This window comes from Nelumbo nucifera, chromosome 8 (genome assembly GCF_055504915.1).
Source record: "Nelumbo nucifera cultivar China Antique chromosome 8, China Antique-T2T, whole genome shotgun sequence".
Lineage (NCBI taxonomy): Eukaryota > Viridiplantae > Streptophyta > Magnoliopsida > Proteales > Nelumbonaceae > Nelumbo > Nelumbo nucifera.
Genome location: NC_142656.1, coordinates 37,921,389 through 37,993,477, shown reverse-complemented (window position 1 = coordinate 37,993,477; position 72,089 = coordinate 37,921,389). Strand labels below are relative to the sequence as shown.

The window sequence follows — 72,089 nt, the reverse complement described above, 5'->3', positions numbered from 1 at the left end:
AAACCAACCCGAATCATCGGTTTAGGAATTGCACAACCCGAAACCAACCCGTGCTGATGAAAACCCGGCCGACTCGGGTTGGGTCGGTCCGGGTTGGTCGGTTTGGTTGGGTTGGGCCTTCTTATGAACAGCCCTAGGGACCACTTAGGGTAAGTGTTGAGCCCATAGAGCCCATGTGATGGGTTTCAGGGGGTGCACTGTCCATAACAGTGTATTCGGCCAGGCCTTGTAACAAAGGCTGGGCTGAAACCATGTGACTGATGTGTAGATCAATGTTTGGGTCCCACGCCATACAAGGAAGCCCGACTGGGCAGTAGTTTGGAAGGTTAAGTGAGCACATAACCTTATTGGGCCTGAAGCCCATTTCGAACTGGGCTGATTTGATCAATTAAATGAGGGGCAAATTCTGATATTAGATTAGCAGATAGGATTGGGCCTTAACCCTATCCACTCAGAGAGTCCAGATCTGAATGTGATTCAGATCTGGAAACCTCCTAATAGGATTAGGAGGGGGCTGATCTAATTTGCAGGTATGATAAGGGTTTACCCTTATCACTTAAAGGGAGTTCTGATCCAAATATGATTTGGATCAGCAACTCCTAATGGGATTAGGAGCTGATCCCTTTAAGCTTATAAAAGGAGGAGGGGGCGGCAGCCTTTAGAAGAAATTCATATTCACATCCTCTTCAGAGATGAAATCACAGAAGAGAGAATTCAGCATCACTGCGTTAAAATCTCTCTTGCCGCCTCCTTCCTACTGCCACCATATTTGCCAATTCGATCTCCTCTTATCAGTAGGAGCAATCAAGATTAGATCTCGATATCAGTCCTTTGTGAAAGGGTTGATCAGAAGAAGTGCTCACGTGTCATCCAGTTGATACTTGCGAAGGATCTGGTTCTTTTGAAGAATGTTGTTGATTCTACTCCATCCTGCACTGCGCCATTTTCAGTGGGAGCAGTTTTTGGTTCCTTCCTTGGGCGTGAACACCTCCATTGGGAGATACTATTTCTCCGTATCAGTTAAATTCCTTTCCTACTGCTTTTGTTAAGATCTGGTTCCATTCATGGTTCAAGATTGATTCTTGAAAAATATGATTTTTCTAAAATAGGGAATACGATTCCCAGTAGGATAGAGATAAATTTTTGAAATTCGCCCATTCTATTCCGCAAGATTCGGGTGTCCATACGATGGATATCTCATCCTTTCAGGTTTTAATTACAAGCCATAAAATACCAATATTATTTTTCATTTTTTTTCCATAGAAAAGAACAGTTTTCTCTCTCTTATAAATGTAGACAATAAGGCCGAATCACAAAAGTCCTTTATATTCTTTGCCTTTGGTTAATTGCCTTGATATTTTATATTATTTTTAACTTATTATACTGCTATTCCGAATTCTATAGAGATAGTAACCAAATATTAAAAAATCTCTTAAGAATAAAATACTCGTAATAGTCAAGTTTTAAAAAATCTTTTCATATAAAAGTCGAGTACTAGCTAAAAACAAATATTATTTTCGGGACCAACACTACTAGCTAAAAAGAGATATTATTTTCGGGACCAACACTTAGGCCTGTTTTTTTTTCTATGTTTCATATGTATGTTGGTTAGATTGATGGTGGTAGCTAAGCATGTGGGTTTTTCCGATTTATTGTGTTGTTATCCTCACCATGTGACCGCCTGTATGGCTGATATTCATAGTCTGCAGTATTGTCCCCTCTTGCTTCTAGTATCGTAAGGTGTTTTTTCTGGCACTCTCTAAACAAATCTGTCCAGGGGATTTAAGATTTTTTAGATATTCTTTCGAAATTAGAACCCCTAAGTTGATTCATACACCCATTCGACTACTGTTTAATCCAGAATCCTAGGCTGACCTAGCTGCCCGGGCACAGCTCATGGATCGACTATTGCATGGAAGCTTCTTAGTTGATCCCAAGAAGGTCCACTTGCTTCATTCTAGAGCTAGTAAATTGGTCGATTGACAGGTGCTGAATCTCACTGTCCAAAAGATTAATAACAGAATTCTAGGCCCATGTGAAAGCCAGGTGTTTCCTTGTTTAAATAAGGGGCAGCAGGTAACTTAGATTGGTGGGGTGGGGGATTGGGGGGGACTGTGGGACTCAGGCCAACTTTCAAGGGACAAGGATTATTTCCTAAAATACCTTCCACAAGAAAGGGAGATCCTCTTTCGCAAATAAAGTTCGTATTTGGGTTCAAATGTATGGGCTAGGCTTAGGTGGATATAGTGGGTAGATTAGTACAAAGACCAAATTTCTGCTTTCAGAGATGTATGTCCGGAGGTTCTTGAACTGAAAATGATCTTTCTTAGGAGTGTTTGTCCATTGATATTTTAAATAAGTTTCGAAGACATTTCCTTAAGGGGTCTTGGATATGCTTTCCAGACTTCTTCGAAGATTAGCTATATCAATAACTTGGCCCCACAAATGAGTCACATAAGGGCCTGTCTCGGTTGACCTCTGAGGAGGGCAGATTTGCCAATATAGTAAGGCTGTTAGGTTTTCAAGAGTGAAAAAACAAGAGAGGCAAAACAACAAAAAAGAACAAGAAAAGAGAAAAGAAATAATTGAACATAATGATTAGATTCATAGTTGAATTTGATTGATGAACCTTTAACTCATAGGAATACTCCTTGATTTGATTACCACCCATATTGCATTTGGAATGGATATTATGTGTTGAGTTTGCTTGAGTTGAGGTTGTCTTTGTTTTATTGGATATTGCATACTTATTGACAACAAATAAGCAATCACCATGTAGGACTTGTGGTTAATTACATATTTTATTGATATTTATTATAGGTATTGATGCATGAACATTTGTGTGATTCTCAAATTATGCATTCCCTTCATTTGCCTCATCTCTGGGGGTTTTGAAATGGAGGGAGTAGTGTAGTGAATTCGGGATCGTCTTCGCTGAATAGGGTTGGGGATAGGGATGGCAATTTTATGGGAATTTTTGGGTATCTGACTCGTCCCAATCCTAATAGGACTCATTTATCAAAATCCTATAGGGTTTAGGGCGGGTTTGAGATTTTAGATTAAAACCCTTTAGGGTTTGGGATGAGTTTGGGTTTTGAATTTAGGTTATCCGATACTCTACTTGAGATGCATAAATATGAACCTATTATATTATATATCATGCACCAATTTATAAATTTTAAGTACTATGATAGTTATTCTATTATTAATATTTTATTTGTATAAATTTCTTGGGATTAAAATCATCATTTGAAGTAAATTTGGATTTGATAGATTGTTTATTTCATTTAGTTATAAAATGCTAATTTTAAATATTATTTCTTTTAATTTTTAGTTAGAATCGTTAATCATATATATGTATTGATTGTTTTGATGAACAAAAAAGTTAATAAATCTATTTTATTTCATTAAATAACACAAAAGGTGAGATGGTTTAGTGGCTTAAAGTAGTGTTAAGAGGTTTGGCACTATCAACAATTGATTTGGGTTCAAGTCAAACTATAAGCATTAAGGAATTTTTTTAGTAGAAAATGTTTATTTAAGGGTTTAATGGGCGGGACGGGTCGGGATAGGTTTAACAGGTTTGGGATGGGATGGGCTTAGGAAAGTGAGAGGAAAAGCCAAACGGGTTTGGAATCAGGGATACATAGGCGGATTTGGGAATGAATAGGGTAATTTGTACGAGAATAGGACTGTTAAGTTGAAGGCTGGTTAGGGTGGAGGCTGGTGATACGGTGCAGTGAACACAAAGGTAGGGGGTGTAAAGGTAATATTGGGTGTGGCGGATGTTGGGAACGAAGAGTGAGAAAGGTGGGAATGTTGATGTGTTTGAAGGCGTGAAGACGGGAAAGGTTTCCAATGGTTGGGTGCTTTGATCTGTTGGGGGAGGAGGAGGTGGTTCTAATCGGGTATGCTCTTCATGGAAGGCTGCAAATTGGGCTATTGCATCTTCCAACTGCTCTTGAATTTTGAGGTATTCAATGTAAGGGACAGAGGTTGGTATCCTCGAATCTGACAAGGCATCTAAACCCATAGATGAAGGGTGGACAATGTTCCCATTCTAGTGTAACTCTTGCACCATTGCTTGTGCAACGGATCTTGTGATTATGCGTCGAGTCATAGGGGGAACAATGTTCTCATGCCCACACAATTATATTAGTAATGATATCTTTCCCCTTATATGCTTTCTCTCCCTCATTATCTCATTTCCCCCTCCCCCCATTTATATATTTGTATTTTTTCTTATTATATTTTTTATATATTTATATTTTTTGTATATATTTATATTTTATTAAGTATTATTTTCCTCTTATTTCCTCATTGTGTTCCTCTTTCTCTCTTCCTCTCCCTTTTTTCATTTATTAATTTTATTTTTATTATTATTATTTTTCGTTTTTTGTTTGTTTTTCTATTTTTGTTGTTTTTTTTGCTTGATATTTTCATGTCCTTTACTTTATTGTAATACTTATTGTATGTATCTTCTTTTTCTCTCTCTCTGTCTTCGATTTTTTTTTCTGAATTTTTTCCTTTTTTTTATTTATTCTTTATGGTTTTACCCTCTTTAACCTTAAGTTTTTGTTTTTTGTTTTTATTTTTTATCATTTACCTTATTTCATTTTATTATTATTCCTTTGATATTCTCCTTTTCTTCTTCTCTTTTTTTTTGGATTTTTGTTTTCTTTTCCTCTCTTTTCTTTCCTTTTCATTCCCCTTTTAATGTTTTTATGCTTCAATTTTATTCTTCTTCTTGCTTCTCTTTCTTTTCCTTCATTCTTTTTTAATTATTTTATTATTATTGGAATTTTTATTTATGATATTTTTCACTATTTAATTATTAATGATTTATTATCTCTTTTTTTTGGATTTTTAATTCTTGATTGACTTGATCTAGTTTTTTGATTTTTTTGTCTTTTGGATTTACGATTTTGTTTTAATTTTTTCATTTTTGGCTGATTTTTTTTGCTTTTTCCATAACTAATTATCCAAAACAAATATAGTTAAATTTTCCCATCTAAATGATTTGGTTTCCTTTTCCTCATCTTTCTTCTTTTGCCCTAAATAATTATATTTTATTATTTTTTATTTGTTATGAATTTGAACTATAGTTTTTTATTTTGAATTTCTTTTATTTTTTTAACTTTTTTGAGTTATGATAATTTCTTATTTATCCAAGAGAAAATATGGGGAATTTTTCATAAATAAATGATTTTATTGTTTTATTTTTTATTATTTCTCTTTTTTTTTGTACGTAATTTTCACCCTTTTTTTCTTCTTTTTTTCCCTTTTCTTTTCTTTTTTTTTATTTCCTTTCAACCATTTTGTTTGCATTTCTATTTTTTGATTTTGGAATACCTCATTTTATTTTTTTATATTTTGACTATTCTTATATTAGTTTTTTCATTTTTTTTGATTTTTTAATTTAATTTATTTATTTTTTAAAATTTTAGTTTTGGATTTTCCATTTTTTTTTGGTTTAACTCTTTTTTTTTCTATATTTTTCCTCTTTTTATACTTTTTTCTTATTTTTTCTCTTTTAAAAACTTTTCTATATTTTTCTCTTTTTCAATTTTTTGATTTATTATTATATTTTTTTGACTCTTTGTTTGATATTGATTTTTTTAATGAGAATTTTGATTATTTTAGTTTTTTTCTATTTTGTATTTTTCTTTATTTTTTACCCTCATTTTTTCTCTATTTTAGTTTTTTGTATTTTATTTTTTTTTTCATTTGTTTTTTGATTTTTGTTTATGTGTATTGGTGCTTAACTAAACCTTACTACCCCTTTTCTATTTCAAGTTTTTACTTTTATTTTGTTTTACCTTTTCTCTTCTCTCTGTTTGTTCTTTTTCTATTTTTCTATTTTTCTGTTTTTCTATTTTTTCTTTTTCTTATTTTTCTTTAAACTTGCCCTTTATTTTTATTTTTTATTATTTTTCCTCTCTTTTGTTATTTTTTGATTAATGATTATATGTTGTTTTTTGACTTTTTATTTGATAAATTTGCATTTATGCCTAGCCTTCCTATACCTTTTATTTCAAAATTTTTCTTCTTCTTTTTTTTTATTTTTTAATTATGCCTAGCCTTCTTATATATTTTTTAATTTACAAAATTTGCATTTATGCCTAGCCTTCTTATCTATTTTTGTTTTGTTTTTATATTTTTTTATTTCATGTTTTTATTTTGATGTGGGCCCCATAAGGGGTATGCAGGCAAACTAAGTTGGGTGGCTGACATCCTAAATGACTAGGCTTGCACATGGAGTGTGTGCATGAGGAGAGGGTTAACACCTAGGCTCAAACGGCTCCAACAAGGTTGCTGCTAGCTTTCAAACCTCCACCCATCGGACAAATGGGCTTCTCAGGTTGGTGGTTGGTTAAGAACCATTAGCTCAGCCAATAGGTACTTAGATCCCATGGCTTAGGCTTCCGATTCTCTTCTATAGGACAATAGGATCCTACATCAAATGTAGGATGATGTGCAAAGTGTACATAAGCATATATAAAGCAATAAAGAACTACCTAACAAGCATAAAGAGATAAGCAATTCTTGCTCTAATAGATAAGCATGCAATATATTCAAAAATGGCAATAAATCCAAATGGGTCCTATATGGGCCCCACCTATGGTCCAAGAACTCCCTAGTGGAGTTGCAAGTTTGTGATCATTGGGAAAATAGCTCACTTGGGTTGGGAATGGAGTCGCTACCGATCAGATTAGGAAATGGAGGTGATGGGACCTCTGAGAATGATTTTCAAATCATTTATCATTTTATAATGACTCCAAAACCCAAGGCACCAGTTAACCAGTCTGACTAAGACTTGGACGGGTCAAGGAAGGGGTTAGGCACTCCTCTCCCAGATCTGATAGGTGGGGTACACATGGTATCTCTAAGAAATAAGCATGATCACAACTACACAATTAATCAAGCAACGTAAAAAAAAGGAAAGCAAATCACAAGAATAAGCCAACACAAAAGAAATAAATCTTCATACATTTTATATTTTTTTACTTTTTTATCATTTAATTTTTTTTGTTTTTAATTTTTCTAATTCTTTTATCTCTATTTTATTTAACCTTTTATTTATTTTTATTGTTTTTTATTTTTACTTTCTCTTTCTTTTATTGTTATTTTATTTTTACTTTCTCTCTCTATTAATTACTAGTTTATTGTTTATTGGATTGAATTATTTATTTTTTGAACATTTTATATTTTGTTTTTGTTTTTTACTGATTATTTTATTACTTGTTATTACTGTTATATTTTTTTAGTTTTCCCTATTTATTGTAACCTAGTTTTCATCCTTATCCCCAACGTCCTCTCTCCTTCCTTTCTTTTTCAATTTTTTTTCTCCAATTAAATTTTCAACTAATGTGTTATTTATCTACTGATTCAAGACACATACTAAAATTCAAGTATTGATAGTCTTTTGTCGAACCAAACGATAGGCTAATCTTCGAAGAGACTATAATGTGATTAAAGGTGATGAGGGGTGATTTGGCCCGACCTAATGAATAGAAGACACGTGGACACGACCTTCTAGCCAGGCAGTGACTCAACACTTCTCACCACCTCGGCAGACTGGGCCACCTTGGGTACCTCAGTCACTTCGAACAAGACCAAAGTTAGGAGACCTTGGCAGCCACAGGCGCCAAAGTGAAACATGGTGGATTCTAGAAGATCGCCATCTATCCCTGAGACTTTCGGGATCATATCGCGTAACTATAGGACCTATCCTCATCCCGCCCGAATCAGATGGAAGCAATAAGCCTTATCAGCTAGCACATTGGCCACCTTCCAAAATGGAACAGACTCCTACCACTTGCTCCGAAGATCCTGGAGAGGATCCTTCGGGCTTACGGCGGTTCAGCTATATAAGGGCATTGAATCCCCTAGCACAAGGTGCGCGTGATTACTTGCTCACTAGCTCTCTTATACTCAAGCTTTCAGCTCATAACCAAGACCACATTACTAACTTAAGCATCGAAGCGACCTCGCTGGGTTAGCCACCCTGGGTTCTCTGATCTGTTTTCTTGTTGTTCGAACCAATTTGCTATGCGACCAGTCTCCAAGCAACCTTCCAGCTAGGATCTCTCAAATCGTGCACCATCAATTGGCATCGTTTGTGGGAACTATAACCAAAAAGCCAACCTCTATTCCCTATTCTTTCATCCATTTAATGGATTCTACAAGCAACACTATGAAGAGCACTGACATGACCACCTCTGAGGGACAGGAACCGGCTTCAGCTAGCCAAGAGTTCCCCACGGTCTTTATCAGCCAGTTCACTATCCCCCTCACTGTTTCGAGGATCCCAACTATATCGACATAGCATGCCCAGTACTGAACCCAGCCATTGAACGTTTCCCTACCCCAGGTAAGCACCACTTTCTCCATGGCAGAACCCCCTATGGTCCCTCCTAGAATTGGGCATCAACAGTTTGACGAGCTAGTCCATAGTGTTTGAACCATGCAGCTACAAATGCAACAGGTGCACTAGTTCTAGCAATTCCATCAGTATCAACAGCAGTTTCCACCATTGCAGCACCAGTATCAATATTGGCCTCAACACCAGAATTAGAACTAGAACCAGCATCAGGCCCATAATCAGTAGTAGCATCAGTCCCATAATTAGTAGCAGCATCAGGGTGTACGCCAATCTCCTCCTCAGAGTGTGGGAAATGCACAGGTCCCAGTCCCTCCCGGGACCGGACCCTACCTTGGGGTAGAGTTGACGATCAGCATACCCCCCAACCTTCTCAGAGAGGAAACCCCAAAGACAGGCACGAAGTCAGCCAGCATACGAGGACCAAGTTGCAACAACACTCGCGACCTGAGAACCATGAGTCGCAAGTTAATGATCACCAACTTGGAGCTCGAGGTGCAGACTCACAATGAGGCCCCTCGGCTCCCTGTGATAGCCAACAACGAGTTCGGGATTGAGAAGATGTTGGAGGTAGGAACCCACTCCCACCTTGTGACAGTGTTCGGGAGCGAGAGCGAACCCGACTCGAAGTTCCTAATAACACTGAGGTCAACAGTACTAACGTAGAGGCAGTAAAGAAGCAGCTAAGACACCACAAGATGCGCCGATCTTCCGCTAGGAACAGTCCGCCACTGAGAAAAAGTTAGCCACTAGAACCGAACTAGGTGAGAGAGGAAGTGAGCTCAGTAGTTGCACAATCAACTCCTGCATTGTTGAGCCAGCCCTCCCCCTTGTCAGCCGAGATACTAGCAGCCCCAAGGCCAAAGGACTTTAAGACACCTACACTAGAGACGTTTGATGGGAACTTTGACCCCAATGACCACGTCGACGTGTTCCAATCTCAAATGCACCTCGCCGGAGAAGACGAGGCCTGCATGTGCATGGCCTTCTCCACCACTTTCAGAGGACAAGCCAGGAAGTGGTATAGAAACATAGCACCGGACTCGATCAAAAGTTTGACTCAGCTCACCGGCTTGTTCACTGCCCACTTTGTCACTATTAAGAAGTGCCCAAAATTGCAAGAAAGCCTTCTGAACGTGGTCTAGAGGGAGAATGAGCTAATTCAAAGCTACATCAAGTGTTTCAATGAAGTATGTCTGCAAATACCTGACCTCGATCCGATCGTGCACCTCACTGTAGCGCGAAAAGGAGTAAAGCACAAGGAGTTCGCGTGGTACCTCGGAGTCCACCCCCCAAGAACGATCAAGGAGTTCCTCGACTATGCCAAGTGGTTCATGAGCACAGAAGAAGATCTCAACACCAAGGTAGAGATCCAATAGGGTGAGAAAAGGAAGAGAGAGGATGAAGAAACAAGAAACAGCAAGCACAGGTGGAAGAAGAGTAAGTCACCAAGGAGAAGCAAGTCTCCCCGTCAGAAAACAAGGTCACCATCTCGGGGTTCTACGTCAAGTCAGCAATCCAGGACCCCACCTGTTGAAAGGACGTACTACACCCCCCTCAATACAAAGAGAGGAGAAATCCTGATGGCAATCAAAGGCTCTTCCTTTGTCAAGTGGCCGCCCAAGCTGCGAGGAGATCCAGCGACTAGGAACCTAAAATTCTATTGTCATTTTCATCATAACACTGGGCATAGCATTGAGAACTACCGGAATATCCATGACGAGATTGAAGAGCTTATCCACTGCGGGTACCTAAAGAAGTACATCTTGCGTGAAGGCAGAGAATCAATGGACTGTCAAGCCGACCAAAGAAGAGAAGCTCTAGAGTCAAGCAGGCGAAATGAACAGCCACCCCGACAACAACAACTGCCTAAGGACAGACCAATCCGCGGGGTGATCAACATGATCACCGGTGGGTCCATTGTTGCGAGGTGTAACACTTCGGCAGGGAAGACCTCAGTTCAAGAACTCGAACATGAAGCAGAAAATCCACCGAAACGACCTCGGATCGAAGAACCCATTTATTTCATGGAGGATGATGCTCGTGGGATACAGTATCCACATGATGATGCCCTCATTGTCAAGCTGCTAGTGATTAATTACTTCGAGGTAAAGCGGATATTGGTGGACTTAAGTAGTTCAATAGATATCATTTTTCTAGAAGCCTTTGAGAAGCTACAATTGCAACAAAGTGATATGCAGCCTACAACCTCACCTTTGGTAGGGTTCAACAGTGAAGTAGTCAGGCCCCTTGGACGCATCATAGTGCCCGTTGCAGCAAGAACGTGGCCCAACTTAGTGTTCTTCGAGCATACCATCCTCATGGTCGCGAATCCATCCCCCTACAACATGATTTTAGGTCGGCCCATTCTGTACACCCTTCGTGCAGTTGTGTCTACCTAGTATCTGGCGATGAAGTACTTGAAAGACTGCGGAGTAGGGGTTGTGTGAGGTGACCAGTTGAAATCGCATAAGTGCTACATGGTCGCACTGAAGGGCAAGGCAAAGTTGGTAGATGATGTCGAACTAGAGTCTCCACCCAAGCATACAGAGGAACGAGCTACCCCGATGGAGGAAACCGTCCATATCTGAGTCTCCGAATACGATCTGACGAAGACCCTCCAAATCGGTGCACTGCTAAGCGAACCCCATCAGATCGTAGCTAGTAAGTTTTCTACTTGAAAATTTCGATGTTTTTGCTTGGTCCGCGGCAAAACTGCTTGGTATTGACCCTAGCACAATTACTCATAGATTTAATATGGACCCCTCAGTCAAGCCAATTAGACAAAGAAAATGGAACCTCGTCCCGAAGAGGTGAAGGGTAGTTGACGAGGAGATCAGGAAGCTCCTCGCAGTAGACTTTGTTAAGGAGGTCCAATACCCGAGCTGGGTGGCCAACCCTATGCTAGTGAAGAAGTCCAATGGAAAGTGGCATATGTGCATCGACTACACCGACCTTAACAAAGCCTATCTGGTGGACTGCTTTCAACTCCCTAGAATTGACCGTCTGGTAGACGTGACCTCGGGGCACGAGTTGCTAAGCTTCATTGACGCCTACTCTATGTACAACCAGATTAGGATGCACGTATTAACCAAGAGAAAATTGCATTTGTAACCGAATTGGGGCTGTACTGTTATAAAGTAATGCCCTTTGGGTTGAAAAATGCTAGAGCAACTTTCTATCGACTTGTAAACAAGGTTTTTGAACCTCTAATTGGAAATAAAGTGGAGTGTTATGTTGATGACATGGTCGTGAAGACCCAATTTTTGAGCTCTTTAATTGATGATTTAAGTTGTGTTTTTAAAATTATGAGAAAATTTAACATGAATCTCAATCCGAACAAGTGTGTCTTCGGGGTCACGTCGGGCAAGTTCCTCGGCTATATAGTGAACCGATGTGGCATCGAGGCCAATCTGGACAAAATTAAGGCCATATTAGATATGAGACCGCCCCAAAAGCTAAAGGTGGTCCAAAGGCTAACTGACCCGGTAGCTGCCCTAACCCAATTTATGTCTAAGTCGACAGGTTAGTGCCTATCATTCTTTGAAGCAATAAAAAAGAATGAAGACTTTTAGTGGACCGAAGAATGTCAGCTCGCGTTTGACGAGTTGAAGAAATACTTAAGTACTACACCGGTTTTAACCCGACCCGAGGATGGCGACGAGCTAATTGTACCTCTCAGCGAGTGACGAGATAGTCAGCTTGGTACTAATCAGGGAAGTAGACCGGGTCCAATGACCAGTCTACTATGTAAGCAATGTCTTGTAGGCTGCAAATACCAGATACCCTGACATTGAGAAACTAGCATACGTGCTAGTAGTCGCAGCTTGGAAATTATGTCCGTACTTCTAAGCCCACACAATTATTGTCCTAACAAGCAAGCCTTTGAAGCATGTTCTACTGAAGCCTGAAGTGTCTGGTAACGAAGTGGTCCATCGAGCTGAGTGAATATGACATCCGATTCAAGCCATGCCCAACAATCAAAGCCCAAGTCTTGGTCGATTTTGTGGCAGAATGCACGTTCAGCATGCCGACCCCTGAATTGGCTGAGCCTGCTAACATGTTGGAGATGTCAACCAGTGCGGCACCGGTTCTGGTCGGAGCAGGGCTGACCTAGGATGAGGAGCCCTGGATCCTCCACCTCGATTGCCTGTCTAACCAGCGAGGAAACGGTGTTGGACTAATACTCTATGGGCCAAGCGAGGTGAAGCTGGAGTATGCTCTCCAGTGGAGTATGAGGGATTGATTACTGGGCTGAGTCTAGCAAAGGAAATCGGCATGAAGCACTTAATAGTGTGCAGCGACTCCCAGCTAGTGGTGAATCAAGTCAACGGAGACTACGAAGCTCGTGACCCAACTATGGTGGCCTATCTGTTCAAAGTGAGATAACTACTACTGACCTTCTGCTCATGGTTCATCCAGTAGATACCAAGGTCCTAGAATGTTGAGGCCAACTCTTTATTGTGATTGGCCAGTACCATTGACAACACAATGGAGATAGTTTACATAGAAGACCTGCCTCGGCCCAGCATTCTCAGGGGGCAGGAGAGGTCGCTCCCGTGTTGCCAGTAAAAACGAGTTGGATCGACCCACTCATTGACTACCTGCTCCACGTGACCCTACCAACATAACACAATGCAGATCGGAGGGTAGAGCATCAGTCAGCTTGGTACGTTCTTATAGACGGGCGGCTGTATAGGAGGTCCTTCACACTCCCCTACCTACATTGCTTGCGGCCTTCAGAAGTAGACCGGGTACTTTATGACATCCATGAAGGATTTTGCAGAGGACACTTGGGGGGGGGGGGGCAGGGCACTAGCCCAAAAGGCACTAAGACAAGGGTACTACTAGCAAGGCAGACACACTCGAGCTCATTAAAAAATGTGACAACTATTAGAAGCATGCCAATATCCTTCATTAATCTGCTGCCGATCTGAAGTACCTGACCAGCCCGTGGCCCTTTCCATAGTGGGGAATAGACATCCCCAGACCATTCCCACCTGCAACTGGGCAGAGAAGATTCTTAGTAGTGGCAGTGGACTACATTACGAAGTGGGTGGAGGCTGAGCCCCTGGTAACAATTACAACTCAAAATGTGTAGAATGACTTTTGGAAAAGCATAGTGTGCCGCTTCATATTACCGAGGGTGCTGATATTAGATAATGGGAAATAGTTTGAAGACATCAAGTTCCAGAACTGGTGTGCCAAGATGGGGTTCTAGCAAAACTTCACTTCGGTGGCACACCTGCCGACAAATGGACAGGCTGAAGTGACGAATAGGGCTATCCTCTGAAGACTAAAAGCTCGCTCAGCGTGAGCTAAGGGGTTATGGGTGGATGAGCTTGAAGGGAAGAGAGATCCATCATGTGGATAGCTGAACCATGCAGGAAGGTCGGGCGAAATTTCAAAAAAATTTTCTCTATCCCTTTTGGGAATCACATTCCCTATTTTAGAAAACTACATTTTCAAGGATCATTCTTGAAACAAAACCCGACCAGATCTAAAACGAAAGGGAGGAGAGGGAAATACCTGATACGAAGTAATGGTAACTCCCAATGAAGGTGTTCATGCCCAAGTAAAAACCAAAACCCTCTTCCACTAAAGATGACACAATGCATAGTGAAGCAAGATCAACAGGAACTGAATTCTTCAGCAAGAATTGAGTAAAGGGCTAGTGAGCATGACTTCAGATTGTTTCTTCAGCCATGAGATAATATCAATAACTCTTCTTCATAGGTGGAGATTGAACTGGGTAGTAATTGCAAGAACAAGGAGAGAATTCTGCAGATTGTAGTGAGTAAAACTAAGGAATTTGCCCCTATTTATAGTCTTCTTTGGATAAGCCTCCTAATCTAATTAGGAGAGAGTTTCTTGATCCAAATCTGATATTTGGATCTGGACTCTTGATCGGATAAGACTTCTCTTATCCATTCAGCTAATCCTAATCAAATTATAAATAAGTTCTTGCCTCCTTTTAATTAACCAATTTAAGCGCAGTTCAAAATGGGCTTTTGGCCCATTAAACCTATGTGCTCACTTAAACCTTTAACCTGTTGCCCAGTTGGCTCTCTTTGTATGGTGTGGGACCCTTACATCATTCAACACATCAGCCACATGGGTTCAGCCCAGCCTTTGTTACAAAACTTGGTCAAATTCACTATAGGAGACAGTGAACCCCTAAGTCCATCATCATGGCCTCTTAATGGGCCCAACATTTACACTAAATGGTCCTTAGGTCCTGCCACCTTATGAAAACCCAAGGAGTATGGGCAGACGCAAGATTATCCCATCAGGTTTACCCTCAATGGTCTTACACTTAACTCCTCAGCACATAATGTTCAAACACTGTCTGACTAGAGAGGACCTCTCCCTTGGCTGCAAGGAACAGTGTTGCACTCTCTACTCACATGGATCCCGAGAATTAAAACATTTTTCAAACATTTTGAAACCATAATATATATATATATATATATGTATATCTCTATATAAATGTATTTTGCAAAAACAAATCTCAATGTTTGATATCAACTACCGGTAGTTTAGGTTTCCATTAGAGAGAGTATAGTACCCGATCATTCACTTTGTTTGACAAAGGGGCTGATCCTGTCACTATGATCACCCACTCAGATGAATTCTTGGACTGTCCCAACATACCCAGGTTTTGACCCCCTCTAAGGATCTCATTGATTGGCATATCAAATATAGCCTGATCTAACACCTAGTGTAGTACCATAATTGAGTCTAGGGGTCAGGTGTAACTTTCCAATTTTGCCAATCTATCTGCAAGGTCCAGGGTAATACTAGAATTTTGGTCCGGTTCAGGGTTTCAAGAAAACCCACACTACATGTACCTCAGGTCTCACCCTGGTGGCTGAGACAAACCACCCCAACCAACTTGGCGGCACATCATTGTTAGCCTTGATAGGATGAATCTCCCTAGATCTATCCAATGGCTGTGAAGATTCTAAAGTAACACAAATCTCATAAGTGTCCAGTTTAAGGGTATTACACAGAAACATACCAAAACACATGAATCAATTATGTACTTTTATTCATTTACAATAAATGTCATCAAGTACATCAATCTGATTGGAGATACGGGCATATACACTGTCTAACAGAGCTACCTAGTGTCCTTTTGGAATATATGACGACCATTAAGACCGCAATATGTGAAACACCCTTCATATGACTAATGGAATGGAGGCCATGATCCCCGTCGAGATCGAAGTACTGACCTTGCAGTTCGAAGCATATGATGGGGAGGCGAATGATGACGAGCTTCAGACTAACTCCCTAACTCATATGGAGTCTTAGGAATTGATTTGGTTGGAACTTGGTTCAGCATGTAAATCGTAGTCTCTAATGTGAAACCCCAAAAGGATGTACGTAACTCTGAGTGGACGAGAAGTGATCGGACCATATCTAATAGAGTCCAATTTCTCCTCTTTAATACACCATTCAATTGTGGTGTAGAAGGAGGAGCTAGTTGTGATACAATCCCATTTTCCTTTAAGTAGTCATTGAATTCGTCAGAGAGATAGTCGTCATCTCGATTTGATCAAAGGGTCTTAATTTCTCTCCCTAACTGTTTCTCGAATTCTTGTCTGAACACTTTGAACTTTTCAAAAGATTCAGACTTATGTGTCATTAGGTACATGTAACTATAGCGAGAATAGTCATTGGTAAAGGTTATGAAATAAACGTGCTAGTTATGTATCCTAACATTCAGGGAACCACAAACATCAGTATGTATTAGGTCAAGTGTGCCTGTAGATCTTTCAGGCTTTCCCGTAAATGGCCACTTTGTCATCTTACCCTAAAGGCAAGGTTCACAAAATGGAAGATCTTCTACAGTTAGAAAATCCAAAGGACCATCATTTACCAACCTTGTGATATGATCTATGTTGATGTTGCCAAGTCGGTAATGCCACAGGCATGTGGGATTAACTATATCACGAGTTCTCTTCTTGGGGATTATTTTCGTTCTCAAGTTCTCCATATGCGAGTAATTTGTTATTCCATTTAATAGTAATCACATTACTAAATAAGATAGAATAACCATCCATGCACAATTTTGAGATAGAAATCAAATTTCTTCTTAAATAAGGTACGAAAAGACAATCTTTTAGTACAATAATTCCTTCTCTGAAAACTAATTCTACAGTGCCTATGGCCGTAGCTACAACAGTTACAGAAGTCCCCAAGTAGAGCTTCACTTGTCCATCACTCAGTCTTTTGCTTATCTTGAACCCCTACAGTGAGTTACACACATGAGTTGAAGCCCCAGAGTCAATACACCGGGAAGCAAAAGTGACCAACAAATTGGTCTCTATGATAAAAGATTCAAAATTACCTTGCTTCTTAGTATCCAGATATTGAGGACAATTCCTCTTCTAGTGGTCGGTCTATTTGCAAAAGTGACAGGAATCTGATGCTTTGTCCTTCTTTTGCTTTTTCAGTTTGCTAGGCTTCTTCTGAGGCTTTTTCTTTGCATTCCTCTTCTTCTTACCTGAATTGCCACCTTCAACAAGCATGGCTATCAGTTTATCCTTCTTGATTTGTTCTTCAACCCTCTAACATATTGCTGAGTTTCTGAAGGCTAACATTTAGCTTATTCATGATGTAATTCATGACAAATTGATTGAAGGAGGAAGGCAAGGAATTTAGGATGGCATCAACCTTGGTGACATGATCTAGCCCTAACTCGAGTGTGTCTAGTTCATTAATGTAACCCATCATCTTGAGACAATGGTCATGAACCATCTGGCTCTTGGTCATTTTTGTGGTCATAAATAGCTTTAAGACCATCTGACGAGTAGAACGATTATGCTCTCTATATATTGTCCTCAGACTATCCAGGATATCCTTGGACACTTCGATCTGATCGAATTGTCTCTATATTGGATTGTCAAGGGAGGCTATGACGTAGCATTGGGCAAGAGAATTCTTATCTTCCCATTCTTGATATTCCTTCCTATGTGCCTCAGAAGCCCTATCACCCAGACTATCCAGAGCATGGTTCTTAGCAACCTTGTCCAATTTTTTGGATGTTAATACCAGCATAAGGTTACGGTACCAGTTAGCACAATTTAGGCCCTTAAGTTTGTTATCGTTCAACAGTTTGGTGAATTGTCTGTTTTTCATTTCTGATAAAAGCAAGACAGATTATTAGTCCATAACCTAAATTGATTCATGTTTTCTACATAGATATGGCTTTTAATCTATGTTCCATTTCCATTTATTCATCTTTGAGATTTCCCTCCTATCTCAGTAACGAAGACTACGAACTATGTCTCTAGAAATGTGGAAAACCACATATAGTGCATGGAGCCAATTGTTTCAGCTGCATAACCCCACCATCTACTGTGAAGGATCATATCCACTCATCTAATGAGCTTTCCCTTTGGCCACTGTCAGACAAGGTTCATTGTCATTTTAGGTTAAACCTTTTTGTCCAGTAAGTGCTTACCCATCATATTCGTGAATGCCAAGGTACCGTGAGAGAGTCTTCCATTTTAGGATAGGCCCCTCCCAATCAGTCTATGACACCCCTATCATCTTATTAAACAATCCAATAGATCCAACAGCAAATAGATAACCCAATTTTATGGTGCATCTCCTTATTACTGAAGGACCCATCTTCATGCTAATGATGGAAGGCCTTCAGAGAGTTCATCATATGAATCTCCCTATCACATGCACTTATATTTTCAAGAGGGAACGAATAATTATGCCCTAGTTTTATTTAGGTCAAACCAAAGTGGCTCCCACTAGCTTTCATAAAGTCAGATTTAGATGGGCCCTAAACGGCTAGGGTTCCGCATAGTTCCTCTTGGGGAGGAAGCTGATGTGAGCCCCATCACATAGGGATATCATCCAATGATCTTAAGGACACCATGGCAATGATGTGCATTCAGCCATGGTGTGCGAAATAGCCACTATTCGAATCAGCATGGGCCAAGTGCTAATGGCCCATGGACGTAGAACATCTCACATCCATACATCTCATGCATGATATCCATAATTGATCCAATCAATTAAATAATTGTAAAACCCATAAATAAAGCCCATTTAGTTCCATAATATTACCAATTAATATTATCTAGGTATATGGGCTGAACTGCAAGGAGCAGTTCGGCCCATATAACAATTATGATGAATTGGGCTAAAGCAGTTTTAACAGATTAAAACTGGGTTTTATAGATGTGGACCAAATTGCATCTTGCAATTAATCATCAATCCCTCAGCACATGAAGGAAATTTTAGGGCTGAGAACAGCCCCCATTGAACCATAGATTTGGTCCAACCAGTTTGTCCAATCTAATTCGAATGGGTCTAGGGCTTGATGTTCAATTCAAGAAGATGATCTGAAATTAAATAACTAAAAAATGACATTCAAAAATCAGCGAACAAACACAAAAGGGGGCTGTTCATAAGGCTGCAACCCTGCAAAACAAGAAATTAGTTTGCAGATTGCAATTTCCATTACTGTAAATCGCAAATCACAGATTTCTTATCTATGCAAGTTTACTCCTCCACGCGAACCAACTTCGTCTTCCATGAAATAAAACGGAAAAAACCTAATTTTTTCTGTTAATATTACGTTAGAATCAAATCCTATACATCTCGTCTAAAAATAAAAGAAAATTATTTATAGAACAATAATGAATAGAATAAATCACAAGGTGCATAGATTTCTTGCGCCAATAAAAGAATTTGATCTCCACCATACGAACAACCCAAATTTCAAGAAATATAAATAGAACAATTCTAAATATATTACAAAAAATAAAAGATTTAATTTTTGATCAATCATCCATGGCTGAGAACCGAATTCTCAGCGAAAACCCTTATTTGCGCAAATCGGGTAGAACCGATTCTGCCTATTTACGCAGATTCAAATCGGGTCTGGTTATGGTTCAAGAATGTGAACCTGGCTCTGATACCACTGAAGGGATGAGAGATCCATTATATGGATGGCCAAAACCTACAAGAAGGTTGGGTGAAATTAAAAACAAATTCTCTCTTTCCCGTTTGGAAATCCCATTCCCTATTTTAGAAAACTGCATTTTCAAGGATCATTCTTGAAACAAAACCGGACCAGATATGAAACCAAAGGGAGGAAAGGGATATACCTTATACAAAGTAACAGTAACTCCCAATGAAGGTGTTCATGTCCATGGAGAAAACCAAAACCCGCTTCCATAGAAGATGACATAGTGCGTAGTGAAGCAGGATCAATAGGATGGCTGTTCAACAAGAACCGAATTCTTCAGCAAGAATTGAGTAAAGGGCTGATGAGTAAGACTTCAGATTGTTTCTTCAGCCAAAAAACAATATAAAGAACTCTTCTTGATAGGTGGAGATCGAACTAGGTAGTAATTGCAAGAACAAGGAGAGAATTCTACAGATTGCAATGTGTTAAACTAAGGATTCGCCCCCTATTTATAGTCTTCTTGGGATCAGCCTCCTAATCTAATTAGGAGACAGCTTCTTGATCCAAATCTGATATTTGGATCTAGACTCTTAAATGGATAAGACTTATCTTATCCTTCAACTAATCCTAATCAGTTTATAAATCAGTTCCTGCCTCCTTTTAATTAATTGACTTAAGCCCAGTTCGAATTGGGCTTTAGGCCCATTAAGTTTATGTGCTCACTTAACCTCTTAACCTGCTGTCCAGTTGGCTATCTTTGTATGGCATGGGACCCAAACAATGATCTACACATCAGCCACATGGGTTCAGCCTACCCTTTGTTACAAAGCCTAGTCGAATTCACTACAGGAGATAGTGAACCCCTGAGTCTATCACCATGGGCTCTTAATGGACCCAACATTTACACTAAATGGTCATTGGGTCCAGCCACCTTATGAAAACCAAGGACTGTGGGCAAATGCAAGATTAGCCCAAGAGGTATTACCCTCAACGGTCTTATACTTAACTTCTCAATCCATAATGATCAAACACTATTCGACAAGAGAGAACCTCTCCCTTGACTGCAAGGAACAGTGCTGCACTCTCTACTCACATGGATCCTGTGAATGAAAACCTTTTGCAAACATTTTGAAACCATAATATATAAATGAATATCTCTATATAAATGTATTTTGCAAAAGCAAATCTCAACGTTTGAAATCAATTGCCGATAGTTTAGGTTTCCATCAGAGAGTGCATTACCCATGTTAGATAGTTTCTTATGCCCTTAGCTTCAATCAGAATGATGTACATTGTGAGTTTATTGTAAATGAATAAAAGTACATATTTGATTCATGTTCCCTTGGTATGTTTCTGTGTAATACCCTTAAACTGGACACTTAATGAGACTCGTGTTAGTTTAGAATGTTAACAACCAGAGGGTCGGTCTGGGAGACCTATCCTGATAAGGCTGACACTGATGTGCCACCAAGTCGGTTGGGGTGGCCTGTCTCAGCCGCAGGGGTGAGACCCTAGGAACATGTAGTGTAGGATCAATTGAATCTTTGAACCAGACCAGATTTCCAGTATTGCCCTGGACCTTGGAGATTAATGGGCAAAACTAGAAAGTTACATCTAACCCCTAGACTCGATTATGGTACTGCACTAGGTGTCAGATTGGGCTGTCTTTGATGTATCAATCAGTGAGATCCTTAGCGGGGGTCAAAACCTGGGTATGTTGGGACAGTTTGAGAATTCATCTGAATGGGTGATCATAGTGACAGGATCAGCCCCTTTGTCGGACAAAGATAATGATTGGGGATGCACTTTCTCTGATGGAAACCAAGACTTCCGGCAGCCGTTTTCAATCATTGAGATTTGTCTTGCAAAATATAATTCAGATGAGATACAAAAGTATATATACATTATGGTTTCTAAAATGTTTGCAAAAGGTTTTAAATCCTTGGATTCATATAAGCAGAGGGTGCAACACTGTTCCTTGCAGCCGAGGGAGAGGTCCTCTCTTGTCGGGTAGTGTTTGATCATTATGGGCTGAGAGGTTGAGTGTAGGACCATAGAGGGTAATACGTGATGGGCTAATCTTGCATCTGCCCACAGTCCTTGGGTGTTACAAGATGGCTTGGTCCAGGGACCACTTAGGGTATGTGTTGGGCCCATAGAGCCCATGTGATGAGTTTCAGGGGGTGCACTGTCCATAGCAGTGTATTCGGCCAAGCCTTGTAACAAAGGCTGAGCCGAACCCATGTGGCTGATGTGTAGATCAATGCTTGGGTCCCACACCATACAAGGAAGCCCAACTAGGCAGTAGTTGGAAGGCTAAGTGAGGACACAACATTAATGGGCTTGAAGCCCATTTCGAACTGGGCTGAATTGATCAGTTTAAATGAGGGGCGGATCTGAGATTAAATCAGTTGATAGGATTGGGCCTTGAGCTTATCCACTCAGAGAGTCCAAGATCTAAATAAGATTTAGATCTAGGAGCCTCCTAATTGGATTAGGAGGGGATTGATCTAATCTACAGATAAGATAAAGGTTCATCCTTATCACCTAAAGGGCATTTGGATCAGCAACTCCTAATTGGATTAGGAGCTGATCCTTTAGTGTTACAAAAAAAAGAAGGGGCGGTAGCCTTTAGACAGCAGAACAACACATCAAGAACTCAAGTCTTCAGAGCAGAAAAACAGACGAAAGATTTCTGCAATCTCTGCGAAATTCTTCCTTGCCGCCTCCTTCCTGCCACCGCCAGACCTCCAGTTCGATCTCCAACTTTGTAGGAGAGATCAAGATTCAATCTTGATATTAGCCCTTTGTGAAAGGACTGATTGGAAGCAGTGCTCACGTGCCATCCAGCTATTCTTGCAAAGGATCAGGTTCTTGGAGATCGCTACTGATTCTGCTCCATCCTGCACTGCGCCATCTTCAGTGGGAGTAGTCTTTGGATCCTTCCTTAGGTGTGAACACCTCTATTGGGAGATATTATTTCTCCGTATCAGGTATAATTCTCTCCTACTGCTTTTGTTCAGATCTGGTTCATTTTATGGTTCAAGATTGATCCTTGAAAATATGATTTTTTAAATAGGGAATTCGATTCCCAGTTGAAAGGGAGAAATGAATTTTTGAAATTCGCCAACCTTATTCTGCAAGTTTTGGGCATCCATACCATGGATCTCTCATCCCTTCAGTGGTATTAGAGCCCAGGTTCAAATATTGAACCAGTTTGTTTCAGATCTGAACCTGCGCAAATGGGCAGAAGGCGTTCTACCCGATTTGCGTAGATAAAGTTTTTTGGGAAATAGTCCCAAAATTTATGGGTGAATAATCTGAAATTATTTTTACATAAATCTGATTATTATTTAGAATTGTTCTTTATGATTTTCTTGATTTATGGACTGTTCGTACAAGAGGAGATCGAATTCTTGATTTGCGCAGGGAACCTGCGTTTTTGCAGTTTATGGATTATTTTATTACATTTGGTCTGTAAAATAATTTTTTTTTTTATTTTTTAGATTGAATGTATAGGTATTCGATCTGATGTAATTATTAATAGAAATTAGGATTTCTTTTTATTTTATTTTGGATCAAAGATGGCGGCGTAGAGAAGGAGATTTCGTAGATGAGAGAATCGCTATCTACGATTCACAGTTTGAGAAACTGCAACTTGTGATCTAACCTCTGTTTTGCAGGAAGGATTGTGTGAACAACCCTGATAGATTGATTCTTGATTGTTCTTTAATCAGTATTTAATTTCAGATTATTTTCTTGAATTAACGATTTAATTAAAGATCAAACCCTAGACCTAATGGGCCTGAGGCTGATAGTCAGCCCTAATTTTCCCACTAATGGGCCTGAGGCTTGATAATTAATTAAATATTTAATTCGGCCCAACCTGTAAAGGCCCAATTTTAAATAGTTAAAACTACTAAAAACCCACTTGACACATAAAGCTATATGGGCCGAACCAATCAACCCTAATTCAGCCCATATACCTCGATAATATTAATGGCTAATATTATGGATTCAAAATGGGCTTCAAATGGGCTTTATAGATAATTAATTGATTGGATCAATTTATCCTTGCATGTGATGTATGGATGTGTGATGTGCTGCGTATATGGGCCATAAGTGTTTGGCCCATGCTGAATCGACAGTGGCTCTTGCGCACACCATGGCTGAATGCACATCATTGCCATGGTGTCCCTTTTGGTCATTGAATGACCTCCCTCAGTGGTGGGCCCCACACCTCATGGAGAGGTTATGTGCGGGACCCTAACCGATTTGGGCCCACCGAAATCTGACTTTATGAAAGTCAGTGGGAGCCACTTGGGTTTGACCTAGATCAAACTAGGGTGTAATTGACTATTCCCTCCAGCTAATATGAGTGCATGTGATAGGGAGATTCAAGTGATGAACTTTCTAAAGGCCTTCCATCATTAGCATGAGGATGGGTCCTTCAATAATAAGAAAACGCACTAGAAAATGGGCTATCCATTTGTTGTTGGGCTTGTCTGAGTGTTTCATAAGATGATAGGGGCGTCATAGACCGATGTGGGAGGGGCTTCACCAGAAAATGGGAACTCTCTCACGGTACCTTGGCATTCATGAATATGATGGGTAAGCACTCACTGAACAGAAAGGTTTACCTGAAAATGGCTTTGAACCTTGTCTGACAGAGGCCAAAGGGAAAACTCATATGATGAGTGGATATGATCCTTCACAGAAAGGTGGTGGGGTTATGCAGCTGAAACAGTTGGCTCCATGCACCCTATGTGATTTCCCACATTTCTAGAGACAACCCATAGTCTCCGTCACTGAGAAAGGAGGGAAATCTCAGAGATGAATAAATTGGAATGGAACATAGATTAAAATTCATATCTATGTAATGAACATGAATCAAATTAGGTTGTGGATTGATGTTTGCTCTTTTATCAGAAAATGACAAACGGACAATTTGCAAAGCTGCTTGATGACAACAAGCTGAAGGGCCCAAACTATGCCGACTGGTACAGGAACCTTATGTTGGTCTGAACCTTTGAAAAGTTGGATAAGGTAGCCAAGAATCCTGCCCCGGGTCCGGGAGATAGGGCTTCTGAGGCCCGGAGAAGAGAATACCATGAATGGGAGGAGAAAAACTCCCTTGCCCACTGCTATATCATTGCCTCCTTGGACAACCCAATTTAGAGGCAGTTTGATTAGATCAAACTTGCTAAGGACGTTTTGGACAGTCTCAAGACAATGTACGAAGAGCATAATCGTTCTACTCGGCAGAAGGTCTTGAAACAGTTCATGACCGCACAGATGTCCAAGGGCCAACAAGTTCACGACCATTATCTTCGGATGATGGGTTATATCAATGAGCTGGAGGCTCTTGGGTCTGGGCTGGATCTGGTAACACAGATCGATGCTATTCTCAACTCTCTGCCTCCATCCTTTAATCCATTCATCATGAATTACAACATGAACAAGCTGAATGTCAGCTTGCGGGAACTCAGCAATATGTTGCAGAGGGCCGAAGAATTGATTAAAAAGGATGAGCCCATTTCCATGCTTGTTGAAACTGGCAAAACGGGCAAGAAAAAGAAGGCAAAGAGAAAGCCCTAGAAGAAGGCTGCCAAACCCAAGAAACAGAAAAAGGACAAGGCATCGGATGCTTGTCATTTCTGCAAGAAGACCGGCCACTGGAAAAGGAACTATCCTACCTACCTGGAATCCAAGAAAGGTAATTTCGAATCTTGTGTTATAAAAACCAATCTATTGGTAGTTTCTGTGTCCTAGTGTATTGACTCCAGGGCTTCAACTCATGCGTGTAACTCACTACAAGGGTTTAAGGTAAACAGAAAGCTGAGTGAAGGAGAAGTCACGCTCTACTTGGGGACTACTGCAACTGTTGCAGCCACGGCCATAGGAACCGTGGAGTTAAATTTTAGAGAAGGAACCATTGTACTGAAAGATTGTCTTTATGTACAAAATTTAAGAAGAAATTTGATTTTTGTCTTAAAACTGTGTGTAGATGGTTATTCTATCTTCTTTAGTAATACGATTACTATTAAAAGAAATAACAGATTCATCGCATACGGGGAACTAGAGAATGGTCTCTATATTCTACATCCTTCTCTAGAAACTAACATAACCGAAACTTTGTCGGCTGAAATCCCTAAGAAAAGAGTCCGTGATACAGTTAATCCCACGTGCCTGTGGCCTTACCGAATTGGCCATATCGGTGTTGACCGAATCACAAGGCTGGTAAAGGATGATCCTTTGGATTTTCTAACGGTAGAAGATCTTCCCACCTGTGAGCCTTGCCTACAAGGTAAGATGACCAAACGGCCATTTAACGGTAAGCCTGAAAGATGTACAGGGACACTTGACCTTATACATACTGATGTATGTGGTCCCCTGAGTGTTAGGACATGGAATCAACACGTGTATTTCATCACCTTCACAGATGATTTTTCACGATATGGTTACGTGTACCTAATGAGACACAATTCTGAATCCTTTGAAAATTTCAAAGAGTTCAGACAAGAGGTCGAGAAACAGTTAAGGAGAGAAATTAAAGCCCTTCGATCAGATCGAGGTGGCGAGTATCTCTCTGACGAATTCAGGGACTACTTAAAGGACAATGGGAAAGTATCACAATTGGCTCCTCCTGCTACACCACAACTCAACGATGTTTCAGAGAGGAAGAATAGGACCTTATTGGATATGGTCCGGTCACTTCTCATACACTCAGAGTTACCCACATCTTTTTGGTGTTATGCATTAGAGACTGCGATCTACGTGTTGAATTAGGTTCCAACCAAATAGGTTCTGAACACTCCATATGAACTTTGGACCGGAAAGAAACCAAGTGTCAGACACTAGAAGGTTTGGGGTTGTCTAACACACGTTAAAAGAATGAGTGCAGACAAGTTGGAATCCAAGACCAGTCGTTGCCTATTTGTAGGCTACCCAAAAGGCTCTGTGGGTTACCTATTCTATGACCCAAGTGAGCAGAAGGTGTTCTGCAGCTGAAATGCATAATTCTTGGAAACAGATTACATCTTGGACAACCATCGTCAGGAAATAGTTCTTGATGAGGAGAGCTTAGGAGTAGTGGGAGATGTCCCACAAGTTCTAGGTAGTGACCAACCTAGAAGATCCACACGGGTATCCAGGCCACCGGTCCGTTATGGTTATGACCAGGATAGTTACCTGGTGGAAACCTTGACTAGTGAAGAGGATCCCGTGACTTACGCGGAAGCTATGTTGAACATAGATTCCCAGAAGTGGGTGGAGGCCATGAGAGCTGAGATGGACTCAATAGAGACCAATGGAGTCTGGACTCTAGTAGATCCGCCCTCCGGGGTAAAAGCAATCAGTTACAAATGGATTTACAAGAGGAAGAAGGGCCCCGATGGTAGGATTGAGACCTACAAAGCTCGTTTGGTGGCGAAAGGGTACACTCAGAAAGAGGGAATCGATTATGAGGAAACCTTTTCGCCTATGGTCATGCTTAAATCCATTAGGATCCTGCTAGGTATAGCAGCATACCATGATTATGAGATTTGGCAGATGGATGTCAAAACTGCATTCCTGAATGGAGATCTTACTGAAGATATCTACATGCAGCAGCCACAAGGCTTCATTGCTGTTGGTCAGGAACACATGGTATGTAAACTAAATAGATCCATTTATGGACTTAAGCAAGCTTCTAGGAGTTGGAACATCTGTTTTTACTCTACTCTCATATCATTTGACTTCAAGCAGAATCCGGATGAATCCTGTGTTTACAGGAAGTACAGTGAAGATAAGGTTACCTTCTTGGTTCTGTATGTAGATGACATTCTACTAATTGGGAATGATGTAGGAATGTTAACTACGGTGAAAGATCTTGGAAAAGCCTCCTATATACTGGGTCTTCGACACTATAGAGATAGATCAAAGCAGATAATAGGATTATCCCAATCTGCTTACATTGACAACATAGTCAAAAGATATAGCATGGAGAACTCCAAGAAAGGAAATGTTCCTTTCAGGCACGGAGTCACTCTCTCCAAGAAGATGTCTCCCAAGACCTCTGAGGAGATTGAGGGCATGAAGAACGTTCCCTATGCCTCAGCCGTAGGGAGCATCATGTATGCTATGCTGTGCACTCATCCTGACATTGCTCAGGCAGTGAGTGCAGTAAGCAGATTCCAGGCCAACCCAGGGCAGGAGCATTGGACTGCTGTGAAAAATATACTCAAGTACCTTCGAAGGACAAAAGAGTTTTGTCTGGTATTCGATGATAGCTCACTACAGATCCAAGGGTATACCGATGCCGATTTTCAGTCGGATCCAAACGATAGAAAGTCTACATCTGGATATGTTTTCACGATAGGATCGTGTGCTGTTTGCTGGAAAAGCAACAAACAGAGGTCCACTGCAGACTCGACGACCAAGGCCGAGTATATTGCCGTAAGTGAGGCTGCCAAAGAATCCATGTGGATGAAGAAGTTCGTTCACGAGTTGGGAGTAGTTCCGTCCAACACATCACCCATCCAGTTGTTGTGCGACAACAATGGAGCCATTGCTCAGGCTAAGGAGCCACGAGCCCATTCGAAGTCGAAGCACATCGAGATGAAGTACCACATATTGCAGGAGATTGTTGGTAGAGGGGACGTCCTGATTCAGAAGGTAGCGTCAGCGGAAAATGTAGCAGACCCATTGACGAAGCCACTATCACAGAAAGTGTTTGAGAAACACGTGGAAAGCATGTACTCCGGCGTGTACCTAATTGGACCTAAGTGCAAGTGGGAGTTGTTAGACAATTTTGTATGCCCTTAGCTTCAATCAGAATGATGTACATTATGAGTTTATTGTAAATGAATAAAAGTACATATTTGATTCATGTTCCCTTGGTATGTTTCTGTGTAATACCCTTAAACTGGACACTTAATGAGACTCGTGTTAGTTAAGAATGTTCACAGCCAGTGGGTTGGTCTGGGGAGACCTATCCTGATAAGGCTGACACTGATGTGCCACCAAGTCGGTTGGGGTGGCCTGTCTCAGACGCCGGGGTGAGACCCTAGGAACATGCAGTGTAGGATCAATTGAATTTTTGAACCAGACTAGATTTCCAGTATTGCCCTGCACTACGTGTCGGATTGGGCTGTCTTTGATGTACCAATAAGTGAGATCCTTACCGGGGGTCAAAACCTGGGTATGTTGGGACAGTCTGAAAGTTCATTTGAGTGGGTGATCATAGTGACAGGATCAGCCCCTTTGTCGGACAAAGGTAATGATCGGGGGTGCACTCTCTCTGATGGAAACCAAGACTGCCGGCAGCCGATTTCAATCGTTGAGATTTGTCTTGCAAAATATATTTTATATGAGATATAAAAGTATATATACATTATGGTTTCTAAAATGTTTGCAAAAGTTTTTAATTCACTGGATCCATATAAGCAGAGGGTGCAGCACTGTTCCTTGCAACTGAGGGAGAGGTCCTCTCTTGTTGGGCAGTGTTTGATCATTATGAGCTGAGAGGTTGAGTGTAAGACCATAGAGAGTAATACCTGATGGGCTAATCTTGCATCTGCCCACAGTCCCTGGGTGTTACAAGGTGGCTTGGCCCAAGGACCACTTAGGGTAAGTGTTGGGCCCATAGAGCCCATTTGATGGGTTTCAGGGGTTGCACTGTCCATAGCAGTGTATTCGGCCAGGCCTTGTAACAAAGGCTGGGCCAAACCCATGTGGCTGATGTGTAGATCAATGTTTGGATCCCACGCCATACAAGGAAGCCCAACTGGGCAGTAGTTTGGAAGGCTAAGTGAGCACACAACTTTAATGGGCGTAAAGCTCATTTCGAACTGGGCTGATTTGATTAGTTTAAATGAGGAGCGAATCTGGGATTAAATCAGTTGATAGGATTGGGCCTTGACCCTATCCACTCAGAGAGTCCAAGATCTAAATAAGATTTAGATCTAGGAGCCTCCTAATAGGATTAGGAGAGGGCTGATCTAATCTACAGATAAGACAAGGGTTCTTCCTTATCACTTAAAGGGACCTCTAATCCAAATATGATTTGGATCAACAACTCCTAATGGGATTAGGAGCTGATCCTTTAGAGTTACAAGAAAAAGAAGGGGCGGCAGCCTTTAGACAGCAGAACAACACATTAAGACCTCAAGTCTTCAGAGCTGAAAAACAAAAGAAAGATTTCTGCAATCTCTGCGAAATTCTTTCTTGCCGACTCCTTCCTGCTGCCCCAGACCTCCAGTTTGATCTCCAACTTTGTAGGAGAGATCAAGATTCGATCTTGATATCAGCCCTTTGTGAATGGACTGATTGGAAGCAGTGCTCACATGCCATCCAGTTATTCTTGCGAAAGATCAGGTTCTTGGAGAACGCTGCTGATTCTGCTCCATCCTGCACTGCGCCATCTTCAGTGGGAGCAGTCTTTGGATCCTTCCTTGGGCGTGAACACCTCCATTGGGAGATATTACTTCTCCGTATCAGGTATAATTCTCTCCTACTGCTTTTGTTCAGATCTGGTTTAGTTTATGGTTCAAGATTGATCCTTGAAAATATGATTTTCTAAATAGGGAATTTGATTCCCAGTTGAAAGGGAGAGAAGAAATTTTGAAATTCGCCCACCTTATTCCGCATGTTTTGGGCGTCCATACGATGGATCTCTCATCCCTTCAACCCGATCATTCACTTTGTTCGACAAAGGGGCTGATCCTGTCACTGTGATCACCCACTCAGATGAATTCTTTGATTGTTCCAACATACCCAGGTTTTGACCCCCTCTAAGGATCTCACTGATTGGCATATCAATGATAGCCCGATCCGACACATAGTGTACTACCATAATCAAGTCTAGGGGTTAGGTGCAACTTTCCAGTTTTTCCCATCTATCTCCAAGGTCCAGGGAATACTAGAATTTTGGTCCAGTTCAGGGTTTCAAGAAAACTCACACTACATGTACCTCAAGTCTCACCTTGGTAGCTGAGACAAGCCATCCCAATCAACTAGGCGGCACATCAGTGTCAGCCTTGGTAGGATAATTCTCCCCAGATCTATCCAACAGCTATGAAGATTCTAAACTAACACGAGTCTCATAAGTATCCAATTTAAGGGTATTACTCAGAAACATACCAAAACACTTGAATCAATTATGTACTTTTTATTCATTTACAATAAATGTCATCAAGTACATCAATCTGATTGGAGCTAAGGGCATATACACTGTCTAACAGAGCTACCTAGTGTCCTTTTGGCCTACAGGACGACCATCAAGACCACAATAGGTGAAACCTTCAACTTGACATATGGAATGGAGATCGTGATCCCCGCCGAGATCAAAGTACCGACCTTGCAGCTCGAAGCATCTGATGGGGAGGCAAATGATGACGAGCTCCGGACTAACTTAGACTTAATCGAAGAGGCGCGTAACCTAGCTTATATCCGGATCATGGCATACCAACAATGGGTAACTCAGAACTATAACGCCTAGGTCAAGAGATGACAGTTACGGGTTGGCAACCTAGTGCTCTGCAAGCTGATGGTACCTGAGCCCAGTACAGGTAAGCTCGGACCAAACTGGGAGGGTCTGTATAGGGTGAGATGAGTGTTCAGAGAGGGTACATACGAGCTCGAGATTATGGAAGGGAGACAAGTACCTCGATCCTGGAATGTTGACAACTTGATGAGGTATTACCTATGAACTCGCGATTCCAATATTTCCGAAAATTCGCTAAGTCCGCAAGACCACCGAGTTAGTCAAAGGGTACCAAACTGGATAAAGGACTACGAGTCACTCCCAGGGCCTACGGTTTATAGTGTCAAGTTGCCAAAAGATTTTGGCACAACATAAGTCCCACTCGCCTCTTCGGTATGGGCAACCTAAGACCTAGTCACTTCGGCATGGGCAACCTAAGACCTAGTCGCTTTGGCATATGCAACTAAAAACCTAGTCACTTCAGCATAGGCAAATGAAAGAGTAGCTTGTGTGTAGACAGGTTGGGCACATACCCTACAGTGTTTGCTCACTTTGGCCAGACAACTTGCAGAAACCCCTCCTAACAAGAACCGGCCGTCTGTCCTTTCTACAACCCTTGAACCCCTCGAGACACCTTAGCCTTGAACCGAACGAATTCAGATCTACAAAATAGAAAAATGAACAAGAATTAAATCTAACAGAATGCAAAAATAAAAATAACAGACAAGAAAATGATGAAAATAAAAGAGTGGTTGATTAGATCCAGTGGCAGTAGTTGTAGATTGGTTGAACAGCTTGTAGGAACCCCTCTTGACAAGAACTGGGTGTCCTCCCCGTTTACAACCCTTGAACTCCTCAAGAAACCTTAGCCTTGTAACTGGGTGAATTGACCAACACCTTCTATAGGGCCCTTGGGTTATAGAGAAGGGTGGACACAACTGGAAATAAGGAGAAAGATGGGGGGCGACAACTAGGATTTAGCAAAGTTAGGGACGCGCTATGGTTTCTAATGGATGGCTAAGATGGTTTTGGGGTGATCCTATGGCTGAAAATAAAAGGAGAGGGTGCCCAATATTATGTAGGGCTGAAATTTGGGCGCCCAGAAATGGAGGGTGTAGATTAGAACATCTAGGGTTGAAGGGTTATGATTAAAAGAATAGGTGGTGCCCTAAGTTGAATGGTTGGGATATAAGATGGAGGGAGTGGCTGAGATTTGGAGGTGAGGGGCTGAATGGTGAGGGTTAGTAGAATAGGTCGCACCCTAGAGTCTAAAAGCTATAAAGGAGAGCCCTAAAGAGTGGTTGAGATTAAAAGAGGTGGAGGGTGGAGAATAAACACCTAGGGGTGGCTAGGATTTGCTAAGAGTGAAAAGATAAGGTTAAAAAGGCTCCTAGGGTTTGCTAAGGAGAGGGGAGCATGGTAATACAATAGGATGGGCGCCAACTGGGTTTAGCAGATAGGAGGCACCCTCCTGTTCTTAGTTCTTTACAAAAACACCCCCTCTCTTAGCTGGTCTTCACTCCAGCTTCCCAAAAACTGCACTTCAGCCTAGAAAACTTCTCAGTTTTTTACTTAATTTGCGTAGAGACCCTCAGAGGTTACATAATTGATTTAAACTGGGAAAATGATACACTTTGATTATTCTAAGGCCAAAAATACCCCTGAATTGATGATGCCCTTAAGGCATCAAAATGCAGGGTTATTAGTGGCTAGACCCAAGGACCATTTAGTGTAAATGTTGGGCCCATTAAGAGCCCATGGTGATGGACTTCGGGGTTCACTGTCTCCTATAGTAAATTCGGCTAGGCCTTGTAACAAAGGCTGGGATGAACCCATGTGACTGATGTGTAGATCAATGTTTAGGTCCCACGCCATACAAAGAGAGCCAATTGGGCAGCAGGTTAAGAGGTTAAGTGAGCACATAAACTTAATGGGCCTAAAGCCCAATTCGAACTGGGCTTAAGTCAGTTAATTAAAAGGAGGCAAGATAGGATTTATAATCAGATTAGGATTAGCTGAAGGATAAGATAAGTCTTATCCAATCAAGAGTCCATATCCAAATATCAGATTTGGATTAACGAACCCTCTCCTAATTGGATTAGGAGGCTAATCCTAAGAAGGCTATAAATAAAGGGGGTGAATTCGTCAGTAATACACCACAACAATCTGTAGAGTTCTTCCCTATTCTTGTCGCCCTTACCCAGTTCGATCTCCACTTGTGGGAGTGATCAAGAATTGTTCTTGATATTGCTTCTCGGTAGAAGAAGCAATCTGACGTCGTGCTCATTAGCCCTCTACTCCATTCTTGCTGAAGAATTCGGTTCTTGCTGAAGTGCCATCTTGTTGATCTTGCTTCACCACACACTTTGTCATCTTCAGTGGAAGTGGGTTTTGGTTTTCTCCTTGGGCGTGAACACCTTCATTGGGAGTTACTGCTACTTTGTATCAGGTATATCCATCTCCTCCCTTTTGGTTTCAAATCTAGTCTGGTTTGGTTCAAGATTGATACTTGAAAATGCACTTTTCTAAAATAAGGAATGCGATTCCCAGATGGGAGAGAGAGAAATTTTTTGAAATTTCGCCCTACCTTCCTACAGGGTTCGGCCATCCATGTGATGGATCTCTCATCCCTTCAAGAACTATATTTCGAAGAATCATCATTAAGAAATTGTTCTTTCCGTGGAAAGCTCAGGAGTAGTGGGAGATAATCCAAAAATTCCAGATGGTTGGAGCAACTTGTCTCAGCTACTAAGGTTAGATCCTAAACACATGCAATGTGTGTTTGGAAAAAACACTGAACCTGGACCAATTTCCAGTTATGCCTTGGACCTTGGAGATAGATGGGCAAAATTGGAAAGTTATGCATAATCCTAGACCTGATTATGGTACTACACTAGGTGTTGGACTGGACTGTCTTTGATGTGCCAATAAGTGAGATCCATCAAGGGTGACCATAGTGATAAGATCGTCCCATTTGTTAGACAAAGTGAATATCAAGGTTTACACTCTCTCTGATGGAAACGTAAACTTACAACAGTGGATTTCAATTGTATTTGAAATCTGATTTACAAAATGTATTAATATGTTATATACTACTACTTTATGAAAATGGTTTGCAAAAAATTTTTATTACAGGATCCATCTGAGTAGAGAGTATGGCACTGCATCTTGCAGCTAGGGGAGAGGTCCTTCCCTGTCAGGCAGTGTTGTGTTCATCATGGACTAAGATGTTAAGTGTTAGAGACCATTACAAGGCTGATTACCTGATGGGCTTTATCTCACATAAGTCATGATCTTTGGGTCTACATAGGGTGGTTGAATCTAAAGACCATTTAGATATAAATGTTGTGCCCAGATTGAGCCCATGCTAATTGGCTCAGGGGTTCACTGCCTTGAGTAGTTAATTCAGCCTAATCTCTTTCAGAGGTGGAGCCAAAAGCCCATTACTAATAAGATTAGTTAAGCTATGACATGACAGCTTAAGTTGTCATGTGATTTGGGTTGAAATTAGGCATGGTTTTGGGTATAGAGCACCTATCCTCTTAAGAGGATAATACTTATTTATTAAAAGAGTCTTGATCCAAATCATATTTGGATAATCTCCTAATTAGATTAGGAGAGTGTTCTATAGAAAGGGGATTAAGAGGGAGAGTCTAAAAAGACTTGCTCTGCTCACTGTCTTGCTCTCTCCTCTTCTCTCTTCTCTCCCAGAAACCCTATCATGACCAAGGCTTTTCAAGAACTGATTTTTATCAGTTTTTCTTCTAAATTTTTGTAAAAAAAACGTTGGGTAAATCAGGCTTACACATCCCATTCAATCCAAGCAAGTTGGATAAATAATTTGCTGAAATCAAGTGTTGCTGAATTGGTTCTTTGTACATTGTGCCATCTTCAGTTGGAAGCTGGTTTTAGGACTGATATTGGGCATGAACTACTACTGCCTTGGGAGCTGCAATTTGTGATCTCCAAACCTGGTATAATATCCTTTCTCCTTGGTTTCAAATCTGGTCTGGTTCAATGCAAGAATGACCCATTTCAGATTTAAAATTTACTAGGAAATCAGTTCCCAAAAAGGTTACAAAAATTTTTCAAATTTCAGCCAGCCATCTAGAATGGTTATGCCATCCATCTAATGGATTCTAACCGTATTCCAACATGTTTTCCCTTTTCTTCTTGTAGTCTTGCACCGTCTATTCAATAGGAAGGCTTGTTGTTTGCATATAAGTTTTTCAATTAATAAGTCTCCCTTTACTGATAAAGAAGAGTCCAATAATAAATTATCATTAGAAATTCGTTAATTTCTTGTAAATTCCGAAAGATGATGAAATACTTCTAAAATGGTGAAAAATATTTGTTAAATCATCAAGAGATATTACAAGGAAAATAAATGCTCATTTACAGAAAAAGTAGATTAAAAAAATTATAAATTTAACATTTCCTTGCTTTGATTTATCTTTGGAAGGGGTGAATTACCAAGCAAAAGAAAAAATCTCATATGTAAACTATAGTGATTAGGAATCTTGAATAGTACATAGGGGGTGTTCTTTTTTGGATTTTGGGAGGGGGTAAGTTGGTCAATGGGATTTTGGTTCCTATTGACCAAGAATCCCGTGTTCAGTTTTCAGATTTATGTGGGGACCAGGGAAAGTTTATTTTCCTAGGTATCACTTACCCGGGTAAGTGATACCCATCTCCTAGATGGGTAAATATCTTTTCCACCTAGGGGGAAAGATGCTAATACTTGAATGGAACAAAAATGCAACTTTTAATAATGGATTTTTATGACTAAAATGGTAATTACCATATTTACCTAGGAAATAAAACTTACCCAGGTAATTGCATTTACCTGGATAAGTAACTTACCGAAAAACGAACGGGCCCATAGAGATAATCCTTGGACTATTCAAATTGCCTCTTCTGATAGACTACAATGATTTTCAAGGTTAACATGTAGTTCATAATTCATACATTGTAATGCCACTAATATCCCTACCCCTCCCTTTCAGGCTTTTAGTAATATAATACATCATTTTATGTTTCAAAAAAGATATGATGCCATTTGCATCTCTAAACATTCCCTCTATTCCTGGTGGTCCCGAGTTATGAAAAATTGAAAAGAGTTACCATCAAAGTTTAACTTGATCTTGTTGTTGTCCAAAGGGTTCAGATCTTTTAGATTCCCAATGATATTTCAACAATATAATGTGTTTTTTTTTCTGATCAATAACTGATTTGCATTTATTCCAAACAAGAAATGTACAAAAAGTGTCTACGAGGTGAGTTTATATTTCTTTCTGTTTCAAGTGAACCCCTTGCTACTATCCTTCTCAAATGCAACTTTAATATACAAGAACAATTTTACACCCCACAGAGATTTTATAAATTTTGCTCAGGAATTTGGAAAATGAGAAAATTGGGAATGATACTAGAATATACGGAAAACATAGAATTGCCTTATGGAACTTAAATGAGGTATAAGTACACAATTAATACCTAAAATAAAGGAATAACAGACCACTAGTCCACTATGTACAACAAATGATATAAAAGATTCTAAATATGCCTATTTTATCATGAAGATGCAAATCTTAAGCATTGGTTTCCTTTTGGCTGCACTATTGAATAAACGATTTTTTTGGAAACATATCCATCCAACCTAATTATTAATAGTAATTATAACTATCACTTCAATGGTCCCATGATAATAGTGTGTTAACACATGGATAAATGCAAAAAGCATAGAGAAGACTCATATAAAACAAAAAAAAAAAAAATGCTCCAAAGAATTATATGATAGAACCATTCCTTCACCACCGATTCAACGTTTTAGAGTAGTTAACAATTAAGTTAACTTTCAGGTTGGGCTTGTAGTAAGCAATGATAATGCTGGCTTTCCTGGTATAAAATGTCAATGAAATCACTCTTTTGGACAATTTGATCGTACAATGCATATGCACATTTTGAGTTTTGAAGAAATTATTCCTTTGGCTCCGGGATTCAGCATTTATTCTAATCAAATCAACTCTTTAAAATTAACAAGATAACACAACTGCATAATTTAGGCTTTGCTAAAATTGCCCTTAGGTTTTCTATTGAAAGATTGTTTTCCGAATAATCTTCAAAGCACAATATTTGAAAACGGTATTTCAAATCAAACAGTTATTTTCAAAACACACTTTTACCACAATCTCTTAGAATATGTCATCATTTCAACATCTGCATGCAAAATTATGTTCCACTATTGTTTTTCAAAAACATGTTTTCAAAACATTGGACTTCTTTACGTTGCATGATTCTGAATTCATTTAGGGATTTTAAAAATAAGTTTTAAATAAATATTTACGCATTCATCACATATCTTACAACTCGCTAACATAAGCGTTAGTCACCAATGCAGCTTATTCATTACAGGCCTGGTCTATCAAACTTGGGCACTACCTCTGGGCCAACACCTGGTTGTAATAAGACCCTAGCAATCCCAAGAGGCCCTGGAAACCCTAGGTCCTCATATCACAAAACCATGGCAGCCTCAAAAGGACATGGCAACCCTAGGCACTCATATTACAAAACCCTAGCAACCCCAAATGCTCACATCATAAAACCATGGCAACCCCAGGAGGCCCTCACAACCACAGGCACTCATATCACAAAACCGTGGCAACCCCAGGAGGCCCTGACAACCCTAGGTGCTCACATCATAAAACCCTAGAAACCCCAGGTGCTCATATGATAGAAACCATAGCAACCGTAGGGGCTTACATCATAAAACCCTAGCAACCCCAGGAGGCCTTGGCAACCACAAGTGCTCATATCACAAAACCCTAGCAATCCAAGCGCTCACATCATAAAACCCTAGCAACCCTAAGTGCTCATATCACAGAACACCAGCAACCCCAAGAGGCCCTAGCAACCCTAGGCACTCACATCATAAAACCCTGGCAACCCCAAGCGCTCACATCATAAAACCTTGGCAACCCCAAGAGGCCCTAACAACCCCAAGCACTCAACTCATAAGTCCTTTGCATCCCCATGCCACCATCTCATAAATCCCTGGCAACCCCAAGCCGGTACTTTCATAAGTCCCTAGCAACCCTAGGTGACCATCATACAGAGCCCTGGCAACCCCATGCAGCTATTGTATAGAACCCTAACAACACTAGTCAACTATCTTACAAAAGTTGTGGCAACCACATGAATTGCATATTTCTTATGAAGCCTTGGTAACCGATCTTAGGCACCAATGATTTACTCTATCTTTGTCTATATCACAAACAGACACAAATAGAATGGATCACAAAGTTTATTATAATCAAATAGTTGGAAAAGAACTTGATACTAGTAAGCTCTGACATCGTCCATCTCATGCCAAGTCTAGCAAAGAATGCACTCTTTTAATTGATTGTTAATCTTTCAGCACATTAACCAAACTATGTGACTACACATCCCGCACATAAAACTATATGCATCATGATCCACAATATTATCATTACAAGAATATCAGCATGTTGTAACACAACAATTGCAACAAATGCTCAAATCACATCACAAGAATATTATGTTCCTTCAAAAATTCTACACACTAAATGGGGGGCTTCCTATTACACCACCTTTTGTACCATATTTTTCCCCTACATAATACTTCACTCACCAAAATGCAGAGTTCTAATATTTTTAAAATTACCTCCAAACCTTCTCTAGTTTTGGAAATCTACCAGCAACTCTACATCAATCATATTAATCTCGCAACAAATGTTTATTGACAACGCTATGCAATCATTTAGGTGTTCCAATAACTTTATGCATCTATCGATGTGCCTGAGGTTCTATATATATACACCTTTCGAATGTTTCTTAATAGAATGACCTCTATCAAGAAACAAGGGGGCTGAAATTTCAACATAATCTCTTCCCCTCTCAAATGTTTCTTGATGGAATGCCTTCCTTGATAGAAGGTCTTCCATCAAGAAACAGGGGGGATAAATTAGAGGAAATACTAAGCTATACCGTACAAAATGCTCCTATGGTTTCACCATCATTTACACCTTCAATGCTTTGTACATGACTTGAACGACCCAAAAAACAACTGCAAGTCAATACAACAACACCAATAAAGAAAAGTCCAATTTTAATAAGTAGGCCCAACCATGCCCCTCATTCCCATAGAGTATAAAATCACTAGGTTTCTTTCCTTTGGTGACACCCATTAAGTTGCATTTATAACAAATCAATCAACTCCCCCGTTCTTAATTGTCTAATCATAGTTACATGACACCAGACGAGCAAAGCAAATCACAAAGGATGCTTATTGACAATAATACTCTTATCAATAAGTAGTGGAACTAATTATAGGTACATGTGGTCCATCATCACCAGGACTACAATGAAGATGTTAATAAAAAACTATACGGAGAAATCCCAACCGGGGTACCTCTATAATGGCACAAAGAGACTTTATCAAAATGATGGAAGGCTTGCACACTTGTGATGAGAACAGAGAGCCATCCAGGACTTTCAATGAGCATGAAATGCCTCCTAGGACCTGTGATGAGCAATGAGTGTCACTTGAGACTTGCGATGGACATAAAATGTCATTGCCAGTCTGAGACAAACCCAATACACTACTAGCACTTTGCAATGGACACAACATGGTAGCGCATGCTGTAACGAATGGTGGATAGACCTCGAGACCAGCGATGGGTACAGAATGATATCACAACTCTGTACTTTTCCAACATCCTGTAATCAGCAGAGAATAGCGGCTCACGCCATGGTGAACAATAAACAAAGCCAAAGCCGACAATATATGTTTATAGGTAACTCACACAGTCGCGACAAACTGCGACAAAACACTTCAAAGATGACTTACAGAGACATTCAAACACATCAGCCAATCGAAAGTCCCAACACGTAGCTGCAAGAGAACCCATGAAAGGGTGTAGATGACACGTGCTATGTGAGAATTCATAGGTAATGGAAACTCTATCCTTGGAGAGTCTCGCTAGACACGTGGAGAAATCTTAGTGGAGTTTGCTTGATAGCTGATGTGAGGATAAAAGATCCCCTTTCCTAATAGGGAAAGGTCTCTTTTTGGGATCTTCTCCTAATACCCTGAAGATATTGTCTACAAAAGGAGAATAACTTTCCCCCACATGAGAGACTACCATCCTAGGGTTTCTTAGGAGATATCTCTCTTTCACTCCCTTCTCTACTCTTCTCCCACCATCCACTAAAACCATTCTTCCCCCTCATCTTTTCTCTTCCCCACCGTTCTCTCCAATCTTCCAAAAACTAGACCAATTGACTAGAGTCCATGGTGATTATAGAATGAATGTCTTCTTACATAGTCTTTGTCGCTCAAGTGCAAAACTTGAAAGAGTTTGAGGCTATGGTATTTGTACCCGAAAAAGAAGAAAATATAGAAGAAACATAAACCTAGTAAAATGCTCCAAAAATTGCCTAGTCCCTGATTAGGAAAATATAGAAGAAACAAAAACTACGGGTTGTTCTCCAAGTAGGGCATGTGTCACTCATCCGGCTGAAAAATAGAAAATGTTTATGATATTTTTATTATAATGGAATCTAGAACACCAAGTTCTATATTGTAGATGAGTTGTAGAAATCAGTTTAAGGATGGCCCATTAACATTGCCTTCCTCATCCCATTAGAAATATGGGTTAGTCTAAACCCAAATATGAATAAGAACAGCTGAAGGAAAGATTTTTGTAATCATTACCTGGCTGGTGTCATTTTTAAACCATTCCCCATCCAATTTTATCTATTTTCCATCAGTTTCTTGGTCAAAAAAGTAACATTCGTGGTTTTCTATAAAAAATATACTACATATAAAGGCTGAATAGGAGACAAAAATGATAATGGAAATTTACCCTTCAATATATTTATAAATGCCCTGAACGTATTGTTATTGCATATCTCAACAAAGCCACAGCCCTCCCCTCCCTAAAAACATCATTATTGCAAATGCCATTGGTAGTTCAAGCTTCACATCTGCTTCATAATATCCTCCCACCAAATCAATAATCCACCTCAAATTCTTTATGAAGTATGGTCTCACAAAGAAAGAGATTCACTCCTTTGAAGAAATTCATCTGAGTCCCGAATTACCTTGCCATTTTAATCATTGTTTAGATGGTAGCTTCCAAGACCATTGGGCTTAGAAGGATATCTAAGCTGTTTCCAAGTAACTTTTCCTGTTTTCGCACTATGCTCCTGCACCAAGCAGCTAGGTTAGTCATACAAGTTGGCCATGAAAAATAAGTTCGAGTATATAAATTCCACCCTAGATGAGTTAATAGACCCATCCAAACTGCAACCGAACTTGTATAGAAAAGGAGATATCCTGAAGAATGACGTGGATGGATGCTCTTAATTCCATGTGTTCATGTGATTCATTCATTTATTTATTTTGTCTTACGAAAACTTGGACCCTGGGGGGTCTAGCTTGCTGATGATCCTATAACTTGAAGAATTTCAGCTACATCAAGCTAAGGTTAGGGGTTTGGGCCCATTGAAAATTTAACCCCAACCCAATACAGCCCTAGTTGCACCCTTAACTGTAACAGCAGCATCAGACCTGAAGGGTCTCACCACCTAACAACCCAGCTTGAGGATGAAGATGGTATGATATCCCAGTTCAGTGGAATACCCATTACATGTGGCAAGCCATAATGGGACTTAAACTAGGGTTTTAATCCTGACTTTCTCAAGCCATCATAAACAAATTTCCAAATGTTTAAAATTGATAATCTAGCCAAAGATTGCATGAAGTATAAATAATTGGTCCATTAGCAGTTAAAACATTATATGATAATTTCATATCTTCAATCTTAGAGAAGTTGCTAAAGAACTATAGTAAACATTCACAAGAACAAAGCAGGTTCTTCTGATTAATCTATACAAAAAATCTATGAAAAAAATTCTTTACCTGTAATGCAAGACTTAACCCACCATTCTCTTCCTGCTCAAAGTACGAAAGCTGCATATAAATCAATTCTATTAGTGACAGGCTAACCATGTAAAGTTTGCAAAGTAAATATTATACAGTTAGTCCACTGCTATAGGAAAAACCCAATAAGAAAAAAAGCATGAAAAGCCGTCTTTTCTACTTGTAGACATCTTTTTAAAAGAAGTAAGAATTCTTGTGGGTACCACAAAATGGGTCACTCCCAAAACGTAGTATGTTTTGGATCACTAGGTATTAATAATAGTTCGTTAATGGCAAACTCAGAACATGAAAATTAGATATTTTCTGAAAGTAATTGTCAAAGTTTCTGCTTGTGGTATATCAGCCAACTCAGTTTCTCTCTTAGCTTCTTTTTCAGCAATTTTACATCTTTCCTGGACTTCCTCAAACCTCTTGAACTCAGAGAGGTATTTGTGCTACAGATGAGTCTTCTCTTGCTCCATTATCCTAGCTTCTCTCAAATGACTGAGCTGTGGCTATAACAGCATCCAATCTCTCAAAACGTTTCAGTGCCGACACTTCCGAGTAATAGCTTTTTACTTTTGCCTCAGCAGCCTGCAAATAGATTATAAAATATTATTACATCAACATTGGAATCAACCATCAAGAATGCATAAACACATGCAGGAGAGGCACAAAAGCAAGAGTTGCAAGAAGAATTAAAGTTTGAAAGACAAAGATTAAAAGAATGGTCGAATTTCACTACGATGAATCTGTACATGGCTGAATATTTATACAAAATAATAAAGAACAAATTAGAAACAATTACAAGAATAGAAATAGAGAAATAAAGAAAGGTCTTCAATAGGAAACTTGCTAAGAAGAGAATTTCCTTTTTGCTCTGATTGATCTCTCTTTGGTAAAAGTCCTCTGTAAAGTAGCTGGTCCTTCTTTCGTAGGAAGACTAGAGCCTTCTTTGGTAGGAGATCTAGGGCTCTCTTTGGTAAGAGTGCTGGATGTCATGGACCTAATCTCTTCTAGCATCTCATGCGGCACTTGGGCAGCAGTCCATCGTTCCACAAGTCAGCCTTCCCTGCTTAGATCACTCTCCTGGCTCCTAGGACCAAGTAGCTTACTAACTCGTCCCTCACACTGAGGCACACACTTAGGCAACAAAAGCACAAAACACACAAGGAAAGAGAGATGGAGAACTCAAAAAACTCTTTGTATTATTCAAGAGAGGGATACAATGCTTCATTGCTTCTCTGCTTGTTTGCAAATAAGGGAGGGGGTCCCCTTTTATAGGCACTTCCACCTCCTTACAGGATTTCTCTATAACTTGATTGTTCTAGACTTACTTCTAGACTTATCCTAGTTCCCTTATGTACATGAATGCTCTAGAAATGCTCTAAAAGAATGTATAAGTATGTACAAGGCTCAAGGGCGTTCATGAGGCTTCTAGAATGCTTTTGGAGACTCCTTGAACTCTCTTGAAGTGCCTTGGGGCTTTTGAAACCTTCTAGAGTGTTCCTAAAACCTCCTCCATCCTCCTCCTTCTCTGTAGGGTTGAATCAATTATGTCACCTCGTGACATTCTCCCCCACCTAATATGACGACATCCTCGTCGCTTCTCCCTCATAGTAGCGATGAAGCAAGTCTTTGTGGCCAGCTGCAATCAACTCATCTACTCGTACACACGATGCTTCTGAAGTGGGCAACCCCTTCCATTTGACTATGTACTCTTCCCATGGAGTTACCCTAGGAAAAGTGGTCATGGTTTCACCAATAATCTCCTCAGGTTCCCTGCCCTTTGGATATGTGGCCTTCATAACTACTATAGCCGCCCATTTGCTCCAATCTTGATTAGTTGCCTGGCCCTTTCTAGTGTCTTTATCTCAACCTCTACCTTGGCTTGGTCCTGCATAAACAACTTTTTCTTTGTGTTGTGCTACCCTTAGTTGCTTGTCCTCTGGACTAGATTGGCCCCCAAGGCCTTATCCCGCACCTAGTTGTAGGGCTGATAACATCTTCACTGTCGCACATGCCCATCCACTAGAGAGACCATGCATGAGGCCCCTACCTCCATGATGCTCAACACTCGCGCATAAGGTAAGGTCACAGCCCACACATTATTGAAGAAGTCCATACCTAATACCATCTGGTAGTCATCCATTGGCACCACAGTTACATCTATCGCACCCTGCCAGCTCCCTAGTTGGATGCTTATCCCTTGAGCAATGCCTTCGATCTCACGTGCTTGGGAATTGACTGCCTTGATCATGCACATGCTCTTTTTCACCTTTAAGCCCAAGCACTTTTCCTCCCTAGTTGAGACAAAGTTGTGAGTCGCTCCAATGTCAATCATGGCTTGGATCTTCCCACCATTAATCAACGCCTCCACGAACATCAGCCTTGACCTAGCCATAGCCTTGGCTACCTCCTTATCCGGTTCCTCCAACTTCTTAACACTGCAAAGCAAATGTAATGACCCAATATTGGCCTCCTCATGGTTGTCTTCTTATTCTTCCTCCTTATCTATATGGGAGTTGAAGACTTTCTTCTTGAGGCAATCTATGATCATGTGTGCTCCATCACACCGGAAGCACTTGAGTGTCTTCTTCTCTGGGCCCATAACCCTGTCTCTCCAACTGCCACTTTTTCCATCCTTTTGGTCTTGGGAGGACTAGGGCCTAGACGATCCTTCCTTGATATAGGTCTCATCTCCCCCACCTATATCCTGACTTGGTTTGGTGGGTTGGTCTCTGGTCTCCTTCTCATACTCAGTTATTTGCTCTGCAGCGGCCATGGCATTGGCCAAGTCTTGGATGCCATGGCACCTTAATTCTTGCTCTGCCCATGGTTGAAGGCCTTCCATGAAGTGGAACAAGAAGTCCGTGTCCATCAGGTCGGGAACCTCCAACATGAGTGTAGAGAATGCCTTCACATAGTCCCTTAGAGTATGCGTATGTTTGAGGTGTCTAAGGTTCTCCTTGGCAAGATACTCGACATTCTCCAGGTAGAGCTGCTTCTTGATTTCTCTTTTGAAGTGTTCCCAAGTGTCCGTGGTGCATGTGGCTCGTTCAACATCCATGCACCGCCTATGCCACCACAACATGGCAGTGTCTACCATGTTCATAGCTGTGGTACGTACCTTGGTCCTCTCGTCCTCAAGGCTAATTGCTACAAAGTATTGCTCCATCTGCCAAAGGAAGTTATCTAGCTCTCTTGCAACTCACGTTCCCTTGAATGGTTTGGGCTCATGGGTCTTCAACTTCACCATCTCACGAGATGGGGCAAATAGTACTCCATTGGCTATCGCCCACTTCCACAAGGCATGGTCTACTTGCATCTCCTCCATCTGGACTTGATGATCGGAAATAGTCCAGTGCAAGGCCCCCATTTGGCCTTGATAGTCGTTATGCAAGGCCTCCATCTAGCCTTGATACTCTTTGTGCAAGGCCTCAAGGGTCCTAGTAATAGTACTGTTCATGACCTACTCGAATCTGGCCAACTTCTTCTCAGAGAAGTCTAGGCCACCATTAAACTTCTCCATTTCCTCTTGGGCTTTACCAAGACTCACCACTACCTTGGTTAGCCGCTTGTCCAAGATAGCAACCTTGTCCATGGATGCCTCCTGATTCTTGCTACCATAAATGCTCTTCTTGTTGAGCTCCATCTTGGTCGCATCAGCCCTTGTGGCATCCTCCACTTCAAGGGTGATGTCCTTATCATCCCTAGCCATGTGATTAGTGTTGAACCTGGCTCTAATACCACTTGTCATGGACCTAGTCTCTTCTAGCATTTCCTGGCTTCTAGGACCAAGTAGCTTACCAACTCGTTGCTCACATTGATGCACACACTTAGGCAATAAAGGAATAAAGCACACAAGGAAAGAGAGATGGAGAACTCAAATAACTCGTTGTATTACTCAAGAGAGGGATACAATGCTTCATTGCTTGCTTGCTTCTTGCTTCTTTGCTTGTTCGCAAATGAGGGAGGGGGTCCCCTTTTATAGGCACTTCCACCTCCTTACGGGATTTCTCTAGAACATGTTGTTCTAGACTTGCTTCTAGACTTCTACTTTTATACTTATCCTGGTTCCCTTATGTACATGAATGCTCTAGAAATGCTCTAAAAGAATGTACAAGTATGTACAAGGCTCAAGGGCGTTCATGAGGCTTCTAGAATGCGTCTAGAGACTCCTTGAACTCTCTTGAAGTGCCTTGGGGCTTTTAAAAGCTTCTAGAGTGAAACCTCCTCCATACTCCTTCTCTGTAAGGTCGAATCAATCTTGTCACCTCATGACATGGAGCTCTCTTTAGTAGTAAGGCTAGAGCATTCTTTGGTAAGAGGAGAAGAGCTAGAGTTGGCTGACCTAGGGTTGGCCAGCTCCTTAATACACCCCCTCAAGTGAATGTGGGCTGGAAGCACTTGTAACTTGGACCGAAACCTTTCAAACTATTGAGACGAAAGTGGCTTAGTGAAAATATAAACAAGTTGACCCTATGTGGGAAGGAACCGAACGATCAGACACTTCTTAACGATGAGATTCTGAGGGAAATGAAAATCAACCTCAATATGTTTAGTATGGGCCCGGAAAATGGGATGAGCTGCAAGGTACGTGGCCCCAATATTATCATAGTAGAGAATCGGTGGAGACTTAAGGTTGACCCCCAAATCGGAGAGAAGAAAATTTAGCCACAAGAGTTCGGTGGTGGCATTAGCTAGAGTTCAAAATTCAGCCTCGGTGCTAGACCGAGCTATTGTAGGTTGCTTCTTAGCACTCCACGAAATCAAATGAGAACCAAGAAAATACCATATCCACTAGTAGAACGTCTATCATTGGGGCAACCATCCCAATCAGCACCGGAGTATGCTGTCAACGTGTTCGATGAGTGTGCCAAGAAAAACAAACCAGAGTCAGTGGTTCCTTTGAGATACCTTAGAATCCTCTTTATTGCCCACTAGTGTTCATCAGTAGGAGCTTGTAAAAGCTGACAAACTTTATTCACTGTGAAGGTGACATCTGGTCTTGTTAGAGTGACATACTAAAGAGCACCTAGAATTTTTTGGTACTGAGTGGGATCAGATAGCGGTTCACCAGTAAATTAAGAGAGCTGGGATGAGGTAGCCATTGGACTAGAGACAGGTTTGGCCGCAACAAGGTTAGTCTTCAACAGAAGATCCAAAATATACTTATGCTGAGAAAGGAACAATCCAGTTGCATCACGATGAGATTCAATACCAAGGAAGTAATGCAATGGCCCCAAGTCTTTCAGAGCGAAGGTCTGAGATAAATTGTTGATAAGCTGAGAGACATGAGCAGAGGAGGATCTAGTAATAAGAATATCATCAACATAAACAAGAATGTAAATGGTAATTTGTTCTCGGTTGTAAATGAACAAAGAGGGGTCACACTAGGAAAACCAAGCTCAAGGAGCCTGTTTGAGCCCATAGAGGGCCTTATGAAGTTTGTAGACATGATGGGGATAATTGCTGTCCTCAAAGCCTTTCGGTTGACGTACAAAAATAGTCTCAGTAATAAAGCCATTAAGAAAGGAATTATGAACATCCAACTGTCGAACGTCACTACCACGGGAAACTGCAAGAGCAAGAGTAGTGCGCACAGTAGTAGGTTTGACTACAGGACTGAAAGTCTCAATGAAGTCGATGCCCGGAACCTTAGTGAAGCCTTGTGCAACAAGATGGGCTTTGTAGTGATCAATGGAACCGTCAGAGTGCCGTTTGATTTTAAATACCCACTTGGAGCCAACCACATTCACAGAAGCAACATAGGGAACTAGTTCCCAAGTACCATTCTGAAGCAAGGCATGAAACTCGACAACCATGGCAGCCCACCAATGAGGAGACATAGAAGCCTGTCCGTAGGAGGAGGGTTCCTCCTCATGAGTATGAACATCATGCAGTAAAGCAATTGGAAGAGGATGGTGAATCGCAATTAATGCTTGAGCCGACCTAGATGTCATAGACCTTGTCATCATTGTATGAGTGTACACTGGAGGATCTACAATAGGAGTTGTGTCCAACAGTTCCTGAATAGGGCAGGTGCGCAGAACTAGAAAGGAATCAACACTGAGAGAAACTTCCTATTCTTGCTCAGAGGAGAAAGTAGCAGATGCCTCATTAGTAACAGATATAGATGGAAGGGGAGAAGAGGATACCTTAGGAGCCACAGGAGTTGGACACGTGTCACCACTAGTGATGCCCAAAGAAGGAAGAAAAACTCTAGTAGGGGTATCAAGGATGGAAGGCAGTGATGACTGTGCTGCTCCAAGAAATGAATGCTCATCGAATACAACATGTCTCGTAATTATCTCTTTGCCAACAAAGATACAGGGAGCAGAACGGAAATTCATCTTGTGTGCATTATAAGGCTGAAGAAGAGGGTAACACTTACAACCAAAAACCTTTAGCATAGAATAATCAGGAGGCTTTCCAAATAATTTCTCATAAGGAGAGAGATTACCAAGGCCCAGAGTTGGCAGTCGATTGATGAGAAAGATGGTAGTTTCAGCAACATCTGCCTAGAAGGACTAAGGGAGAGAGGAGGATACCAGTAGAGACAATGTGGACTCAAATATGTGCCGATGTTTACACTCAACATTACCATTCTGCTCATGCGTATGAGGACAACTAAGGCGGTGAAGAATACCAACACTATCAAGATAACAAGAGATTGTGAAATTCTCCACTGCAATCACTCTAAAACATCTTAATTTTTGTAGAGAAAAGATTTTCCACATGATTCTTAAAGTTAATAAAAGCATTAAACACATCTGACTTCCTTTCAAGAGGAAAAATCTGTTAGACATTGTATGCCCTTAGCTCCAATTAGATTGATGTATAGATCCATTTATTGTAAATGAGTGAAACTACATAATTGATTCATGTTGTTTATGGTGTGTTTGTGTAACACCCTTAAACTGGACACTTAAGAGACTCGTGTTAGTTTAGAATCTTCACAGCCATTGGATAGACCTGAGGAGGTTTATCCTGCCAAGTTGGTTGGGGTAGCTTGTCTCAGCTGCTAGGGTGAGACCTGAAGTAATTGTAGTGTGAATTTGTTTGAAACTCTACAATGAACCTTTTTCCAGTTATTCCCTGGACCTTGGAGACAGATGGGAAAAATTGGAAAGTTACACCTACCCCCTAGACTCAATTATAGTACTACACTGGGTGTTGGATTGGACTGTCTTTGATATGTCAATCAATGAGATCCTTAGTGGGGGTCAAAACCTGGGTATGTTGGGGCAGTCTGAGAATTCACCTGAGTGGGTGATCATAGTGACAAAATCAGCCCCTTTGTCGGACAAAGTGAATGATCAGGGAATGCACTCTCTCTGATGGAAAGCTAAACTACCGACAGTTGATTTCAAATTTGTTGAGATTTGTTTTTGCAAAATATATTTATACAGAGATATACATATATATTATGGTTTCACAAAATGTTTGCAAAAATATTTTAATTCCCAAGATCCATGTGAGTATAGAGTGCAACACTGTACCTTGCAGCCGAGGGAGAGGTCCTCTCTTTTCGGGCAGTGTTTGATCATTATGGGTTGAGAAGTTAACTATAAGACCATTTAGGGCTTTTACCTGATGAGCTAATCTCACATCTGCTCACAGTCCTTAGGCCTTCATAAGATGGTTGGACCCAAGGACCATTTAGTGTAAATGTTGGGCCCATTAAGAGCCCATACTGATGGACTTAGGGGCTCACTGTATTTAGTAGTGAAATCGGCCAAGCCTTGTAATAGAGGCTAGGCTGAAACCATGTGGCTTATGTGGATATCAATGATAGGGTCCCATGATGAGAGTAGAATTTATCATATTTTTATCCCCAATTATTCTGTCTTTTATACTAAATTAGCATCTATTTGGACTCATATCTCTTGTATTTTGGTCCAGGGTATGAAAGAAGGCATCAAGAGCAAAGAAAGACAAATCGGATGATTTTTCACAGTTTCGACATCATTCAGTGATCTGGGCCTAACTCGCGTTTCCGAACTCCGAATGGGCTGATTCAAGATCCACTGGAAAGATAAGAGACAAATTCACAACTTTTATATTTTGGGCTTTCGCAGATTCGGCCTGCATCGAAGTCAATTCCGGGCCCAAAGTCGCAGCAAATTCATAGGAAGGCCCAATCCGCAGCTAAAGCCCAACTCGCAGAAAAGCCTGGCTGAAGCCCAATTCGCAGAGGAGGTCTATTACGAATCCAAGAACAAGAAACTAAGAAGAATCCTTCTAGATTTAAATTCTTGATGTAATCTTAGAGTGATAAAAGGATTGAGTTCAAGAGATAAAGAGATAGGATTATAATTAGGATAGGACTTTCTATTTCATGTAAAGATCAACTTCAAGAGAAAGTAGGAGACCACCCCCTCCCCTTTAATCTATATAAAGGAGGGGGCGGATCAGATTTAGGTATCACTTGATCACTGAATCATTCAATCATTCAACTTCTGATTTGAATCAAGAAGCAAGGAGCAATCAGTCAAGAAGGGTTCAAGAAAGGTTCAAGAATTCAAGAAACTTCAAGAAGAGGAGATCTCAGCACCATGGGCGAATTCAAGAGTTCTTTCTTCCCCTTTCTTTGTTTTAATTCTTCCATTATGAACTAATTTGTTTCTTGCTAGGGCTGTGGAAAGCCTAACCATGTTAATGAATATATTTTTATCTTCTTGATTTATCCAAGATTATGATTTCCATATAATCTATGAATTATTGTGCTTAATGCAATTAAGAGCTTGGCCACCTCTTAATTGATTTGGGTTATGTGAATGAATTGAGAGAGGAATTCACATAATTGACAGAATAATTCATAGTGTGAATTGAATGGTATATAGAGATATATATACATGATTCATCTGAATTTAATGGTTTTCTTGGACCTAATGCACTTCCATCTTGAGAGCTCTACTTGAGAGATCGAAGGGTTACCTGATGGGCGTATGTTTAGTATATCTCGAGAGAGAATAATAAATAAATTTGTGAAAATCTCAGCTTATGTGAATAACAATTAGTCTTGGAAAATTGGACCCATCAATATTCATTACATTGGTTAGGTGGACCTAAAGTCCTAGCGATTCCATCCATTGCAGATTCGGTTAGTGATCACCTTTGTTTCTATTATCTTTCTCTAGTTTTTATTTTCAGTAGATCTTGTTCAAATATGAAATTCGATTGTCCAAATAATTAGGGAAGACGGTGGTTCTAATACTTATTTTGTTAAATCCCCGTGGGAATGATATTTTTATATTACTTGATAACTAGTGCACTTGCTTGGGTTATATATTTATAGCTATCAAGTTTTTGGCGCCGTTGCTGGGGATTTAATCCTAAAATAATATTAGAATTTGTTAACCTTGATTAATTTGGACCTTTTATTTCTGTTTTTTTTATTATTCTATTTTTCTTTTACTTCTTTTTATTTCTGTTATTATTTTTATTTTTGTTTGTTTGTTCGAATTTTTGTTGGTTCAGATTTACTAGTGCATGACACGCACTAAACAGGAAGGGTTACCTGATGGGCGTAGGTTTAGTATATCTCGAGAGAGAATATTAAATAAATTTGTGAAAATCTCAGCTTATGGGAATAACAATTAGTCTTGGATAATTGTACCCATCAATATTCATTACATTGGTTAGGTGGACCTAAAGTCCTAGTGATTCTATCATTTGCATATTCGATTAGTGATCACCCTTGTTTTTATTTTCTTTGTTCCAGTCTTTATTTTCAGTAGTTCTTGTTTCCTCAAATCTAAATTTCGACTGTCCAAATAATTAGGGAAGACTATGATTCTAATACTTATTTTATTAAATCCCCGTGGGAACAATATTATTATACTACTTGATAACTAGTGCATTTGCTAGGGTTATATATTTATAGCTATCAAGTTTTTGGCACTGTTGTCGGGGATTTAATCTTAAAATAATATTAGAATTTGTTAACCTTGATTAATTTGGACCTTTTATTTCTGTTTTTTTTATTATTCTATTTTCCTTTTACTTCTTTTTATTTATGTTATTATTTTTATTTTTATTTGTTTGTTCGAATTTTTGTTGGTTCAGATTTACTAGTGCATGACACGCACTAGATAGGAAGGGTTAGCTGAATTCGATCCAAAAATTGAAAGGACTCTTCGCTTGTTGCAAAGGGCCAACAAAGGAAAATCAAGAGAAGAGGTTGTTATTTGCGAACCAGCCATAGAGATAGAAGGAGAGATGGCAAAAGGAAATCGCACCCTCTTGAATTATGCTTGTCCAAACATTGATGGGGCGACATCCAGCATTTGCAAGCCCACCATCCATGCAAACAATTTTGAAATAAAGCCTGCAATAATTCAAATGATCCAAACAAGCATTCAATTTAGTGGGTTACCAAGTGATGACTCCCTAAGATTATTTCCTTTTTCATTGTGTGATAGAGCTAAAGATTGGCTCAATTCACTCCCTGCAGGAAGCATCACCACTTGGAATGATTTAACTCAAAAATTTTTGGCTAAATATTTCCCACCCTCCAAAACAACAAAATTAATTAATGATATTACTACTTTTGCTCAATTTGAGAGGGAGTCCCTGTATGAAGCATGGGAAAGATTTAAAGAGATGCTTAGCAGGTGTCCTCACAATGGGATACCAATTTGGCGACAAATACAAACCTTTTATAATGGTATTACCCCCTCTAATCGATCCATTATTGATGCAGCCATAGGTGGTACAATCATGAGAAAAACTCCAGAGGAAGCATATGACTTAGTGGAGGAGATGGCATCAAACAGCTACCAGTGGAGCAATGATCGAACCAATCAGAGGGGAGTACATCACATTGATTCCTTTGCATCCTTATCTACGCAAATAGCCAATTTAAATAAAAGACTGGATAATTTTAGTATTACAGCCATGAATACACCATCTAGCATCTCATGCAATTTATGTGGTCAAATAGGACATTAATTATGATTGTCAATTAAACAGTCCTTTTATTTCCCATGAGAATGCTAATTTTATCTCTTATGCTGGTAGGTCAAACTACAACCCATATTCAAATACATACAACCCAGGGTGGAGGAGTCATCCAAACTTTTCATGGAGCAACAATCAGCAAAAGGCACCCATGGGATTCCAACCACAACCGCCCCCACAAGAAAAGAAGAATAATTTGGAAGAAATGATTTCTAAGTTCATCAATGCTACTGAAGCAAAATTCCAAAGCCATGAAACATCGATTAAAAACTTAGAAGTTCAAATTGGGTAGGTGGTGAGCATGTTATCAGAGAGGAAAGAAGGAAGGCTGCCAAGCAACAAAGAAAAGAATCCCAGAGAGCATGTGAACTCCATAGCCGTAAGAAGCGGGAAGGCAGTTGGTGAAATCCAAAAAGAAGACAAGAAAGCTGATGTGGCCAATCTGCAAAAGGAGGATGAGGGAAGTACACCTAAACTAAATTTACATGAAATTAAACTCCCTATCCCCTACCCTGGAAGAATTTTGAAAGCTAACATAGATAGACAATTTGAGAAATTTTTAGAAGTTTTCAAAAAAATACACATTAACCTCCCCCTTTTTGATGTATTGTCACAGATGCCGAAATATGCCAAATTCTTGAAGGAGGTGATGTCAAATAAAAGGAAATGGGAGGAATGTGAGATGGTAAATTTGAACGAAGAATGCTCAACCATCCTCCAAAATAAATTGCCCCCAAAGGTTCAGGATCCAGGGAGTTTTTCTATACCTTGCACCATAGGGAGAACTGAATTTGAAAAAGCTTTATGTGATCTTGGTGCTAGTATAAATTTAATGCCCTACTTTATTTTTAAAAGGTTGGGATTGCATGAACTAACATCTACCACTATTACCCTACAGTTGGCCGATCGAAGCATTAAATACCCTAGGGGAATAGTGGAAGATGTCTTAGTTAATGTAGGGAATTTCATCATCCCTGTTGATTTCATTGTGTTGGATATGGAGGAGGATAGATCGATGCCATTAATTTTAGGAAGACCCTTTCTTGCTACTAGTGATGCTTTAATTGATGTGCGAAAAGGTCTACTTACCCTTAGAATCAATGGTGAAGAAGTGGTGTTCAATGTATTTAAAACCATGGAACATCCCAACACAATTGAACATGAAATTTATGCAATCGATAGCATTGATGTTGGTGCAGCTGAAGTAGATACATCTAAATCAGAAGACATGCTGAAAGTTGCACTTAACAATAGTCCTAATCAATTGCAACAAGCAGAGCAGAAGTTTGTACTGAAATCAGAATTGCGAAATTTGACTTCTGAGCCACATTCTTTTGAAATTACAATTCATAATGCATCTTTACCTCCATCTCACACAAAACCCCTCCCATCTATTGTGTAGGTCAATATTCCAGGTTTAAACCCACCTATGAAGGATGAAAGGGGGAAACATCAGAAGTTAAAAACCAAGTGGGGTGGACCCTTTAAAGGGGCTAAAGTATTCCCTCATGGAGCGATTGAAATACATAATGATGATGGGAATACATTCAAGGTAAATGGATAGCGGTTGAAGCATTACATCGAAGGAGAACAACCCACCCACCATGGGTCCATTCTCTCCTTGAAACCACCATGAAGGAAAGGTGAAAGTCAAGCTCACGACTTAAAATGAGCGCTTGTGGGAGGCAACCCATTAAGTTTTACTTGTTTGTTCAGTTTTTTTTCTTCTTTCTTATGAGTGTGTTTTTCTCTTTTTCGTATCTCAAATCTACAGGATCTCAACGAGGCATTCAGGGATGTCCTCTTAAATCTCTCTCCTTATTCTTATCATGCATATTCCATACATTGAGGACAATGTATATCTTAAGTGTGGGGGAGTAAGGGTTGATAAATTTTTTCAAACTCTAGCAATGCTTTGATCATCACTTTTTAACCTTTCCTTTTGAAATTTCTGCTCCTTAGAGACTTTTTTTTGAATGATTGCAAACCACCTTGAATCATGTGCTTAGGTAGGATAGACAAGAAAGGATGCAGGCAAATCTAGCTGAAATTTTTGGCTATGGAAGGTATCTCAGTAGTTTGAATGATCAATGGGCAAGATGCAATACAAAGTTGACCCTTGTGAGCATTTGGTTTCTAACGAACAAATAGGGGTTGATTATTCTAGAACATGTTTTGTTAGGCATGTTGAGACCACGATAATGAGTTCATGTATTGGAATGTGTTACCAAAAAAAAAATGCACTCATCCCTAGATCCCAAACCCTAATTCACCTTTTGATGCATTGCACTCATGATAAGTGGTGGAGATGTGATACATGAGCAAGTTTATGGTAATAACATTCTTTGTTTCATTCTGAAGAATCATGAGAGGGTATTTTTTTAATCTTGCCACATGTGATTATGAAAACAAAGAGGGCTTACTCTAACCCTTAATTATTCATGCGAAGAGAAGCCTATTTCCCTTGATTGTCGATCTCACTTAGGGACATGAGGATTGGCGATTTAAGATTATTCCTTGACAAGTTAAAAAGGAAAAGAAGGGGACGAATGGGAGGACCATTAATACTGGATCAAGGCATGCAGGAGAACAAATACACTGTTGAGAGAAATCCAAAACAAATCTTTTAGTTAGTTTGTTCTTGTTTTAATTTTGTTTTGAGTTTTGTCTTGCTCGAGGAGGGGCAAGAGTTTAAGTGTGGGGGATTTGATGAGGGTAGAATTTATCATATTTTTATCCCCAATTATTGTGTCTTTTATACTAAATTAGCATCTAATTGGACTCATATCTCTTGTGTTTTGGTCCAGGGTATGAAAGAAGGCATCAAGAGCAAAGAAAGACAAATCGGATGATTTTTCACAGTTTCGACATCGTTCAGTGATCTGGGCCTAACTCGCATTTCTAAACTCTAAATGGGCTGATTCAAGATCCACTGGAAAGATAAGAGAAAATTCCACAGCTTTCATGTTTTGGGCTTTCGCAGATTCGGCCTGAATCGAAGTCAATTCTGGGCCTGAAGTCACGGCAAATTCATAGGAAGGCCCAATCCACAGCTAAAGCCCAACTCACAGAAAAGCCTGGCTGAAGCCCAATTCGCAGAGGAGGTCTATTACGAATCCAAGAACAAGAAACTAAGAAGAATCCTTCTAGATTTAAATTCTTGATGTAATCGTAAAGTGATAAAAGGATTGAGTTCAAGAGATAAAGAGATACGATTAGAATTAGGATAGGACTTTCTATTTCTTGTAAAGATCAACTTCAAGAGAAAGTAGGAGACCACCCCCTCCCCTTTAATCTATATAAAGGAGGGGGCGGACCAGCTTTAGGTATCACTTGATCACTGAATCATTCAATCATTCAACTTCTGATTTGAATCAAGAAGCAAGGAGCAATCAGTCAAGAAGGGTTCAAGAAAGGTTCAAGAATTCAAGAAACTTCAAGAAGAGGAGATCTCAGCACCATGGGCGAATTCAAGAGTTCTTTTTTCCTCTTTCTTTGTTTTAATTCTTCCATTATGAACTGATTTGTTTCTTGCTAGGGCTGTGGAAAGCCTAACCATGTTAATGAATATATTTTTATCTTCTTGATTTATCCAAGATTGTGATTTCCATATAGTCTATGAATTATTGTGCTTAATGCAATTAAATGCTTGGCCACCTCTTAATTGATTTGGGTTATGTGAATGAATTGAGAGAGGAATTCACATAATTGACAGAATAATTCATAGTGTTAATTGAATGGTATATAGAAATATATATTCATGATTCATCTGAATTTAATGATTTTCTTGGACCTAATGCACTTCCATCTTGAGAGCTCTACTCGAGAGATCGAAGGGTTACCTGATGGGCGTAGGTTTAGTATATCTTGAGAGAGATTATTAAATAAATTTGTGAAAATCTCAGCTTATGGGAATAACAATTAGTCTTGGATAATTGGACCCATCAATATTCATTACATTGGTTAGGTGGACCTAAAGTCCTAGCGATTCCATTCATTGTAGATTCGGTTATTGATCACCTTTGTTTCTATTATCTTTCTCTAGTTTTTATTTTCAGTAGATCTTGCTCAAATATGAAATTCGATTGTCCAGATAATTAGGGAAGATGGTGGTTCTAATACTTATTTTGTTAAATCCCCGTGGGAATGATATTTTTATACTATTTGATAACTAGTGCACTTGCTAGGGTTATATATTTATAGCTATCATGCCACGCCATACAAAGAGAGCCAATCTATCCAGCACTTAAAGGGAAATGAGGCTGAAAGCTTCATGGGCCTAAAGCCCAATTCGAACTAGGTTTAATTTGATTAATTAAATAGGGGGCGAATCTAGGTATGGATCAGTAGATAAGGATAAGAGGATAAGTCTTATCCACTTAAAGAGTCCAAATCCAAATAAAGATTTGGATTTGGAAACTTCTAATTGGATTAGGAGAAGTTGATCCTGATTTGCAAATAAGATAAGGGATAAGCCTTATCATTTAAAGAGTGCAGATCCAAATAAAGATTTGGATCAAGAAACTCCTAATCAGATTAGGAGGTTAACTCTTTAAGGATTATATAAAAGGAGGAGGGGAACTGGAAAAAGGTTACATAGTTTCATAGTTTTTGCATTTAGTTTTCTCTCCCTCTGCTCTTGCCACCCTACCCTGTTCAATCTCTAGATCTTTGAGTGATCAATATTGGATCTTGATATTGATTCCTGCTGGAAGAGTCAATCTTCAAGCTGTGCTCACATCCCTGCTTGATTCTTGTTGAAGAATTGGGGGTTCTTGTTGAAGAATCCCCTTGTAGATCCTACCTCCCCCTAAGATGTGTCATCTTCAGTGGAGGAAGGATTTGGTAACTTCTTTGGGTGAGAACACCTACACTGGCAGGAGCTTCTTGCGTGAATTCCATATCAGGTATTCCTCTCCCTAATCTTGGTTTCAAATTTGGTCCGGTTTGTTTCAAGAATGAACCTTGAAAAATGTAGTTTTTCTTAATCAGGGAATATGATTCCCACAAGGGAGAAAGAAATTTTTGAAATTTCGCCCAGCCACCCTACATGGTGAAGGGATGGGAGATCCATCATATGGATGGCCGAACCCTGTAGGAAGGTTGGGCAAAATTTCAAAAATTTCTTTACTCCCGTCTAGGAATCATATTCCCGATTTAGAAAACTGCATTTTCAAGGTTTGTTCTTGTAACCAAATCGGACCAAATTTGAAACCAAAATGAGGGAGGGATATACCTAATATGGAATCCACGCAAGGATGCTCCTCCCAATGTATTTATTCACGCCCTAAGAGAGTACCAAATCCTCCCTCCACTTAAGATGACACAGCTTAGGGTGAGGCAGGATCGACAGGTAGTTCTTCACAAAGAACTAGTGATTCTTCAGCAAGAATCGAATAGGACAGTTAGCACAGCTTCTAAATTGTTTCTTCTGGCAATAAACAATATCAAGAACCAATCTTGATACAATCTAAGAACTGGAAAACGAACAGGATAGGGCGGCAAGAGCAGGAAGAAATAGAGCAGAAGGCAAGAGCAGTCTAACTATGTTGTTTTCTCTCTGTATTCAATGAATGTGTCTTCGGAGGTTCGCCCTACTCTCTTATTTATAGCCGTAAGGAGAAAATTTCCTAATCTCATTAGGAGTTTTCTAATCCAAATCTTTTATTTGGATCTAGACTCTATAAGAGATAAGGATAATTCCTTATCTTCTCTGCAGATAAAGATCAGCCGTCCTAATCAAATTAGGAGTTCCTCTGATCCAAATCTTTATTTGGATCGGGGCTCTTTAAGTGGATAAGGATAATCCCTTATCTTATATGCTGATCCAAATCCCAGATCTGCCCCATTTAATTAATCTAATTAACCCAGTTCGAAATGGGCTTTTAGGCCCATTAAGCTTTCAGGTTCACTTCCACATTAATGCTGGCTAGCTTGGCTCTCTTTGTATGGCGTGGGACCCTATCATTGATCTACACATCAGCCACATGGGTTCGGCTGAGCCTCTATTATAAGGTTTGGTCAAATTCATTGCTGAATACAGTGAACCCCTAAGTCCATCACTATGGGCTCTTAATGGGCCCAACATTTACACTAAATGGTCCTTGGGTCCAGTCATCTTATGAAGGCCCAAGGACTGTGGGCAGATGCAAGATTATCCCATCAAGTATAACCCTTAATGGTCTTACACTTAATTGTTAGATAGTAATGCCCTTAACTCCAATCAGATTAATGTACCTTTTGACATTTATTGTAAATGAATAAAGTACATAATTGATTCATGTCATTGTGGTGTGTTTTTGTATAATACCCTTAAACTAGACATTTATGAGACTCGTATTAGTTTAGAATCTTCACAGCCATTGGATAGATCTAGGGAGATTTATCCTGGCAAGGCTGACATTGATGTACCGCCAAGTTGGTTGGGGTGGATTGTCTCAGCTGCCAGAGTGAGACCTGAGGTACATGTAGTGTGGGTTTTCTTGAAGCCCTGAACCAGGCCAAAATTCCAGTATTGCCCTGGACCTTGGAGATAGATGGGCAAAACTAGAATGTTGCACCTGACCCCTATTGTCAGGCAGTGTTTGATCATTATGGGCTAAGAGGTTAAGTGTAAGACTCTTGAGGGTAATACCTAATGGGCTAATCATGCATTTGACCACAGTCCTTGGGTTTTCATAAGGTGGCTAGACCCAAGGACCATTTAGTGTAAATGTTGGGCCCATTAAGAGTCCATAGTGATGGGCTCAGGGGTTCAGTGTCTCCTATTGTGAATTTGGCCAAGCCTTGTATCAAAGGCTAAGTTGAACCCATGTGGTTGATGTATAGATCAATGTTTGGGTCCCACGCCATACAAGGAGAGCCAACTGGCAGCAAGTTAAGAGGTTAAGTGAGCACATAAACTTAATGGGCCTAAAGCGCAATTTCAAATTGGGTTAATTTGATTAATTAAATAGGTGCAAATCTGGGTTTGGATCAGCAGATAAGGATAAGAGGATAAGCCTTATCCACTTAAAGAATCAAGATCCAAAATAAAGATTTAGATCAGGAAACTCCTAATTTAAATAGGAATAAGTTGATCTTAAACAACAGAAAAGATAAGGGATTATCCTTTTCACTTAAAAAGTCCATATCCAAATAAATATTTGGATCAGGAAACTCCTAATCAGATTAGGAGGTTGTCTCTTTAAGGCTATAAATAAGGGAGGAGGGTGGACATGCAAAACAAACCAGACAAGATACAACAATCTATAGAGTTCTTCCCTGTTCTTACAACCCCTACCCAGTTCGATCTCCACTTGTGGGAGTGATCAAGAATTGTTCTTGATATTTCTTCTTGGTAGAATAAGCAATCTGAAGTCATGCTCACCAGCCCTACCCATTCTTGCTGAAGAATTCAGTTCTTGCTGTAGAGTCATCCTACTAATTTTGCTTCTCCTCACACTGTGTCATCTTCAGTGGAAGCAATTTTTTGTTTTCTCCTTGGGCGTGAACACCTTCATTGGGAGTTATTGTTACTCCGTATCAGGTATATCCCTCTCCTCCCTTTTGGTTTCAGATCTGGTGTGGTTTGGTTCAAGATTGATTCTTGAAAAAGCAGTTTCCAAAAATAGGGAATGCGATTGCCAGATGGGAGAGAGAGAAAATTTTGAAATTTCGCCCAACCTTCCTGTAGGGTTCGGCCATCCATATGATGCGACTGCCCGACAAGAGAGGACCTCTCCCTCGGCTACAAGGTGTAGTGCTGCACTCTCTACTCACATGGATCCTAGGAATTAAAACATTTTTGCAAGCATTTTGAAACCATAATATATATGTATATCTCTATATAAATATATTTTGCAAAAACAAATTTCAATGGTTGAAATCAACTGCTAGCAGTTTAGCATTAGAGAGAGTGCATCCCCGATCATTCACTTTGTCCGACAAAGGAGCTGATCCTATCACTATGATCACCCACTCAGATGAATTCTCGGACTGTCCCAACATACCCAAGTTTTGACCCCTCTAAGGATCGCACTGATTGGCATATCAAAGACAACCCAATCCAACACCTATTGCAGTATCATAATTGAGTCTAGGGGTCAGGTGTAAAATTCCAGTTTCACCCATCTATCTCCAAGGTCCAAGGCAATACTGGAATTTTGTTCCAGTTCAGGGTTTCAAGAAAACTCACACTGCATGTACCTCAGGTCTCACCCTGGTAGCTGAGACGAGTCATGCCAACCAACTTGTCAGTACACCAGTGTCAGCCTTGGTAGGATAAATCTCCCCAGATCTATCCAATGTCTGTGAAGATTCTAAACTAACACGAGTCTCATATGTGTCTAGTTTAAGGGTATTACATAGAAACACACCACAACAACATGAATCAAATATGTACTTTATTCATTTACAATAAATGTCAAATGTACATCATGATGATTGGAGCTAAGGGCATACACTGTCTAACAGCTCCCACTTGCACTTAGGTCCAATCGGGTATAAGCCAAATGTTAGACAGTTTTGTATGCCCTTAGCTTCAATCAGAATGATGTACATTATGAGTTTATTGTAAATGAATAAAAGTGCATATTTGATTCATGTTCCCTTGTATGTTTCTATGTAATACCCTTAAGCTGGACACTTAATGAGACTCGTGTTAGTTTAGAATGTTCACAGCCAGTGGGTCGGTCTAGGGAGACCTATACTAATAAAGCTGACACTATGGTGCCACCAAGTCGGTTGGGGTGGCCTATCTCAGTTGCCAGGGTGAGACCCTAGGCACATACAGTGTAGGATTAATTGAATCTTTGAACCGGACCAGATTTCCAGTATTGCCCTAGACCTTAGATATTAAGGGGCAAAACTAAAAAGTTACACCCGACCCCTAGACTCGATTATGATTCTGCACTAGGTGTCGGATTGGGCTGTCTTTGATGTACCAATCAGTGAGATCCTTAGCGGGAGTCAAAACCTGGGTATGTTGGGACAGTCTGAGAATTCATCTGAGTGGGTGATCATAGTGATAGGATCAGCCCCTTTGTCGGACAAAGGTAATAATCGGGGATGCACTCTCTCTGATGGAAACCAAGACTGCCAGCAGCCGATTTCAATCGTTGAGATTTGTTTTTGCAAAGTATATTTTATATGAGATATAAAAGTATATATATTATGGTTTCTAAAATGTTTGCAAAAGGTTTCAATTCCCGGGATCCTTATAAGTAGAGAGTGCAACACTGTTCCTTGCAGCTGCGAGAGAGGTCCTCTCTTGTCGGGTAGTGTATGATCATTATGGGCTGAGAGGTTAAGTGTAAGACCATTGAGGATAATACCTGATGGGCTAATCTTGCATCTGCCCACAGTCCCTGGGTGTTATATGGTGGCTTGGCCCAGGTACCACTTAGGGTAAGTGTTGGGCCCATAGAGCCCATTTGATGGGTTTCAGGGGGTGCACTGTCCATAATAGTGTATTTGGCCAAGCCTTGTGACAAAGGCTGGGCCAAACCCATGTGGCTGATGTGTAGATCAATGCTTGGGTTCCACGCCATACAAGGAAGCCCAACTGGGCAGCAGTTAGGAAGGTTAAGTGAGCACATAAGCTTAATGGGCCTAAAGTCCATTTCGAACTGGACTTATTTAATAAGTTAAATATGGGCGAATTCTGAGATGGATCAGTAGATAGGATAGGGTCTTAACCCTATCCACTCAGAGAGTCCAGATCTGAATATGATTCAGATCTAGAAACCTCCTAATGAGATTAGGAGAAGGCTAATCTAATATGTAGAAAAGATAAGGGTTTATCCTTATCATCTAAGGGGATGTCTGATCCAAAAATGATTTGGGTTAGCAACTCCTAATTGGATTAGGAGCTGATCCTTTGGGTTTACAAAATAAGGAGGGGGCAACAGCCTTTAGAAGAATCAGATAATCAGATCCTCTTCAGAGTTGAAATCACAGAAGAAAGATTTCTGCAATCCCTGCAAAGATCTTTTTGCCGCCTCCTTCCTGCAGCCGCCAGATATCCAGTTCGATCTCCAGTTGTGGGAGATGTCAAGATTCGATCTTGACATCAGTTCTTTGAGAAAGAATTGGTAGGAAGCTATGCTCACGTGCCATCCTGCTGTTTCTTGCGAAGGACAGAATTCTTGGAGAAGAATACTACTGATTCTGCCCCATCCTGCACTATGCCATATTCAGTGGGAGAAGTCTTTGGATCCTTCCTTGGGCATGAACACCTTCGTTGGGAGATACTTTTTCTTCGTATCAGGTATAATCCTCTCCTACTCCTTTTAGTTCAGATCTGGTTCAATTTATGGTTCAAGATTGATCCTTGAAAATATGATTTTCTAAATAGGGAATGCGATTCCCAGTTGAAAGGGAGAGAAAAATTTTTGAAATTCGCCCCCTTTATTCCGCAAGATTTGGGCGTCCATACGATGGATCTCTCATCCCTCCACCAAAGTCCCATACTTTCCACGTGTTTCTCAAACACTTTCTGTGTCAGTGGCTTAGTCAATGAGTCTGCTACATTTTCGCTCATGCTACCTTTTAACATCAATCTCTCATAGATCCAGTGTTGTCACACAATAGTGGAATGGGTGATGTGCTAAATTCTAAATTCTAGAATGAACACCTTCATTCATCAGGCAGCATCACTTACAACAATGTGTTTGGCTTTGGTTGTAGACTGTTATTCTTACTACTCAAGACCCCATCGTGAAGATGTATCCAGATCTAAACTTTCTATCATCTGGGTCTGACTGGAAATTGGCATTGGTATATCCAAGGATCTATAGTGAACTACCATCGAATACCAAACAAAACTCTTTTGTCCTTCGAAGGTATTTCAGTATGTTTTTCACAACGGTCCAATGCTCTTGTCTTGGGTTAGATTGGTATCTACTTATCACACTCACGGACTGAGCAATGTCTGGTCGAATGCACAGCATGGCATACAGATGCTCCCTACGATAGAGGCATAGGGAACTTCCTTCATCCTCTCAATCTCCTCAGGTGTCTTGGGAGACATACCCTTGGAGAGAGTGACTTTATGCCTGAAAGGAACATTTCCTTTCTTGGAGATGTCCATACTATATCTCTTGACTATTTTGTCAATATAAGTAGATTGGATAATCCTATTATCTTCTTCAATCTATCTCTATAGAGTCGAAGTCCCAAGATGTAAAAAGCTTCTCCAAGATCTTTCATGGAGAATTGTTGTGAAATCCATACTTCCACCGTAGTCAACATTCCTACATCATTCCCAATGAGTAGAATATCATCTATATATAGAACCAAGAACGTAATCTTATCTCCACTGGTCTACTTGTAAACACAGGGATCATCCGGATTCTGCTCAAAGTCAAACTGTTTGACGATAGAGTCAAACCGGATGTTCCAGCTCCTAGAAGCTTGCTTAGGTCCATATATGGATCGATTAAGTTTACATACCATGTGTTCCTGACCTGTAGCTATGAAACCGTGTGGTTGCTATATAGAGATATCTTTGGTAAGATCTCCATTCAGGAACGTAGTTTTCACATCCATTTTCCAAATCTCGTAGTCATGGTACGCTGCTACATCTAGTAGGATTCTAATGGATTTAAGCATGGCCATAGGCGAAAAGTTTCCTCATAATCGATTCCCTCTTTTAGAGTGTACCCTTTCGCCACAAGATGAGCCTTGTAGGTCTCAACCTTACCATCGGGGCCCTTTTTCCTCTTATAGGCAACCAATTGCTTTTACACCAGGGAGCGGATCTACCAGAGTTCAGACTCCATTGGTCTCCATTGAGTCCATCTCAACTCTCATGGCATCTACCCATTTCAAGGAATCTATGTCCAACATAGCTTCAGTAAAAGTTATGGAATCCTCCTCACTGGTCGTGGCTTCTACCAAGTAACTTTCTTGCGTATAGCCGTAATGAACTAGAGGCCTGGATTCCCGGGTAGATCTCCTAGGTTGGTTATTAACTAGAGCTTGTGGGACATCTCCGACTAGTCCTGAGCTCTCCTCATCAAGAACAACTTCCTGATGATGATTATTCAAGATGTAATCTTCCTCCAAGAAATGAGCATTTCAACTACAGAACACCTTCTATTCTCCTGGGTCAAAGAATAAATACCCTACAGAGCTTTTTGGGTAACCTACAAATAGGCAATGACTAGTTTTAGATTCCAATTTGTCAGCACTTATTCTTTTAAAATGTGGCGAACAACCCTAAATCTTCAAGTGTCTCACACTTGGTTTCTTACTGGTCCAAAGCTCATAAGGAGTCTTCGGAATAGATTTTCTTGGAACCCGGTTTATCACGTATATCGCAGTCTCTAATGCGTAACCCCAAAAGGATGTGGGTAATTCCGAGTGTATGAGAAGTGATCGGACAATATCCAATAAAGTTTGGTTCCTCCTTTCTAACACACCGTTTAATTGTGGTGTAGCTGGAGGAGCTAGTTGTGATACTATCTCATTTTCCTTTAAGTAGTTCCTGAATTCGTTAGAGAGATATTCGCCTCCTCGATCTAATCAAAGGGCCTTAATGTGTCTCCCCAACTATTTCTCGACCTCTTGCCTGAATTCTTTGAACTTTTCAAAGGATTCAGACTTGTGTCTCATTAGGTACACATAACCATACCGAGAGTGATCATCGGTAAATGTTATGAAAATAAATGTGCTGGTTACATGTCCTAACATTCATGGGACCACATACATCAGTATGTATAAGGTTAACTGTGCTTGTTGATCTTTCAGGCTTACCATTAAATGGTTGTTTTATCATCTTACCCTGAAGGCAAGGTTTACAGGTTGGAAGATCTTCTATAGTTAGAAAATCCAAAGGACCATCCTTTACCAACCTTGTGATACGATCTATGTTAATGTGGCCAAGTCGATAATGCCACAGGCACGTGGGATTAATTGTATCATGGGTTCTTTTCTTGGGGTTATTATCCAACGTAGTTTTAGTTATATTTGTTTCTAGAGAAGGATGGAGAACATACAAACCATTCTCAAGTTCTCCGTATGTGAGGAATTTGTTATTTTTATTGATAGTAATCATATTACTAAGGAGAACAAAATATCCATCCGCACATAGTTTTGAAACAAAAATCAATTTTTTTTTCAAATTGGGTACATAAAGACAATCTTTTAATGTTATTGTTCCTTATCTGAAATACAATTCTACATTTCCTATGGCTATAGCTGCAATGCTTGCAAAAGTCCCCAAGTAAAGAATCACTTCACCGTCACTTAGTCTTCTACTTGTCTCGAACCCCTGCAATGTGTTACATGCATGAGTAGAATCCCCGGAGTCAATACACCAGGAAGCAGAAGTCACCAACATATTGGTTTCTATGATAAAGAATTCGAAATTACCTTGTTTCTTGATCCCCAGGTACTGAGGACAGTTCCTCTTCCAGTGGTCGGTCTGCTTCCAATGGAGAGTTCCTCTCCCATTTGCACAGGTTCAGATATGTTCTATTTTGGTTCAAGACTTGAACCTGGCTCTAATACCATTGAAGGGATGGGAGATTCATCATATGGATGGCCGAACCCTGCAGGAAGGTTGGGTGAAATTTCAAAAATTTCTTTACTCCCATCCAGGAATCCTATTCCCGATTTAGAAAACTACATTTTCAAGGTCCGTTCTTGTAACCAAACCGGACGAAATCTGAAACCAAAATGAGGGAGGATATACCTGATACAGAATCCATGCAAGAATGCTCCTCCCAATGTAGGTGTTCATTCCCAAAAAGAGTACCAAATTCTCCCTCCACTGAAGATGACACAGCTTAGGGTGATGCAGGATCAGTAAGTAGTTCTTTACCAAGAACTAGTGATTCTTCAGCAAGAATCAAATAGGACAGTGAGCACAGCTTCTAGATTGTTTCTTCTGGCAAGAAACAATATCAAGAACCAATCTTGATACAATCTAAGAACTAGAGATCAAACAGGGTAGGGCGGCAAGAGCAGGAAGAAATAGAGCAGAAGGCAAGAGCAGTGTAACTGTGTTGTCTTCTCTCTGTATTCAGTGAATGTGTCTTTGGAGGTTCATCCTGCTCTCTTATTTATAACCTTAAAGAAAAAATTTCCTAATCTCATTAGGAGTTTCCTAATCCAAATCTTTTCTTTGGATCCGGACTCTTCAAGTGATAAGGATAATCCCTTATCTTATCTAGAGATAAAGATTAACCTTCTTAATCAAATTAGGAGTTCCTTTGATCCAAATCTTTATTTAGATCTGGACTCTTTAAGTGAATAAGGATATTCCCTTATCTTACCTACTAATCCAAATCCCAGATCTGCCCCTATTTAATTAATCTTATTAACATAGTTTGAAATGGGCTTTTAGGCCCATTAAGCTTTCAAACTCACTTCCACTTTAATGCTGGCTCACTTGGCTCTCTTTGTATGGCGTGGGACCCTATCATTGATCTACACATCAGCCTCATGGGTTCAGCCTAGCCTCTTCTACAAGGCCTAGCCAAATTCTCTACTGAATACAGTGAACCCCTAAGTCTATCACTTGGGGCTCTTAATGGGCCCAACATTTACACTAAATGGTTTTGGGTCCAGCCATCTTGTGAGGACCAAGGACTGTGGGCAGATGCAAGATTAGCCCATTAGGTACAACCCTCAATGGTCTTACACATAACCTCTCAGCCCATAATGATCAAACACTGCCCAACAAGAGAGCACCTCTCCCTCGGCTGCAAGGTGCAGTGTTGCACTCTCTACTCACATGGATCCCAAGAATTAAAACCTTTTTGCAAACATTTTGAAACCATAATATATCTATGTATATATCTATATAAATATATTTTGCAAAAACAAACTTCAACGGTTGAAATCAACTGCTGGCAGTTTAGGCTTCCATCAGAGAAAGTGCATCCTCGATCATTCATTTTGTCCGACAAAGAGGTTAATCCTATCACTATGATCACCCACTCACATGAATCTCGGACTGTCCCAACATACCCAGGTTTTGACCCCCTATAAGGATCTCACTGATTGGCATGTCAAAGATAGCCCAATCCGACACCTAGTGCAGTATCATAATCGAGTCTAGGGGTCAGGTATAACATTCCAGTTTCGCCCATCTATCTCCAAGGTCAAGGGCAATACTGAAATTTTGGTCCGGTTCAAGGATTCAAGGAAACCCACACTGTTAGATAGTTTTGTATGCCCTTAGCTTCAATCTGATTTGATGTACTTTTGATATTTACTGTAAATAAATAAAGTACATGTTTGATTCATGTTGTGTGGTATGCTTCTGTGTATGACCCTAAAACTGGACACTTAATGAGACTTGTGTTAATTTTAAATGTTCACAGCTGTTGGATAAGTCTGGGGAGGTTTATCCTACCAAGGCTGACATTGGTGTGCTGCCAACTGTTGGGGTGGCTTGTCTCAACCGCCAGGGTGAGACCCAAGGCACACGTAGTGTAGGATTATTTGAATCCTTGAACTGGACCAGATTTCCAGTATTGCTCTGGACCTTAGAGATTGATGGGAAAAACTGGAAAGTTACACCTGACCCGTAGACCCGATTATGGTACTGCACTAGGTGTCGGATCGGGCTGTCTTTGATATGCCAATCGATGAGATACTTAGCGGGGGTCAAAACCTGGGTATGTTGGGACAGTCTGAGAATTCATCTAAGTGGGTGATCATAGTGACGGGATTAGCCCCTTTGTCGGACAAAGGTAATGATCGGGGATGCACTCTCTCTGATGGAAACCAAACTGCCGACAGTTGATTTCAATCATTCGAATTTTGTTTTGCAAAATATATATATATATGTATATATATGATATATAGATATATACGGTTTCAAAATGTTTGCAAATGGTTTTAATTCCCGGGATCCATGTGAGTGGAGAGTGCACCACTGTCCTTGCAGCCGAGGGAGAGGTCCTCTCTTGTCGAGCAGTGCTTGATCATTATGGGCTGAGAGGTTAAGCGTAAGGTCATTTAGGATAATACTTGATGGGCTAATCTTACATCTGCCCACAGTCCCTGGGTTTTTATAAGATGGCTTGGCCCAGGGACCACTTAGTGTAACTGTTGGGCCCATAGGGTCCATGTGATGGGTTCAAGGGGTTCACTGGGCTTCCTAGTGAATTTAGCTAGGCCTTGTAACAGAGGCTGGGCCGAACCCATTTGGCTGGTGTGTAGATCAATGCTTGGGTCCCACACAATACATAGAATCCCAAATGGGCGGCAATTTGGAAGACTATTGAGCACTTATTACTCAATGGGCCTAAAGCCCATTACAATCTAGGCTGATTTGATCAGTCAATTAAGGGGGCGGATCTGAGATTAGGATGAGCCCTAAGGCTGATCTAATCTGCTGATAAGATTAAGAAGAGTCCTAATCCAAATTCAGTGGGATTTGATCTTGGTGTCTTCTTTGGGCGTGAAGACCAACTTTGGGAGATATTACTTCTCTGTATCAGGTATAATCACACCCTTCTCTTTTGGTTCAAATCTGGTCTGGTTTGGTTTAAGTAGGATCCTTGAATTTTGATTCTAAAATCGGGGAATACGATTCCTAGTTGGAAGGAAGGTAGGAAATTTTTTAAATTTACCCACCTATTCCGCAACAGTTTTGGTGTCCATACGATGGATCCTACCCTACCTTTCAGTGGTATCAGAGCCACAAGTTTGAATCTTGATCCAAAAGATCATATCTGAACCTGTGCAATTTGGTAGAAGCGGTTCTATCCGGGTATTGCGCAGATTGTAGTTTTGCTTCAAGAAACTGTTTCTTGTTGAGGATAATTGATCTGAAATTAATTTTGTTAAATCTGAAATTTATTTAGAATCGTTCTTTATTTTTTTCTTGATTTAATGGACTGTTTGTACCTGGAGATCGAAGTGCAGAATTGGCGCAGATTGTCTGTGCAATCTTTATTTGTAGTTTCTATTCAATTCGGTCTGTAAAGTATTTTTTTTTTATTTTCTAGACTGAATGTAAAGGATTCAATCAAGGATGTAATTAATTAATAGAAATAGGATTTCTATTTTTTTTTTTTTTTTTTTCTTGATTGGAGAAGGCGACGACACTGGAGATTTGCAGATGGAGGGATCGCATTCTGCATTTTGCAGTTTGTGAAATTGCAACTCTAATGACTAACCTCTATTTTGAAGGTGGTGCAAACAGTCCAAGTCTGGTTTATGATTATCTAAAATCAGAAATATTAATTTCAGATCTTTCCTGAATTAATTCTTGAATTGAAAATCAGTTTTGGACCATCTCGGACCAGATTGGACCAAATCTATTTGGACCGAATCTGGGGTTCGAAAGGGGACTGTTTTCATTCCAGATTTCTCACAATTTCAGGCCCAAACTTGATGTTCAATTGCAGGGATTAATAAGGCCCAACCTGTAAAGCCCAGTTTTAAAGAGTGAAAACTGCAAAAACCCATTTTTCTGAGAAAAGCTATATGAGCCGAACTGCTAACTGCTATTCAGCCCATATACCTAGATGATTTTAATTGTTAATATTGTGTTTTGTTGGGCTGATCAATGGGCTTTATAGTAGTTAATTGATTGGATCAATTCTTCCATATCATGTGATGTGTGGATGTTTGATGTGTTGCGACTGTGGGCCATAAGCACTTGGCCCATGATGATTCATTAGGGGCTCTTGCGCACACCATGGCTGAATGCACATCATTGCCATGGTGTCCCCTAAGGTCATTGGATGACCCCTTCCCTGCATGGTGGGCCCCACAACCCTAAAAAGGGACGCGTGCGGAAATCCTAGCCAATTTAGGCCCACCAGAAATCTGACATTATGAAAGTCAGTGGGAGCCACTTTGGTTTGACCTAAATTAAAACTAGGGCATAATTTTGGTCCCTCCGATAATATGAGTGCATGTGATAGGGAGATCCATATGATAGACTCTCTAAAGGCCTTCCATCATTAACACGATGTTCGGTCCTTCAGTAATGAAGAAACGCACCATAAAATTGGGCTATCCATTTGCTGTTGGGTCTGTCAGAGTGTTTCATAAGATGATAGGGGCATCATAGACCGATGTGGGAGGGGCTTCACCAGAAAATGCCAACTCTCTCACGGTACCTTGGCATAACCTGAATATGATGGGTGAGCACTCACTGGACAGAAAGGTTTACCTGAAAGCGGCTCTGAACCTTGTCTGACAGAGGCCAAAGGGAAACTCATATGATGAGTGGATGTGATTCATCGCAGAAAGGTGGTGGGGTTGGTGGGATTATGCAGCTGAAACAGTTGGTTCCATGCACCCTATGTGATTTCCCACATTTCCAAAGACATTTCGCCGTCTCCGTCACTGAGATAGGAGGGAAATCTCAGAGATGAACAAATGGGAATGGAACATAGATTAAAAGCCATATCTATGTAAGTAACATGAATCAAACTAAGGTTGTGGACTAACGTTTTGTTGTTTTATCAGAAAATGGCAAACGGACAATTTACTAAGTTGCTTGACGACAACAAGCTTAAGGGACCCAATTATGCTGACTGGTACAGAAACCTTATGCTGGTCCTGGCTTCGGAAAAACTAGATAAGGTAGCTAAAAATCCTACTCTGGATCGTCCGGGGGATAGGGCTTCTGAGGCCCGAAGGAGAGAATAGCAAGAATGGGAGGATAAAAACTCCCTAGCCCGCTGCTATATCATAGCCTCTTTGGACAATTCGATACAGAGGCAATTCGATCAGATTGAACTCGCTAAAGACATATTGGATATTCTGAAAACTATGTACGAAGAGCAGAATCGTTCTACTCGACAGAAGGTCCTAAAATAGTTCATGACCACGTAGATGACTAAGGGGCAGCAAGTGCATGACCATTGTCTTCAGATGATGGGCTACATAAACGAGCTAGAGACCCTTGGTTTCGGGCTAGATCTGGTCACACAGATTGATGCTATTCTCAACTCTCTGCCTCCGTCCTTCAACCTGTTCATTATGAATTATAATATAAACAAGTTGAATGTCAGCGTCCAAGAGCTCAGCAATATGTTGCAAAGAGCTGAGGAATTAATAAGGAAGGATGAGCCAATAGCCATGCTTGTTGAAGCTGGCAAATCCGACAAGAAGAGGAAGGCAAAGAGAAAGCCCCAGAAGAAGGCCACCAAAATCTAAGAAACAAAAGAAAGACAAGGCATCTGATGCCTATCACTTCTGCAAAAAGGCCGACCACTGGAAGAGGAATTGTCCCCGCCTACCTGGAATCTAAGAAAGGTACTTTCGAAACTTGTGTCATGGAAACTAATTTGTTAGTAACTTCTGTATCATGGTGAGTTGACTCCGGGGCTTCAACTCATGTGTGTAATTCACTACAAGGGTTCAAAGTAAGTAGAAGGCTGAGTGAAGGAGAGGTGACACTTTACTTGGGGACTTCTGCAAGTGTTGCAACTAC

General features: G+C 40.3%; 1 protein-coding gene and 1 non-coding gene across 2 annotated transcripts; one reads left to right on the top strand and one right to left on the bottom strand.

Moving 5' to 3' along the window:
• The first annotated feature begins 9,966 nt into the window (after positions 1-9,966).
• Positions 9,967-10,785, top strand: LOC104589790 (uncharacterized). The gene has a single exon (XM_010248227.1). The coding sequence runs from the start codon at positions 9,967-9,969 to the stop codon at positions 10,783-10,785; it is 819 nt and encodes a 272-aa protein (XP_010246529.1).
• Positions 10,786-52,261: 41,476 nt separating this feature from the next.
• LOC148789884 (small nucleolar RNA R71) lies at positions 52,262-52,368 on the bottom strand. The gene has a single exon (XR_016079952.1). It is a non-coding gene; the product is annotated as a small nucleolar RNA R71 (small nucleolar RNA).
• Between the last annotated feature and the right edge of the window lie 19,721 nt (positions 52,369-72,089).

Bases quoted from the DNA above. Each gene is read 5' to 3' on its own strand.
- LOC104589790 (XM_010248227.1), top strand. From the start codon at position 9,967: ATGGCAATCAAAGGCTCTTCCTTTGTCAAGTGGCCGCCCAAGCTGCGA.